This window comes from Oncorhynchus nerka, linkage group LG9b, assembly GCF_034236695.1.
Source record: "Oncorhynchus nerka isolate Pitt River linkage group LG9b, Oner_Uvic_2.0, whole genome shotgun sequence".
NCBI lineage: Eukaryota > Metazoa > Chordata > Actinopteri > Salmoniformes > Salmonidae > Oncorhynchus > Oncorhynchus nerka.
Genome location: NC_088424.1, coordinates 14,004,692 through 14,076,780, shown reverse-complemented (window position 1 = coordinate 14,076,780; position 72,089 = coordinate 14,004,692). Strand labels below are relative to the sequence as shown.

The window sequence follows — 72,089 nt, the reverse complement described above, 5'->3', positions numbered from 1 at the left end:
GACACTGCCCTGTGTAGGGTGCTGTCTTTCGGCTGGGACGTTAAATGGGTGTCCTGACTCTCTGAGGTCATTAAAGATCCCATGGCACTTATTGTAAGAGTAGGGTTGTTAACCCCGGTGTCCTGGCTAAATTCCCAATCTGGCCCTCAAACCATCATGGTCACCTAATAATCCCGTTTACAATTGGCTCATTCATCCCCCTCCTCTCCCCTGTAACTATTCCCCAGGTCGTTGCTGCAAATGAGAATGTGTTCTCAGTCAATTTACCTGGTAAAATAACAGATAAATAAATAAAATAAAACATAAGGAGCACAACATACAGTAAACCCCACACACCTGGATGAAGTGATGTCACTCAATAACATTTCCAGGTTTTAAAAAACAAGATTGAGGTTCCTAACTAAGGGTTATGCGTCGGTTTAAAGGGTGTCTGGTATTGTTTTTGTTGTACATCTCACTGCATTCCTGAATGCAGACTTAATTTGACAATGCCTGCTCTCCGTATTAGCGTTCAATGAACCAACAACACGTGCTTTGGGCCAATCGATATGGGAAAACTCAGTCAACCGTGTTGGTCTACATTCACACCCCTCGGCTCTGACGTTTAGAATAGATTAATCCTGATATCAACAGGGTCACTTGACCAACCAATTCGTTTCCTTAATGATTTGTTGTGTAAGCCTCAATGGAGTGTCATTGGAAATGGATCCTCTTCATTTGAACCTGTCAATTATTCTCAAGTGTCCTTCATGTCCCCCTAACACCCGTGTTACATATTTCTAACATCATGTGACATGTATTTTTCTTTTCTTGATCAGAATAATGTTTGGCCTTTTTTGTGTATGTTCCTGTCAAATCAAATCAAAACAAACTGTATTTGTCCCATGCTTCGTAAAAAAAAACAGGTGTAGACTAACAGTAAAATAAAATGCTTACTTATGGGCCTTTTCCAACAATGCAGAGAGCAAAATTCTTTAAAAAAGTAACAATGTCATGACAATAATTCTGGTCCAATCCTGGTTGTGTAATTGCTAAGTAACAATGTATAGGGTGGAAAACAGCCCTCCCTTTCAGCCCAGCGCATGTACTTACTGTAATGAATCTCGACACATTCCCCATTCCTTTACATCTCCCTTACCAAAATGAAGAGACAGGGCCCGACACTGAATGGCTACGAGGGGAAGTCTAAATTAAATTAGATATTGTGTTGATACTATTGGACTTCCTGTCTGTACAGTATATTGTCTGCTTTCACAACATCCAGTAACACAGTGGGTCATGCTACGATATTAGAAGATAAGGGATTTAGATCTGTGGCTGCTACAGTATGTCTATTGTTTGAATAAATATTAATTTCATCAAAATTGTGATCTCTCTTTATTAAGTCCGCTTATAGGCACTGGGAGAACACGATTTGTGAGAGCCATACTATGCAATGAATGTGATCTGACACCCAAACCACAAGCACAAGATGAGGCCACAAGTATAGAATCCTAGATGTCGCAATTCCTTGGGCTCAACTGCAGTCTATAGGTTCAATGAGGCATTTGTCTTGGTGATGTAAACCAAGACAAATGCATATCTATTTCCTTTCAGTTTATGCAACATTTTAGACCCTCTCTGTGATTTGTCTAAAAGAGATGAGAGCACCCGCCTTTCCCCAAATACCCTGCTGTCTAATCAAGTCTGTAGACAGACAATAGGCTGCCTGACTTAGCCGTTAATAGATAAAAAAAACGTTAATAGACTGTAACTGCAGCCATCTCTCTCTCTCTCATCCATCCATCCATCCATCCATCCCTTTCTCAATGCAATACAATTTCAATTTAAGGGCTTTAACATACTGTATGTAGATAATAAACAAACGTGAAATAAACAATAAAATGTACTGTTAACATTGCACCCACAAAAGTTCCAAAATAATAAAAACATTTCAAATGTCATATTATGTGTAAATAGTTTAAGTACAAAAGGGAAAATAAATAAACATAAATATGGGTTGTATTTACAATGGTGTTTGATCTTCACTGGTTGCCCTTTTCTTGTGGCAACAGGTCACAAATCTTGCTGCTGTGATGGCACACTGTGGTATTTCACCCAATAGATATGGGAGTTTGTCAAAAATGGGTTTGTTTTCAAATTCTTTGTGGGTCTGTGTAATCTGGTATGGTTATACATTTGGCAGGAGGTTAGGAAGTGCAGCTCAGTTTCCTCCTCATTTTGTGGACAGTGTGCACATAGCCTGTTTTCTCTTGAGAACCAGGTCTGCTTACGGCGGCCTTTCTCAAATAGCAAGGCTATGCTCACTGAGTCTACATAGTCAAAGCTTATCTTAAATTTGGGTCAGTGACAGTGGACTGGTATTCTCTGTCCAGTGTCTGTGTTCTTTTGCCCATCTTAATATTTTATTTTTATTGGCCAGTCTGAGATATGGCTTTTTCTTTGCAACTCTGCCTAGAAGGCCAGCACCCCGGAGTCGCCTCTTCACTGTTGACATTGAGACTGGTGTTTTGCGGGTAGTATTAAATGAAGCACCAGTTGAGGACTTGTGAGGCGTCTGTTTCTCAAACTAGACACTCTAATATGGGGCGGCAGGTAGCCTAGTGGTTAGAGTGTTGGGCCAGGAACCGAAAGTTGCTAGATCAAATCCCCGAGCTGACAAGGTATAAATCTGTCGTTCTGCCCCTGAACAAGGCAGTTAACCCACTGTTTCGAGGCCATCTTTGTAAATAAGAATTTGTTCTTAACTGACTTGCCTAGTTAAACAAAGGTTAAATAAATAAATATATGTATACTTGTCCTCTTGCTCAGTTGTGCACCGGGGCCTCCGACTCCTCTTTCTATTCTGGTTAGGGCCAGTTTGTGCTGTTCTGTGAAGGGAGTAGTTCACAGCGTTGTACAAGATCTTCTGTTTCTTGGCAATTTCTCACATGGAATAGCCTTCATTTCTCAGAACAAGAATAGACTGACAAGTTTCAGAAGAAAGTTCTTTGTTTCTGGACATTTTGAGCCTGTAATCGAACCAACAAATGCTGATGCTCCAGATACTCAACTAGTCTAAAGAAGGCCAGTTTTATTGCTTCTTTAATCAGAACAACAGTTTTCAGCCGTGCTAACATAATTGCAAATGGAGTTTCTAATGATCAATTAGAATTATAAAATGATAAACTTGGATTAGCTAACACAACATGCCATTGGCACACAGGAGTGATGGTTGCTGATAATGGGCCTCTGTACGCCTATTCCAATACAAATCAGCTGTTTCCTGCTACAATAGTCATTTACAACATTAACAATGTCTACACTGTATTTCTGATCAATTTGATGTTATTTTAATGTATATTTTTTTTGCTTTTCTTTCAATAACAAGGACATTTCTAAGTGACCGCAAACTTTTGAAATGGTAGTGTATGTATAATTTTTTGTGTGCTCTAGGGGAACAATGTCTAAATGTCATTTGTATTTGTGGTCCTGGCAAACGGACCTTTTTTGGAACACCATTATTTTTGTTTTACTGAGATTTACTGTCAGGGCCCACATCTGACAGAATCTGTACAGAAGATCTAGGTGCTGCTGTAGGCTCTCCTTGGTTGGGGACAGAAGCACCATATCATCAGCAAACAGTAGATTTGACTTCAGATTCTATTAGGGTGAGGATGGGTGCTGCAGACTGTCCTAGTGCTGCTGTTGCCAATTTGTTGATATATGTTGAAGAGGGTGGGGCTTAAGCTGTATCACTGTCTCACCCCACGGAAAGAAATGTGTATGTTTTTTTTGTGCCAATTTTAACCGCACACTTGTTGTTTGTGTACATGGATTTTATAATGTCTTATGTTTTTCCCTCAACACCACTTTCCATCAATTTGTTTCGCTGACCCTCATGCCAAATTGAGTCAAAGCTTTTTGGAAATCAACAAAGCATGAGAAGACTTTGCCTTTTTTTGGTTTGTTTGTTTGTCAATTAGGGTGTGCAGGATGAATACGTGGTCTGTCGTACAGTACTTTGGTAAAAAGCCAATTTGACATTTGCTCAATACATTGTTTTCACTGAGGAAATGTACTAGTCTGCTGTTAGTGATAATGTAGAGGATTTCCCCAAGGTTGCTGTTGACACATATCCCACATATTATTGGGGTCAAATTTGTCTACACTTTTTTGGATTGGAGTTATCAGTCCTTGGTTCCAAATATTGGGGAAGATACCAGAGATAAAGATCATGTTAAAGAGTTTAAGTATAGCCAATTGGAATTTGTGGTCTGTATATTTTATCATTTCATTGAGGATACCATCAACACAACAGGCCTTTTTCGGTTGGAGGGTTTGTATTTCTGTCCTGTAGTTCATTCAATGTAATTGGAGAAACCCCCACCACCCATTTCTCTCTCTCTCTCCCTCTCTCCCTCGCTTCCTCTGTCTCTACACATCACCCTCTCTCTTTCTCCAACTCTCCACCCCTCTCCATCCCTCACATTCTCTCCCTCACGCTATCCCTCTCTCTCTAATGACTGCACAGTCATTGGCTAGGCATGGCAGCATGCCAGCGGGATTGATTTTCAAGACCCTCCTCCTGACAAGGAGGACAAGGAGACTAACGGGGTGGTTTTGTGGGGGCTCACTTCTGATTAAATTCCACACAATCTTTGACTTTTCCTCTGAGGGTTCCACTCCCCCACACGTACCCGTCCATCCCCTCTTTATCCCACACAGCAGCTGGTCACAATGATTACAATAACACCCTGGGTGCTTTGTGACAAAGCCTAGATCAGACCTGGTAATGCCAGCAGTCACATGTGAGGGAGGTGAGATAGTAGCATAGCAGGGGGTGATCTCACTGTCTGGTCTCTGAGGTGTTGTTGTATTGAAGGGATGTGATACCAGGCACACTGTTGATGCTTGACATATTAAAGGTCCTTTGACATCCAATTTATGATCTCTTTATGATTGATTCATTATTTTTTGAGTGCAAACCTTGGACATTATACTGTATGCCTGAGAGAAGCAGTTGTTGTCAATGTCTTGCTCTCTTGCTGTGTTTTGTGGGAGAATCAGTGGTGTTATGGTACCACCTTAAATGTCCCGACTCTTTGTCGTGCACCTGTAAGTCATCAGATGTGGTTGGCCCACTTCCGGTTGATCCATTTCTCCAGGTGGACATCAAATCTCACATAACTCCTTGTTGCCCAAATAATTCAATAGAGAGCTCTAATGTCACTCTGGTCAAAAGTAGTGCACTATAAGATACATAATATCTTGTGAATTGAGATGCAGAATGAGAGAATAGTATCTGACACCCTTTCCCATTATATTAGATATTCAATTCCAAAAGCCTCAATGTCTGTCCTGAGATGTCCTCTGTCAGAGAAGCATCTAAGGATATCCTTGTCAAAGGAACGGCTCATTGAGTCTGAAAATCCAGTAAGATCCTTTTGTTGATTTCAGTCCAAGCATTGTTTAATAGATTTCAATTTTCATTGTTCCTCACTCTGACAGTCTCCCAGCAATACCCCCGCCCCCCATGCAGTCATGGCAACCCCTGGAGTGTCTGTGCCCATGGTACCCATCCCCCTCAGCTCAGAGGGAGCTGATGCCATTGTAGGACAAGCCTGGCACTGTTAGGGTTCCAGTAGGCCTGGCCTGGGACACACGGGGTAGGTCGTCCTATATGGTTATTTGTGTGACAGTGGAACAGAGCTTAGCGCCATGTGTTTCTGAAGATCCCTTTAGTGAGAGGGGGAATAAAGGAGCTGTAATCCTGTTGCATCTCCATAAATCCTGCAGCAATTAACATCAAAGAGGCTGGTGAAAAGGCAGATGGGTTGTTTACTGAGGCCCCCAAGAACAAAAATAGGTAATTAGTACCAATCTGTGATTGGCATGTCTAAATGACAAGGAAACTAAACTCTTAATAGTTTTCAAATGAGTCTGCTTGTATTCACAGTGATATAATTTGAGGATTTCACTTTTGAGATAAAACTATACTAAATATATATTAATTCACATGTAACCAAATAGCTGATTAAAACACATTGTTTTGCAATGAAGGTCTACAGTAGCCTCAACAGCACCATCTAGGGTAGCCCCATGGTACAGCCAGGGGACAGCTATTTTCTGTCCTCCGTGTACATTAACTTCAATACAAAACCTAGGACGCTTATGGTTCTCACCCCTTCCATAGACTTACACAGTAATTATGACCTATCAGAGCTCATGTTGTCCATCCAATCAAATGATCAGAGAATGAATATAGTACTGAAAGCATAAGCTACAGCTAGCTAGTACTGCTATGCATAAAGTGTGGTGAGTTGTTGACTCAAAGAGAGAAAAAGACAATAGTTGAACAGTTTTTAAAAGATGCTTTTTATTTATTTAAAATAATTATAGAGATGCAGCAAAGTGAGAGTTAGCTATACTTGTTGTATTTTTTAAATTCACTTAGTTTACCATTAGCTTACTTAGCTAATGCAGCTAATTTAGCACACTCAACAACCTGACAAAAAATGCCAGTTATGTTAGCTAGCTGGCTAAGGCTATGTACACATGGATTGGATTGTGGGTTTCCTAACGTGTTAGTTATAGTTTGTTGACTATGACTTTAGCTAATATGGTGACAACGATGTAGGCTAGCGGTTAGCGCTTATGTTATGAAGGTTTGGCTTGGATAGGGTTTTGCGCCTGGACACAGACGGCTGTTGTGGACTGAAAGTCCACAAATGAAGGGAAATGGTGAAAGGAGGAGAGCGCGTAGATGTGTGAAGGAATTACACAACAAGCAAAATGATGATGCTATATGTGGCTGCTATGAAAGTTAACTATGTGTGTGGGTGATCAAGGGGGTATTCATTCTGCCGAATATGTTGCTAAATATTTCTCAAACGGGGATGGACCTACCTGACTTTGTCCAAAATAAACTTGTTTTAGTTGCTAATCAAAACGTTTTGCATCTGTTTGGACTAATGAATACACCCCAGATCAGCTAGACGCAGGCAAGAGTGTGCAAGGTGGTATTTAATGCGTCACTGTCTTTCACCTTGATTACTCCAATTTGTCTCTAGACCAGTGCACCTACGATATAAACTTAAATTTGTAGGCTAGGTTGTAGCAACCTCGTGATGGGTATAGTATAGGGAAAATTAGAGTATTATGTAGTAGCTTAAACCTATCGATGTTACATAGAGCTGGGAGAGTGGAATATGAATGACAGTCACCCAGTTTGCTATAATACTTGTCAAACTCATTCCACCAAGGGCCGAGTTTCAGTGGATTTTCTCTCCTCCCTTGTACTTGATTGATAAATGAAGGTCACTAATTAGTAAGGAACTCCTCTTACCTGGTTGTCTAGGGCTTAATTGAAACTAAAAACCAAAAACCTGCAGACACCCGGCCCTATGTGGAATGAGTTTGACACCTCTGCTGTAATAGAAATAAGGCCATGCTCATAAAAAAAACAATTGTCCCCACTAATCTTAAATGGCACCGACTGACACTGACATTATCATATCTTGTTCAAATGCACACCACACAAAGGCAAGTCACAAGGTACTTCTTTCAATTCAAGGCACAGATTGGATCATGCTCCCTAATGAATTCAATTTAGCATGAGATGGAAAGAATAATTTATGTGTAAAGCAATGTATATGCCAATGCCTGAGGATCACTGGGATATGGTTGGGGAAAAGGTTAACTGAACCATTAAATGATAGTGTCAAATATATATATATATATTTTTTAACTTCCTCTTTTAAAGTAACTGCCTACTGAAAATCACACTTTTAAAAGTTAATATACTGTTAACTCAATACACAAATAATTTTGTTGACTCGTCCCATTGTCGTATTTGTGGCCAAAGCATAAAATGGAGAAAAAAACACTAAAAAAACCCCACCTATCTTGAACAGACTGCTTGCTATCTCCTCACAGAGGATGATGTCATCCTCCTGAGGATGAGCTGGCCAATCAGAGGTCGACTTGCGTTAATACTTTTAACAACCATTATATCCCCACACCATTCTGTTTTTAGGGTACACCCCAACCATTCAAACACAGAAAAACAGCTTTTTAATGTACTTAATAATTTTTAGAAGGAAAACCATTTCACTCATTGTAATTAAATTGTAATCACTCATATTTAATAGAAATCTGGAAACACTGGACAGTTACTTTAATGCTCTGATTAATGTGCATACCAGGCCAGCATGATTTGCCCATAGAAATAAAATGGATAGAAGGGGCCTCCCCATTCAAGTCAATGATGGCATAATGGATGGACTGGCAGCGTTTGCAAGTGTACCTTTCGGAGCAAAGCAGGAAGTAAAAGCAGAAAGTGTACCCAACCAATATGTGCTGTGAATTGTTGAAAAAACAAACATTCAATTTCACATCAGTTATCATAATTTGAATTAGCATTCTACATTACCATGGGAAATTATTGCATCACAATACCAGGCAGCCATAGTGAGTGTACCCATGAGTTGACCCTTTGCTAAGCCCCACCCCTTTAGTTACTGTTGCAACCTTCGACAACATTTTCCCGGGAAGCCAATTCCCCATTCTAACTAGTGGAGAAAACCCTTCACAATCATCTCAAAATGTGCATCTAATACACAATTAAACTAAACACAGACTACCCCTTGCTAATCAGGAAACCCTTGGGTATGTTGTGGTGAACTATCATTACAATTGCTTCACGGGAACCTGGTAAAATGATGTAGTGTAGCTAGCCACTGAATGTCTCTGAATTCACTGTCAGCACCAGTGGTGAATTTAGCATGTAAATCTTGGTGGGGCAAAAAAAAAACTACACAACATAACACTAAACAATACAATAATTGCACTATAAGGGTGACACAAACTGTCAGGGCCTACATAAAGCTGTCCCAACAGCAGTCCCAACACCTTACCACTGCTACACCTCGCTATCTGCGGAGTCTTGTCTGGCAGCGAAACAGTTCATTCAGCCTCATTTACTGCCTTTTAAGAAAAACATAGCTGATACGGCTGACATTAAACAAATGTGGTTTCTACTGACAATTGAGATGCACAAACTATGGAATAAGGGAGTGGATAAGAAATCCGTAATTTAGATTAAAACATTAATGGATGAGCTAGGACGGACGTTGTATATATAACTATTTGTTCAGCACTTTTGAAATATGCAGCAACAGAATTCAGAACATGGGTCTTTCTAAAAGTATTCTCCCTGGAAACCAAGTCAGAACCGTAGGATAAATAAAGGGGGCATATAAGCAGACAATGAAAGCTCTTACAATACTTGATGATGACATTTCTCTAAAACAGGCTATAAGCTATATGTGCACCACCAAGTTTGAACAGTAGGCTAAATTATGCGGAGAAAAGGGACCAAATGATTAGGGTGAGGCACATGGGCTACTAACAGCTTACTACACAACACACACGTAGTATTGCTTTCTTAGTTACAGTATACATATCTCTCTGGCATATTACATCATTTATGCAGTAGCATACAAGACATTTTTGGACACACCTTGTTGTGCTTTGCTCACTTGAACAGGAAGGTGGCGTGACGGTCCTTCGTGGACAAACTTTGTCTTCAAAGTCTGGCATTATCTGGATTTATGGTGCTTTGGGAAAAAAACAAGGTCGAATCATGATGACATCAGGGATCTTCAGGTCGGAGCTCTAGAAAGAGGCCCGAGTTCCCGACTTGCAATTCTGAGTTGAATGACCGTTCAAAACGTATTTTCCCAGTCAGATTTCATTTTTTTCCGAGGTCTCAGAAGTCCAAGATTTCCCAGTTTTGTTGTTTTGAGCATGCTGGATTGACAGCATGGCCGATGTTGAATGTTTGTCCTTTTTTAAATGTTTTTAATTTTACCCCCTTTTTCTCTCCAATTTTGTGGTATCCAATTGTTACTATCCAATTGTTACTATCTTGTCTCATCGCTACAACTCCCATACTGGCTTGGGAGACAAAGGTCGCAAGCCATGCGTCCTCCGAAACACAACCAAGCCGAACTGCTTCTTTAACACAGCACGCATCCAACCCAGGTGCATGGAGGAAACACCATGCACCTGGCGACCTGGTTAGCGTGCACTGCGCCCGGCCCGCCACAGGAGTCGCTAGTGCGCGTGCGACGCTAGGCCAATTGTGGAGGTCCCCATGGACATCCCGGTTGAGGCCGGCTGCGACAGAGCCTAGGCTCGAACCCAGAGTCTCTGGTGGCACAGCTAGCACTATGATGCAGCACCTTAGACCACTGCGCCACCTAGGAGGCCCTTGTTTGTCCTTTTTAAGCTTGGAAAAGAGACCCTTAAACCCAGACTTGGACCAAACACCCATTCACCTGAATAGCAGGCTAGTGATTGCTTTGCAATGCTTGCAGTTAGCCACTGATTCCTTCCGAACCACTCATTGTTAAATTTGCAAATTTCCAACTTGTTGTGTAATGTTTATGTCTAATGGCCGACGAGCACAGACCCGTTTTATCTATAATTAATATTCATTATTAATTTTCATATGACAAGGATTGTCGACTTGATTCATGATGAGGACTGCTTGTCAAGCTAAGATTTTAAAAGGGAAAGGGGATACCTAGTCAGTACAAGTACAACTGAAATGTGTCTTTTGCATTTAACCCAACCCCTCTGAATCAGAGAGGTGCAGGGGGCTGCCTTAATCAACATCCACAGTGCCCCCGGGAACAGTGGGTTAACTGCCTTGCTCAGGGGCAGAACGACAGAGTTTTACCTTCTCAGCTCAGGGATTTGATCCAGCAACCTTTTGGTTAATGGTCCAGCACTCTAACTAGTCCAATCAAAGCTACTGTAGATATACCATGATTTGATGTCATTTTATGTGTTGCAAATGACCTTGAGCCTTCTTGGATGGGAACTTCTAATGTAACTCTATGGCAGCACCCAAGGGGCTTACATTTTCTAGCTCTACCTGTAGAGCTCACTGCAGTGACGTAGTGTCCCGGGAGTGACAGAACACTGAGCCAATCACGGCGCAACTAAAAAACATGACCAACCCTTACGCTTTGTGTTTTCCAACGGCTGCCTCACCACCACAGAAAGCACTGAGCTAGGCTGAAACACCTGCATTTTAGAGCTGCCTTAATCAAGAAAGCAAAAAAGAGTCCAAGTTTGTATGTGGCTTTGTTAACTCAATTATTTATATATACATTGTTTGCAAACTGATATGTGACACATATTAATGCCAAAATAACATGCAAAACAGGCAACACATTATTTTTTATTTTTTTAGCTAAACAGGTGGGGCTCAAAACAGATGGGTCTCTGCCCTTACCTGAGGGTCGCTACTGGTCAGCACGCAGTCAAAGCTATAACCACTTTTAGAGCTAACTAGTGCTCTCCAATCGTATGCTGATGTCAACAGCAGATGGGAGTTGTAATCATAACATTGCTAAGTTAGCTAGCTAACACACAGTGTGAGACTGAGCTAGCAAACAATAACAAAAGTATAATTTCATATTAGAAAAATATTCCATCAACAGGCTGCATTTCAGGAGTCACAGTAGCAAGTACTCCTGGTTCAGTGTTCAATTATGTAGCCATTTAAACATGTATTTAAAAAAAAAAAAAGGAACTTGCCAAAGGCCTCACTGGCTTTCATGCGATGTAAACGTGAGCTTGACCGAGGTGTCGGACTCGATCCATTGGAGCGCTGCGATTGGTTGCCCAACATTATGAAGCGGGGCATAGCGAAGGCTCAGGGTTAGAGGTTCCAAGGCCGTTCTATTCATTCTATTTCTATGTATCTAACTGCCTTGAGTTCATAAAAAAGAGGTGTATCTTTTAAGAGAAAATGGAACACATCATATGCAATGGTAGGGGTGCACAGATCGACTGAGAATAAAACATACTCTCGAATCTCAAACACAATAATGTATCGTTAACAATCCATAGATATTAACACGAAATAATGTAGGAATAAGAGTTAATCACTCTTAGATGATTTATATGCAAGATAACTCGGAGTATTCTCCTAGCACCCCCCTTCCATGGCGCAGGGATACATACTGTACAGTCGCTTGTAGATGGCATTGAATGAGCTTGTTTGGCGTTTCCCTTGAAGCTTTGAGGCCATCCCCACACACTCCGTCTAACGGAAAGATACCGCAGCATCTTTTGTTTTCCTCCGCTGGGTATCAAGGTAAGTGTTTTACCTATGGTTTACCTGCTACGATTATATCTTCCGCACTGACTGACGTGGACATACATTCTTATGTCCAGTCGTTATTTTCCAAGAATTATCCACCAACGTAGGCTATACATCAACATGGCTGTTTGACTGATGTCGGGCTAGTCACTTACATTTTTACGACAAAAATATGATAAGGTCAGTCTGAGTGAAAATGTTAAAGTGTGCGACGTCGTGTTTCAACAGCCATGCAATCACGAGCCAACGTTCGTACGTAGCCTACTCGGGTTGTTTTTAGGCTCACATTGCACCATACAGGTGGCTGTCATTTAGCTAAACTGGTGATCGAACGTTGCATCTTTGCGTTGTGCATCAGCCTGAAGCAGCAGGTCACAATGAAACAATGCTCCTAAACCTTCAATGTCGCTCTTTGAGGTTTTAACATTTTGTCATGATGATGGTTCGGGTGGCTCGAGCGCTGGGGGGATTGCAGAGTCAGCATCGTTATTGTATGGGGTTATGAGATGTGACATAATTCGAGTAATTGCCCACTAACAAGCAAGAACACTTGGACTTGCCAGTCCACTGGGAACATGGCAATGTTATGGCTCCTCTGAGATATTATTGTGGTGTTTGTCTGTTTTGTCTGTGTTTTTAGGCTGAGACACTGTGTCATCATAAGATAAGTGGGAAATTAAGAGCAAGTGTAAGTTTGCATTGATCATTCTTCAATGTAATATATTAGCATCAGGGCTGTAGCATGGGATGCATATAGTAACGAGTAAATATAGGCTACCGTGTTCACTTGTTCTGTTTGACATGTCATATCCGTTAGTTCACCTGTCTGTATACCCACTCCTCACACTTCACAGTGAATAGCTGCTGGGACCCTTAAACTCTGTCTGAATCATTTGATCTAGAGAGCCTGGTACACCGCTACACACAACAGGTTTAAGAATATTGAGATTAGAGTGTGTGTCTGTGTCAGTGTGTTCGTTGGGAGGTTGGGGTGGTAAAATGATTTGGGTAAGTGTCAGTGTGACTAGATTGTCATGATAAAACGAGTGAAAGGCATTAGGCTTGGATGACTTTAGCAGGAGCCCTTTATTTGAATGTTCCATCATACTGCCTGCATAAGTCATAAACATGACTTAGCTTGACAGAATAAGTAGCCTAATGACAGTATGTGAAGCATGATGCACTCATAACAGGTTTATAACAGAGACCAGCGAAGAGAAGCAAGTGGTCATAAACAGATGCATTTGGCCCAGGCCTTATCATTTTTAAGCTGAACACTGTTGTGATGCATATTGCATAACATTAATAGCTAACCATTTAGGCTAAAACCCTGACTGTGTGTGTAGTTTACCAACTCGAAGCAACACATTATGACAACGTCAACACATTCCATCCCTGATGTGTAATTAACCAATTTGAATTCCCCTGTTGATCACATTAAGATTAAACACTTCCCAGTCTCTCACTGATAAACTCTTCCCCTTTTTGGCTTGACCAAACACACACCCAGGCTGGCACAGTCAAGACAACAACAGCTGTTGATTCTAGTGTTTCTCACAAAAACGTGTTAGCTGTGAGGAATGCTGAACAGTGAAGAATACGGTTTGTTACGGTCATGACTGGCACGGACACCATGCCTTTGTTTGAGACAGAGAGAGAAAAGACTGCAGTGTTGTGTTCTGGGTCCAAAACTATCTCTAACATATGGCCTCGAGATCAATGCCAGGTCAATGATGTTCGGGGTCACCGTGGTTAGATTATATTTATCCCACTATTCCCACAACAATGGATATGAAGTTGAGAGTAGAGGTCGACCGATTTAATTAGGGCCGATTACATTGCATTCCATGAGGAAACTGCGTGGCAGGCTGACCACCTGTTATGCGAGTGCAGCGAGGAGCCAAGGTAAGTTGCTAGCTAGCGTTAAACTTATCTTATAAAAAACAATCAATCAATCTAAACATAATCACTAGTTAACTACACATGGTTGATGATATTACTAGGTTAACTATCTTGTCCTGCGTTGCATATAATCAATTCGGTGCCTGTTAATTTATCATCGAATCACAGCCTACTTTGCCAAATGGGTGATTTAACAAAAGCACAATCGTTGCATGAATGTACCTAACTATAAACATCAATGCTTTTCTTAAAATCAATACACAGAAGTATATATTTTTTAAACCTGCATATTTGGTTAAAAGAAATTCATGTTAGCAGCCAATATTAACTAGGGAAATTGTGTCACTTCTCTTGCGTTCATTGCACGCAGAGTCAGGGTATATGCAACAGTTTGGGCCGCCTGGCTCGTTGCGAACTAATTTGCCAGAATTTTACATAATTATGACATAACATTGAAGGTTGTGCAATATAACAGCAATATTTAGACTTAGGGTTGCCACCCGTTCGATAAAATACGGAATGGTTCCGTATTTCACTGAAAGAATAAACGTTTTTGACACTATTAATGACCAAAGGCTCGTATTTCTGTGTTTATTATATTATAGTTAAATCTATGATTTGATATTTGATAGAGCAGTCTGACTGAGCGGTGGTAGGCAGCAGCAGGCTCGTAAAGCATTCATTCAAACTTTACTCCGTTTGCTAGCAGCTCTTAGCAATGCTAACGTGCTGTTTATGACTTCAAGCCTATCAACTCCTGAGATTAGGCTGGCAATACTAAAGTGCCTATTAGAACATCCAATAGTTAAAGGTATATGAAATACAAATGGTATAGAGAGAGATAGTGGACGCGTCATAATTCCTATAATAATTACAACCTAAAACTTCTTAACTGGGAATATTGAAGAACTGGGAATATTGGACCACCAGCTTTCATATGTTCTGAGCAAGGAACTTAAACATTAGCTTTTTTACATGGCACATATTGCACTTTTACTTTCTTTTCCAACACTGTGTTTTTGCATTATTTAAACCAAATTGAGCAAGTTTCATTATTTATTTGAGACTAAATAGATTTCATTTATGTATTATATTAAGTTAAAATAAGTGTTTGTTCAGTATTGTTGTAATTGTCATTATTACAAATATATATTTATTTATTTTATCAAAATTGGCCGATTTGAATTGGAATCTGCTTTTTTTGGTCCTCCAATCGGTATTGGCGTTAAAATCATACTCGGTCGACCTCTAGTTGGGAGTAGTAGGCTACTCTGTGCTGGGCTATAATACACTACATGTTTGTTGCCCCAAAAGGATATCATTTAGGCTAGCCTACACTCTTTGCAATGGCCAGCAGCGAGGGCCAATGTCAAGATGAAAACACAATGTGCATGCTAACACAAATAATGTGCTTGCTGCCTTTCCATCCCATAAAAATGATTCAACATGACCACCATAATATCTGTCAGTTTACATGAAGAAAACAAAGCATGAAGATAATAAACTAGCCTACAAATTTGCTTGCGCAGGAAGAAAATCAATAGGTCACTTGAAATATGTTCCGAAGCCTACATTTAGGACATATTCAGATATGTAGCTTAACTATTTGCCTAAATACTCAACCCCATATTAGCCTGCCTATAATGAAAGACCAGTAGGCTAAATCCCTGTCATGTGCGGTACTAGCGCAGGGATCAGGGGATGGTGGAGCCCTGGCTTTCTGAGGAATGCCATGAGGGTCAAAGCAGAGAGGCTCAGTAGAAATGGATGCTGTGAAGCGGGAACAGTTGAGTACACAGACAGTCAGAACAGAACAGTAGTCAGTATGCAGCTCTGCCTGAGAGAGTGCCAAGGGACAGGGAGGGAAAGAGGACGTGGGGATGCTCTGTGGCTGAGGTAGAGATACTTTTTGTTATGAATACTGACTAGGCTGTTCCCCCCCCCCCCCCGCAGAGTCATTTTTTCGAGTGGTCGAAATGTATAAACTCATAGGGTGTGTCTATATATGGCAAAATAGCCTATGTGTTTTAATAAAATCAACTACTGTATATGTAAGCCACTGAGCTTGTCTGATGCTTTAAGCACACTGTGATTAAATAATTAAGACACAAATGACTCAAGGGAGCCAGAGATCAAGATCGCCTAACTAAACAAACCAAAAAATTGTTCCCGAACCACCACCTGCTGCTGGCCTTCGCAGATTCTGCCATTACTCTCCCAAAGTTGCCGGTAATAGGCTAAACCAGGGATCGGCAACCTTTTCCATTTGGAGTGCCAATTTATCTTACCATTTCTACCGATCTATGTGCCAGTTATGATTTTCTTATGCACATTTTCGTAGAACATTTATTATATAATAAAGTCTTGATCTCAATCATTGTCGTGGTTAATAACAATTATATCTAAATGAAAATGCTACAAATCTAAAAGCAACTTCAATTGCCATTGCCAACTATGTAAAAAAATAGCCTACATAAAGCCAACAAATAAAAACAATATCCTGATCAAAATAAATCACATTGGCTTTGCATGGCCTGTCTGCAAGGTAAGGGAAGACCCCCATGAAATGGACAAAAATGAATGGCATCTTATTGGCATTGGGCAAACCAAGTACACAATCGCAAATACCACTCAAATGGACGGCAGTTAATCAAAAACATATTGCAAGTGGAACATGGCAAATACCAAGTGTCATACTCCAAAAATCCCAAAGGTGGCGAGCGCGCTCCACCTTCCATTTGCCATATATGATCATAGGAAGTCTGCTTCCGAACCCAAAAGTCAGTGAACCATGTCCAAATGGCATATATACTATTGAAAGTACCAAATCAGGATGTTATGTCCATTTGCCATATATGATCATAGGAAGTCCGTTTCCGAACCCAAAAATCAGTGAACCATGTCCAAATGGCATAGGAAATGTCCAAATGGCATATATAATGACCAAATGATATATATCACTATGTTAAGCCCTGAATCAACCTAGAAGGTCTATTTGTCATGTTTGATCATAGGAAGCAAGAATTTCTCATTGATGTTGATTCAGCATGTCCATTTCCTAATTGGAAGTCATTATGGATATACATTGGCAATGGACACTGTCAACTTACAGAAGAGCATGTTCACACTGACAATATAGCATATGTGTAATGGACACTGTCCAATCGCTCGTTGGTGTTGATTTCAGCCTGTCCATTTGGTGATGTGAAATCCCTCATTAAATACATTGGAAATGTACAATTTTACACTGTCTGTTTGCAATGTCTTACAATGGGCATTTACCATGACGAATTGGACATGCTCTAATATACTGCAGAAATGTCCAATTGACTGGCTCGTTGAACTCGGGATGGCCGAGCAGTGATAGTGGTTCCTCTCCATTGCTTGTTGATGTTGATTTCAACTTGTCCATTTGGTGATGGTAAATCCCTCATAAAATATATTGGAAATGTACACTGTCCATTTGCAATATAAAATGTACAATGCCAATATATTATACTGCCATCAGGCCAGCCATAGGTCAATAAGATGTCATACTGACACCAAACTTATTATACATACTGACACCAAACTCACTTTGTCCAACTCTTTTAGAAGCAAACTATCACATATTTCAGAGTCGGCCCACAATTCATAGCGCATTCTGTTAAAACCATAGGTTCATTCGAGCTGTGAATCCAGGGTCCAGTTCTGACATTATGTGTATGCCTAGCTGAGGCGACCCCGAATCCCGAATTTTGTCTCGATAGGTCATTCGTAGACCGACCAGCAACCTTAATTAGTGCTGAAAATTCAGATTTTCTAGGCGTTGCTACAGGGTCCCTGAAAGAGCTATTGGACCGAAACTTTAGGGCCAGTCTCTATGGGCCAAGGAGGTTTCAATGCACCTAGTCTTGTGAGTCGGGGACTTCTCTAAATCTCGTCATTTTCGCGACGTTAAAAATGAATTTAAGTTATTGCAAATGGACAAGGCTGTTTCTCAGCCTGATAACCTTCTAGAGCCACATAACTCATTGTGCACTACCGAATGAAGTTATGAAGTTTCAGAGCTCTAGGTCTGACGGTTCTGTGATGGTTCGTACGCAGGTAACTATTGCAGGCTCTGTGTGTCCGTAAGCCCCACAGTGTCACTCCACATTGACTGTGTGTGTGTGTGTGTACACAGAAATCACGCAGAGCTCCGAAACCTGCCTTAACACGCCGTAACTTGATCTATAACTTTTTTAAAACTATTTTGTTTAACCATCATCAAACGGACGTTAGATAAATGGCTGATTCTATTTTTCCTTACACTGTAGGTTTATGTACTTTGACGTGAAGCTGTCAAATTATCACTGTATTACCGTTTTCAACCTTTAATCCCAGAAAATGGGCATTAACTCAAAGAGCATTGAAGCCTCAACGACATCTTGTTTCTGGGCTAAAAGTACATTTGGCTAAACCTGTGCTCACCGAATTTCGTCTTCAAAGTCTTTTCAGTTTATGAGAAACTGCCTTGTCCATTTGGTGATGTTTTGTCCATTTGCAATATACAGCCAGTCGCCACCTGGTGGAATTTTCCAGTACAGCAGAACAATTTCCCAAAATTGTACAAAAATATAACGCGGAAACCAAATGTCCTAGAGTCTTCATTTGATGACTTCCCGGAAGACCGGGCCCTGGGGGAAGACCGAGAGGCGGTTGGTTAATTAAAAAAAACACCCACGGACGTCTAGTAAGGGACCGTACATTTGTAATATGGAGATCCTCATCAAACATACGGGAAATGCCACTTGCATCACTTAATGTATAAACTTGAAACTTCAACTTGGTCCATCCCTAAGCTAACAAACTTGCAACATTGTATAAAATATTCTAGACCCTCAAGAGTTTCCCCTGCCAGTGAGCTCTGGACAGACACAGCTGTAGGCTATTTGCACACGGGATAAGAAGTAATCAGGTAGGCCTATTTTATGACATTTCCACCGGATCAGAGCATGGATCAGAGCATGACGGGTTATCGAAAGGGAGCGAGCTGGAAAGATTTTTCAAATAGGCTACATTGAGAGAACTATTGTCATTTTCAATGGATGTAAAAACAGACTTTGTTTACTTGCTGTTTGAGGTGAAGAAAAAATTACTTTGAGAATCTCCACAGCTCATTAGTGGTGGTGAGTTAAGACAGAAATACTGTCAGATCCCCAAATGGGCACATTTATACGCCTACATGTGCACTGAAGCCAGGTAGCCTAGGCCTACTTCTATGCGTAGTCAGGTGTGCGTCCTTTGTCAACATTGACAGGAGCGCTCCAAACCAAACACAATGAATGACCTCATAAATGGAATGAAATAAACCAAAACGTGTTCTCACAAGTGTAGCCTAGTATGTGTTTTCTGCATACAACATGTCCACTCCAAAATGGAGAAGAGTAAAATAATAGTAATATATTGAATGAATTAACAGAAATGACGGTATCCAAACAAACATTGTAGATTAGAAATGATGTGAATTAACGGTAAATGTACTATTGGTATGCCATCCCTGCGGCTTCCGCAATGGATTAGTCCACTGAGACATGCATCAATCAAGACATGTCCCATACGTGTTTTGGGAATTTTCTGCAATTCTACACATTTTGTCACTGGGCAAAGGGAAATCTGCAGTTTTATAGCTAATTTCATGCTATTGTACACATTTTGCCATGAGGAAGTTTATCATTTTTAAAGCTCAAATATAAATGTATTTCCATGACAGAATTAAAAAGCTATTTTGGACTGACCAATGTAGATAGTTTCAAAAAGTTACATATCAGGTAATTTCGATTAGAAATCTTTTGGATATCGGAGCAACCTTGATGGAATCTTATTTGAGTCAGAAAGGATGTTCATATGATAAGGAAGATAGGCAAAACCTTGCGGAGAGCCTATCCAACTGACAATCCCTTACAAAAAAAAAACACTTTTGGGACTTAAAACAAACTGATGTTGGCACAAGATGGAGGGAATGTTAGAACATAACTAACAACATTACAGTTAAAGAAACTGTACGCTTGCTTAATCCGGTATAAACTAATGTATAGAATGTATTATACGAGAGACAAAATTCACAAATTCCACAGCACAACGGCATAGTCATGTCTTCAGTGTTAAACTAGTAATGACTCGATAATCCATGCTTTCTGGGAATACTATAAAGCCCAAAAGTTATGGGCGGAGCTGGAAAGTTGTCAGACGTATTACAATATAAACATCTTTTTAATTTGTCTGTTTGCATATTTCAAGACATGGCATTATGGGGGTGTAGTGAGAAACCCAATGGGCTGGACGATTCTCTTCTCATCTTGAAAAATGTCTGCTAAAAACGTGGACATCAATCAATCCGCAATCATTAACACAATGGAAAAATCTAAAGATTTATTATTGAAACATCATGGGTGACCTAAGGCACTAGGGATGGGGGTGTGAGCATGCAGGTCTGGGCAGATGAGATGTAGTCATTGTTCGTATAAGTTTGTATCTGGAGTTTAAAAAACAATGGAGGGGGAAAAAAAGGAAGAATATTAAAGAAACTATCAAATAAAGCTAAAATATAGGTTTATTGACTGTGATATCACATATTATATTATATATTTAGAGAGAACATAAAATCTAGATATACAGTCGTGGTCAAAATTTTTGAGAATGACACATATTAATTTTCACAAAGTTTGCTGCTTCAGTGTCTTTAGATATTTTTGTCATTTGTTACTATGGAATACTGAATTATAATTACAAGCATTTCACAAGTGTCAAAGGCTTTTATTGACAATTACATGAAGTTGATGCAGAGAGTCAATATTTGCAGTGTTGACCCTTCTTTTTCAAGACCTCTGAAATCTGCCCTGGCATGCTGTCAATTAACTCTGGGCCACATCCTGACTGATGGCAGCCCATTCTTGCATAATCAATGCTTGGAGTTTGTCCAAATTTGTGGTTTTTTGTTTGTCCACCCGCCTCTTGAGGATTGACCACACGTTCTCTTTGGGATTAAGGTCTGGGGAGTTTCCTGGCCTTGGACCCAAAATATAGATGTTTTGTTCCCCGGGCCACTTAGTTATCACTTTTGCCTTATGGTAAGGTGCTCCATCATGCTGGAAAAGGCATTGTTCGTCACCAAACTGTTCCTGGATGGTTGGGAGAAGATGCTCCCGGAGGATGTGTTGGTACCATTCTTTATTCATGGCTGTGTTCTTAAGCAAAATTGTGATTGAGCCCACTTCCTTGGCTGAGAAGCAACCCCACACATGAATGGTCTCAGGATGCTTTACTGTTGGTATGACACAGGACTGATGGTAGCGCTCATCTTGATGCCCCAAACAATCGGAAAGGGGATTCATCAGAGAAAATGACTTTACCCCAGTCCTCAGCAGTCCAATCCCTGTACCTTTTGCAGAATATCAGTCTGTCCCTGATGTTTTTCCTGGAGAGAAGTGGCTTCTTTGCAGGCCTTCTTGACACCAGGCCATCCTCCAAAAGTATTTGCCTCACTGTACATGCAGTTGCATTCACACCTGCCTGCTGCCATTCCTGAGCAAGCTCTGTACTGGTGGTGCCCTGATCCCGCAGCTGAATCAACTTTAGGAGACGGTCCCGGTGCTTGCTGGACTTTCTTTGGCGCAATGAAGCCTTCTTCACAACAATTGAACTGCTCTCCTTGAAGTTCTTGATGATCCGATAAATGGTTGATTTAGGTGCAATATTACTGGCAGCAATATCCTTGCCTGTGAAGCCCTTTTTGTGCAAGCAATGATGATGGCACGTGTTTCCTTGCAGGTAACCATGGTTGGCAGAGGAAGAACAATGATTCCAAGCACCACCCTCCTTTTGCAGCTTCCAGTCTGTTATTCAAACTCAATCAGCATGACAGAGTGATCTCCAGCCTTGTCCTCGTCAACACTCACACCTGTGTTAACGAGAGAATCACTGACATGATGTCAGCTGGTCCTTTTGTGGCAGGGTTGAAATGCAGTGGAAATGTTTTTTGGGAATTCAGTTAATTTGCATGGCAAAGAGGGACTTTGAAATGAATTGCAATTAATCTGATCACTCTTCATAACATTCTGGAGTATATGCAAATTGCCATCATGAGGCAGCAGACTTTGTGAAAATTCATATTTGTGTCATTCTCAAAACTTTTGGCCACGACTGTACAGTTGAAGTCAAAAGTTTACATACACCTTAGCCAAATACATTTTAACTCAGTTTTTCACCATTCCTGACATTTAATCCTAGTAAATATTCCAGTTAGGATCACCACTTTATTTTAAGAATGTGAAATGTCAGAATAATAGTAGAGAGAATGATTTATTTATTTCATCACATTCCCTGTGGGTCAGACGTTTACATACACTCAATTAGTATTTGGTAGCATTGCCTTTAAATTGTTTAACTTGGGTCAAATGTTTCAGGTAGCCTTCCACAATAAGATGGGTCAATTTTGGCCCATTCCTCCTGACAGAAGTGGTGTAACTGAGTCAGGTTTGTAGGCCTCCTTGCTCGCACACACTTTTTCAGTTCTGCCCACAACTTTCAAAACTATAGTTTGTCAACAAGAAATTTGTGGAGTGGTTGAAAAACAAGTTTTAATGACTCCAACCTAAGTGAATGTAAACTTCCAACTTGACCTGTATATCGTGAATCACCCATAAGTTTGAAAAAAGTCAAGATATTATTTTTTTGTTCATATAACCCAGCCCTAGATAGATTAGCCAGGGCGAGTTTCTTTCTCAAATGTGGATACATCTCCCTGCTTTGTCTTCATTCCAGCGATATGCGAAGCGGAGGTGAGTCTGATTCACACGGTGGAGTGGGATTTTGATGACATTTAGCTTGCTTGAAGCGATCTTTAGAAGTGAAGCTCTCAGCTGCTGCAAATGCCTGACCTGGAACAATCTGCAAATCACACGAGAATCTTTACATCATATTACTCTGAGAATCAGCAGACTACTAAGAGTATGAGTATTATGTAAAAGACCAGCATTCCAACGAGGGGCTGAGTGGACCTGTGTTTATCAACCTTTTCTGTGCCAGGGACTGGCAAACTGTGGTTCACAACCTTGTACCTGAGATTAAAACTAGTTCTTGAGAGCTGATGAAATAGTGTCAGCTCCCTATCTGACAGAGCAGGAAGCGACATCACAAGGACCGGCGCTGGTCAACGGACCAGAGGGTTGAGAACATTTGTAAGCCTACTTTCCCACCTTTTTTTTCTTTTTTTTTCTCCAAAGTTCATGTTCTTCCTCAGGAGAGAGGGGCAGGTCTTTTGGGATGTTGATGTTTTATGTTCAACATTCTGTTTTATTGCTTGGCGTCCTACTGAGTAGTAAGATCTGCACCAGCTGTGAAAGGTTGCGTTTCTGCTGTTTTTTTGTTGTTGAAAGAGAGCCTGAACAGAGACATGAACAGAGACAGCCAGGCCTTGTATCTAGGGCTGGGAGTTGCCAGGGACCTCGCAAAACGATATGAGCACGATATTTAGGTGCCTATTACGATTCTCACCATTCTGTATGTATTGCGATTCGATATTGCGATTTGATGTTCCAAACATGTTGCTCACTATATGTCTGCTGCAGAGGGACCAGAGAGCACGAGAAAATGAGTTTTGATCAGTCATGGGGAAAAAAGCGCTGAAAACCTGTTGGCTCACTATTCAAAAAGAATATGGAGGATAAGCTCTAGGATGAAAAATACCAGAGTTTTGTCTCAGGTACAGCCGACTAGCGCTAGCTAACGCTACCTAGCAAAATACAATATTATAATAATTGACATGGAGTCAAAGTATCGATATGTCATTCAAAATAATATTGCGATATGTAAAAATCGGTATTTCTCTCCATCACTACTTGTGTCCCCCATGGTAGGCCCCCCTCATCCTGCTTGTCTGATGTAAAATTGGGTGCATCTTAATGGTCTATAAGAAGCTTCCTTTCCCCCTCACTCTCCTCTTCATCTGCACTAATCTGAAAAGATAGGCTAGGGGAATCATGAAAGGAAGACGCTGGATGCCTACTGGAAATGATCTTTCACCAGTCCAGAGCTTTCAGATCAGGACCAAAGACCATAGTAGCCATCTGAAGTTTAGACTTGCCTGTGGTGATTTTGGTTATTATGAGAAGAAAAAAAATGTGAACAAATTATTGTTGCACAATCACTTGCCACTCAATAAGGTTTAGGCCTAACAGATGATGCCTTTGGCTATATGAAATAGCAGAGGGAAATCTATGATGTACATGGTGGTCCATTCCATCTACTACTGATCTAAAGGGTCCTCGGGAATACATATCACACATCAAAAAGCTAGTGGATTGCCTTGTTCGACAGCACCTGTACCACGTCCTCTTTTCTATAATGCAGCCAGGTCCTTTCTCTGCCCCAGGGCTGGAGGTTGCCAGTGACATGCTGAGAGACCAAGTCAGTCGTGACTAATCAGACATGATGTGGTGGTCAGCGAGACGCCCCCCCCACGTTTTGATGAGGACATTTGTTAAGACTTAATTATTTGGGCCTTACTTGTTGAGTGTGCAGCTGGCTATGTTTGTGTCATGAACATTTGGAGTCAAAGTGTGGTTGCCACTAGCAGTGGCATCAAATAGTCACGGTTCCTGGAAATGTGCACAAATTACAGTCATAGCAGCATCTCTTAGAGCAGTTATGTTTAGTCAGTGTAACTACAGTGGGGGTCAATCCTGCTAACCAAAAAAACCTCTGTTTCTGTACTCAAACAATAGTGCACTCTTCTACACGAGTAGGCCTACATGGTACAGTGGCTGAGGTATGTTAGTTTGCAGTCTGAGGATCAGTAGATAAGAGACTGGGTCAGACAGCGTTCACTAGGACAGCTCCACTGATATGGGCCATGAGGGAGCAGACAAACGGGGAGAGAGGGCAGGGTAAAGAGCGAGGGAGAAGGGTGTGTGTAATAAAGCCCGTCAGCTTTCAGCTGGACCCCCACTTCTCACCAATGGATTTAAAGTAGCAGTGGAGTTTTACTGAGACTGGTATAAAGCTGGCACTTGGGAAGGGAGAAGGGTGGAGGAGGAGAGAAATAACAGTCCAAACACTTTGGGGAGGGGGCATTCACTGTAGACGGTGGGGGCCTTGAAGGTTGACCAGAATCCTCTCTGACTATACTAAATACAATGGGCCTGGTGTGATGGCGGCTATCTGGCGGATGCTTAATGCATTAAAACAAGCTGTGATAAAAACCTTGCAGCTGCTGCTGTTGTTCGGGAATGTTCTCTGCTGGTTGTAAGTTAGTATGGTGACTGTTATCTCAGACCTGAGTAAATGTACTGTTTACAGTGCATGATAATGGCTAGGTTGAATAGTACCACAGTTATAGTTCGTGTGGCTGTCATCTCAGCTAGCCTGATTTATGTCTGGGCTATGTTTGAGTTAGCTGGGCTACTTCTGAGATTGCGGTGGCGATAACGTGTATATTGGATCATTTGAATGCTCTGACATGTTAAGCGACGTGATAATGTGGCCGTGTGGTGTCAAGTTAGGGTTGTAGTATTGCGGCTATTGGTTGTGATGGCATAGCTTATGTGTGTGTCATGTTGTGTATGTCGTATCATATCGGAGATGATAAACCATGTGGTTCGAGCCCAGAATGCTGATTTTTATTTATTTTTTCTTCTGAAAGATGTGGTATATCAAACCGTATACCCAAACAAAGGACTTTTCACTGCTACGCATTGTCATGTCTAAGAATGACCCTTAGCTGTGGTATATTGGCCATATACCACACATCCTCTGGCCTTATTGCGTAATTATAGTGTGGCCGTTTCAGTTCTGATAATGTTTCTGTTGTGTTAGTGTGTAGCCTACTAAGTCACGTTTATAGGCTCGTTTGTGATAGTGGGGCGGTCGTTTCGTCTCTCGGTTTTGATAGTGTGGCCCTAGTCTCATGTTTCCCCTGCTCATGTGAATCCTCTGGAGGCGGAGGATTCACATGAAACCCATCTGTCTGATTCCTGACACATCAATGGAGAGGAGACGCAGCTGCGTCGTGGACCCAGCAGGCCTTTTCCACACTCGGTGAACATGTCTGTTTGTTCTGTCTTTTGCCTCCAGTCAACGGTTGCCCTACCTGCAGTTTAAACAAATATTTTTTAGTCGAGTGCATCTGCCTCCAGAGAAACAAGAGAACTAGCTGGTCTGATCATGTGGCCTAACACTCACCAGTGTGAGGTGTCCCAGATGGCAATTTGACTACAAAACCCCAGATACCCCTAATAACCATCCAACACATTATAACATGCCAATCAAACACACCTGAGCTCTGGCAAATAGGCCAACTGAACATCTGCATATTGTACTAACACATTGATGTAGAGTAGTGCTGAGCCATTAGTGCTTTTTGAGGTAAGTTTCTGTTAGATTATACAAAAAATGATCACAGTAAAAATGAAATGCACTATGCATTATGTGGTTTGATTTCTCAAAAATATAACAATTAATAAAAGTCCCATGATGGTAGTGACTGCCCATGACTGCTTATCACTTATTAACCGTAAGTTATTCACAAATCTTTAATAAACTATTTCATTTGTTGTGTATATTCCATTACTTTTTGTTATTTCATTCCAAGTCATCTCATCTCTATAGAGCTGCTTCCTTTGCTGGTCTGATTTTCAGTCGTCCTTCAAAGTAAATAAGGTATACTTTTATGACTGCTGAATACCTTCTATCAGTCACTTGGATAATGTATTTTCAGGTAGAGATACCTCGTGAAGCAACCGCTCTCTGTCCCTCTCGATGTCTCTAACATAGCAGCCATAAAGGAAACACACAGACCGGATAAGTAGGTGCACAATGGATTGTGGTCAGTGTAGTTAATTACCACATTTTCTCCTCTAAACTATGTAGAATATTGGCCTGTGGGGAAACTACAACTCCCTACTACATCGCACAGTTTGGGCTTGATTTGATTTGAATTATCTCTAGAGAAACTGCAATGTGTGCATTGAGCTCGCAGAAAAAACCCAAACCCAAACAAAATGGAATTCAAATAATTGAACCACATTTGTCAGTTAGTTGTTTGACATTTTGGATAATCGCTCAGCACTAGTGTAGAGCCCTCCACACGGACTCCTAGGCAGACGCAGTCTGTTCATTTGTGCTTGATTGCGAGGAGAGCTACTTTCAGGGACATTCAGGAACCTCCTTTTTTCCGTGATGTAGGTCAAGACCTTTTCATTTTAGCGAGTGTACTTGTAAGCTGCTTGAGTTCTGCTGTGCTGTTATGTGAGGGTGCACATCACGTCCCTTTGTGCACACACTGACTGATTTTCAAAGTCCCGAAGCCTTGGCAGTGTATAGTCTTAGGATTAGATCCGGAGTGACATTTGTCCTGCTGAGGTTGTGCTTATGCCTCACCTTTGCCCTGCTTCTGCTTGGCGTTAACCCTTCCTGGGTCTCAGGCTGTCTCTCTAGAGGTCTCTCAGGCAGACCTGTTCATATGCATGAGGTCAAATGCCACTCTCGACTGTTTTCACCCTCTAAGAAACAACAAACCCTGATAGGCCTACATAGGGCTGGACTATTTGTGTGACATTCATGGCTGTGTATTAGATCAGTGGTTCACAAACTGTGGGGGGCGAGCCGTTCTAATAGTAGAATGCACAAGGTGCAATTTTGAAATTGGGTAGTGCATCATCAGTTTTCCTCGTCATTGCAGACCTCAGAGAGCTATTTATAACTTGTCAGAAATGTCCAGATCAACTAGTCCATGTCAGCTAATGTTTTTTTAGCTAGGTCTTTTAGCCCATTGATTTTGTGTTGTAATGTTTGAGTCATTCAGATATCACATTAACACGCATAAAGACATGACAAAATGTGTAGAATTGCATGAAGTTTGCTTTAAAATGTTCTCCGCCAACAAGAGGGGTGTGAACAGTTTGTCATCGACAGAACTTGTGCCAAATAGACGTCACACTTTTTTGAGTGAAAAAGTTTGGGAACCCCTATCTTAGATGTTTTGTGACATTCATATAACCCTTAAAATTTTAATGTTAATGGTGATTCCATAGAGATTAAACGTCTTGTTTACAAAGGCTTTGTGCCAAACAGGAAGTAGCAATATTACCCTGTAACTCTGCGTTATTTATCTGCACCCCGTAAGGTGTATTTGTTTGTTGTCCTCCGTCGTCGTCTGGGTCTTGTGTAAAGGCTTATTTACAGATGGCTGGGATTGCTACCGGAGTCGTGAGATTATTCCACCATCAAGTCGAATGAAGGGGGATTATACAGCAGCACTGCTGTGAGTGTGAACGACCCGCCAGAAGGTACTGATGAGACGGCCCTATTGTACCAAGCCTGAGCAGATGGTCTCAACCAAAGGTCGCCACAGGAACAGTTGAAGGGTGCCAGGTCACGAGCACTTCCTTATTTCCCAAACGCAAACAAGCAGTGCAGAGGGATAGAGAAGAGCCGTGTCTACAGTAGCACTGCGGACGATTGTGACATTGACAGTATTCGGATAAAGTCACTAACTGCTCTCTACCTGTAAGGGCGAATTGTTTTAGGTTTCGAATTAAGTCAGCCTTGTCCAAGTGTTGGAACATTCTTTATCATTTTTGCTGAAACCAGACTCTACATTGCTGCCGATAAATGAAATACAGGAGAGAAAAAAAATGGTGCCTGATTTGACAAATGTTTTGTCCGTTGACAAAAATGACTTGCAATTTGTGGCAAATAACCTACATCTGTTGTTATTGTTTTTCCTTCAGCACCTGAGGCATCCTGTAACCTCAGCTGTAGCAGCAGAATCTCAGAATCAGAGAACTAAAGGGCCTGTCATGGCAGGTGGATGCATACAGGTCAACACACCTGGTGCTCTTCAATGGACTCCTATCTTCAGTAGGACTTCTCGTTCCAGGTGTCGTTGACAACTGAAGGAAGACCTGTCCTAACTATGACCTGTAACTATGTTTTCCCGTCTTGTAGCGGACTTGTAGCTGATAGAGCCCTTGACCTTGAACCAGTTAGAACTTGTTCTTCTCTGCCCCCTCCCCGACCCAGCCTGCTCCTCCATAAACCTATTTTGTTATGTGCTTTGCTGTCGTCCCTCAATGTAAAATAAAGATGCCCAAAGAACAGTATCAGTATCCCTGCCCCCTAATGTTGCCTCCCTCACTTTTTCCAGTCACAACTCCACCTGCCCGTATCCAGTAACTTAGGGACAAAGAGATCCTTGCTGGTGTTGTTATGACGATGAGTTGTGATCTCTGCAGTATTTACCTATAATATATAATATATAACAGTAATAGGAGAAAGAACCCAGACAAAAACCCACCTCTGTAGTCAAAATATTTGACAGAACTGCTCTTAGTGGAGACAGTTCTTCCTGGGACAGGATTGGGCTTACTTCCATTTTAACTCCATAAAAAGAGAAAGAAGAAATTAGCTGTTTCTGTTCAGCCTCCGGACTGACTTGTCCCCAACCCTGTCTGTAGGATTACTTTGAGGTCACGTCATGGTACACTACACTATCCCTGCTTCACCCATAATGTCTATCTGTGGTATAGCATCGTAACCTCTTAATCTTAAGACCTTTTGGGTCCATGATCCGGTTGTCTCTCTAAGACTTTCAGACTGAGACCACGGCTGTTTCAGGAAGGCTCTGCTTTCTTTTTGAGTTTGTGTGCATTTGTCCCTAGTTATTAGCCCTCTGAGTTGAGCCAGGGTTGTTTTGTTAGCCTATTATTTGTGGATGGGACATTTTTGTCTGATCTTCCTCCGTGAACTCTGTACCCCGGTGTATTGGGACAATAGGCAGTGATTACGGTGCTGTACAGTCGATCTTGGTGAATTAACCCCAGGGTCAGTGAGATCAGTCTGACGATGGGATTAAAGGGTGACCCAAATCCTCTGAACGGGGTTGGGGACGTAGTACCTGGTACAGTAGTACTCTTTAAGTATTTTAGTTTTGTTTCCGCATCATCTGACCTTTGTTTCACAGTCAGTCACTCTTACGTAGGTCATAATGAGGCCAGTTGTCTTTAAAGACAATGATTCGTTTTTAGGTGGTGTCCACTGACCACTGTCCATCTACTATTGGTTTTCCGGAGGTAAACTGCTGCATCAAGCACGACGCGGACAAAATAGTTGAAAATATGAATTGACTGGATGCCAAGTGTTCTCTGTACAAATGTACCATATACAGTATCTTTTGCTCAGCAACACCCTCAATATGTGAAAACGCCTATCTTCAGTTTTGCTTGGACGTCCCCTGGGATGAAGACTGACTGTCGTCCAGACTTCAGACTTTCCGGGGATCCAAAACAAGAGGATTACACTTATTCAGGTTGGTAGATACAGGTCCCCTCAGCCAAATTGGTTTCCCTGCCATAAAAAAACAGATCCTGTCCAAGTTAATACTCAACTATTTTGGCTAATGGACCCTATGTCTGGAGGGAAGGCTAAATGTAGGCTAGTACATTAGTACATGGGTCCACCTTGGTCAATCAGGTTGTCTCTCATAGTTCGGGGAGTAGGACTTTAAGTAGGATGCAGTTGCTCATACAGACACTGATTTAAAAGCTTTCCCCCCAAAATGCTTCAGGTTAGGATTTTATGGAAGCCAGCTGCTGCTAGGTCTGTGCTTATGGGCAGCTTTTACCCTGAGTGTTAGAGTGAAAGGGCTCTGAAGGGTAGTCAAAAAAGCAGGGTCAGGTTATGCAAAAAGTGGATTGCTGAATTTGGAGAAGCAATTAGGCTAGCGAGGTCAGGTACAGGGTGGCCTGAATGACCGCGTTTGAAGTTTCTCATGTTCTCTTTTGAAGATTTCTGTTATTTTTATAATAACATTAGCCAACACCAGTTTGTTTCAAATGAACCATGCTAACTTTGCCAGTGTAAATAGAAAGCAGTTTGCATTGTGCGTCTTAACTCAGTTGGGATCCTCATTCTCTGGTCTGAGTGTTCTCTTATCTGGCTGTCAATGTGGGTGTGTTCCTCAGGCTTCACCTCGTGTAGTCTTTCGGACCTGTGGACAGGGTCAAGGTTAACTCAAGTTTTGGCCTTTTGTTATGTCGTTATCTCTTCAGAGAACATTACCCTGAGAGTCATTGGCCTAATCTGTGTTGAGGGCTGCAGCAAGAGGATTATTTCTCTCTCGTGCACCTTATCAGAATGTCTAAGTGATCTTATCCTTCCCGTGCTCAAAATAAAGAATACGATACCTTTGCTTCTCTTTTCTGTGTTGACTTGTTGAGGTTAAACAAGGGCCTTGCCGAATCTGGTCATAAGGGTCTTGCCACATGGTTTGGCTAGCATAGCATTAGCTGGCCCGAGGCAGGATGTTAAGCTGTGATTAAGGTGGCAGGTAGATCAGACTGTATTAGTTTAATGGAGTCTGACAGCAGGTTCTCATGTCCTACTCAGTTATTTTCCTATGTGTGGTTGTACCATTTGGGTTGTAAAAGGCTCCAATTCGGGCACCCCTATGAAGGACGCCAGTCTACGATGTGTACCGTGATTCTGTGTTTCCTGATACGGCAGCTCTGGAAAGTGCTTGTCAACATTTGGGCTGCCAAGAAGAGCTGCTCAAGCAGTAAGTTTGTCTGCTAATTTGCTTGTTTCTTGTATCAGGCAAGGTGTTAGGACAACAACCTGTTAGGAATGTTTGTTTTTTTCAAGTAAGATGTGGCACATAGTTTGACGGTGTTGAAAGTTTGTATTTTTATACAGGCTAGTAGAGCTGTTGTGACTATTTAGCAATTACTATAGGCCCTACACAGGTCTATCTTCACCCTTGAATTCCTGCCAGTGTACCAGTATCTATGGCTAAGCCTTAAGTCCCTTTCCAAGAATATCAGTCTCATGGCCATGTTCAAACCAATATTCAGGGGTTTTCAGTCTTAGGCAAAATAGCCACAACATTGCAAGAAAGTGCATGAAATTGACACACATTCAGTCAACTTGTTATTTGTTTTACTCCATAGCCTATAGTTGAATTCTGTGTTATTTATGTGGCAGAAGTGTTATTTTCTCATACCCTTTTAACCTCTAGATACCACTTGACTGTCGTGTCGATCTCGATTTCAGTGTGGCTCAAATGTGTGACCAGTACAACTGTCACAGCACAGGGGGCGTCCCTCTCTCCTGTGACCAGTACAACTGTCACAGCACAGGGGGCGTCCCTCTCTCCTTCACTTTTCAATAAAAGCAGGCCGTTAAAGACGTCATAGAATACGGAGGCGGAGATTGACCTCCTCTTTTATTGTTGAGTGTCTGCGCTGGTTTACATGACGGATGAATCACCATGCAGCTGATTGATCGGGACTAACCTCCTTTTTAACAAGAGAAGACAATCCCTCTGCATGGGCCTCCAGTCGAAATAACATGACTCACCTCACTAAGGGATCCCTGTATTGGCTCTTACTACACGGATGGTTCTTTTCCTGTGGTTCTGTAGGTCCTTTGTTGCACAGAAGGCTCCCCAGTTCTCACACATGTTAATAATGAACTGAACCATCAGGTATGGTTACTGTTAGGGAGAGTCTTAAGACGGATGTTCTGGGCATACGTCTTACTGCTTGCTTGAACTAGTGCAATGACTCTTGAGAATGTTGGGTCACTGTGCAAAAGGAAAATCTTAAAAGAAGAGGGGGAAAAAATGTTTTTACGTAGACCTAGCCGATCCTACAGGGTCGTGCTGCATCTTTGCACACGTGACACTACACACACACGTGCTCTGGTGTGCTGTTACACTTGCATTCACTGCTTCGTGAGGTCATGGCAGGCAGACACTTTCCGTCGCCATTATGTTCTGGCTGACTAGTCTACACACACACACACTTACATATAGGGACACTGGGGCTGACGTTGGGTTCTGAATTCCTTTTTTGGGTGCAATAAAAAATAGTCTGGAATCAGAGCATGCAAAAACCCAAATATGAACAAAAAGTCTTACCCTACTAAGGCTCTGATATCACATGGACAACACCAGTAAGCCTGCCGCTCTCCGCACTTAACGCATAAACGCATGTACGCACACCGTAAGGACCGGCTCGGTCTGTCTACGGGGGCTGGATTGAGATCATTGTGTCTGTCCTCTCGGCACCGTTATGAAAAGAATGGCTGCTTCACTTCGTCTCCTGATGATTCCATTTCTGAAAATATAATACTGCTGCTGATACCCTGCCTGGCTCACCCTCACGTCTGACTATAGTAACAGTCCACTGAATGCCCATAATCAGATTAGAGAGGGAAAGGGGTGAAAGAGGGGTTATAAACATCCTACAGAAAGGAGAGAAGGTCAAATTATTGTATTAAACAGAGGTCATATTACATAGAAAAGACTGAAAACACCATCAGTGGAATATATTGCCTAGACCTGGCTTTTTAAATGTCATTTTTTGTTTGTTTTATTTAACCAGTCAGTTAAGAACAAATTCTTATTTACAATGATGGCCTACCCCGACCAAACCCTAACCCGGACGACGATGGGCCAATTGTGCGCCGCCCTATGGGACTCCCAATCACGGCCGGATGTGATACAGCCTGGAATCAAACCAGGGACTGTAGTGACGCCTCTTGCACTGAGATGCAGTGTCTTAGACCACTGCGCCATTCGGGAGCCCAGCCTGGCTGCAGCCTACAACATCTTAACTCTCAGCAGCATGTGTTTGCCTGGTGCTGCAGGTGTCAGTGGCACGCGTCAGCTGATGTCACGGTCTGACAGGTGGACTGCTCCCCCCTCCCTTAATCCTGACACTGCGGGTCCTTGCTGCTGGTGGAGGCCATCCATCTCGGTGCCTTCGGGGAAACCATGGGCAGGAAAGGGGAGGGTAGTAAGGGGGGTGTGGCTTTGTTTTCATCTCTCCCTAAAGGTCAGCAAAAAGTATTCAGTAGAAAGCGGCGGCAGTAAGAGAGGTGTGTGTGTGTGTGTGTGTGTGTGTGTAGGGGTGAATGTGAGCGGGGTCAGGTAGCCTAGCGGTTAGACGGTTGGGCCAGTGACTGAAAGGTTGCTGGTTCAATTTCCAGAGCCAACAAGGTGAGAGAGAAAAAAATCTGACACTCTGCCCTTGAGTAAGGTACTTAACCCTATTTGCTCCCGTATGTCGCTTTGGATAAGAGCGTCTGCTAAATGCCTAAAGTGTGTGTGTGTGGTCCGTAACAAGATTCTGGGCCACATTGATTGTCTAACCCGAGTCATCACTGTGTCCAATGAAATGTAATCAGGCACATGCCATGATCTGGTAATGCCTGCGTGTGCGATCGTGTCTGAGTGGGAGCCTGTTTCCAGGCGCCTGTGTCAAGTGACTGTTGTTTGTGTGTGTGTTTCAGCACTGGGAGCTTGTAGATGAATAACCCTAAGAGGTTTTCAGACGGTGCTGATCTGTTTTTTTGTGTGTGTTTGTGTTGGTGAGATGCGGAGTAGCCCTAATCGTATTACTTAATACTGCTGCAGAGGTCAATCTAAAGCAGCGGAACCTGTGTAATGGAAATTCATTGAGGCTTTATGTAGATATTTTTTTCTGTCAGTGTTGTCATAAATGATGTAATGAAGCCTGAGCATAATTCGAGTAACACTTTATGGATTGAACCATTGATGTTTTTACCTGGCCGCTATTTCACAGTTGAGCACGTTGTTCCTCTTTTAAAGCGGCACTAAAACAAGCGTATGTTTTGGGTTCTGATGGGGTACGACAGTGGAACTTAAGCTCATGAGGCATTTATAAGTTCTATTCTTCAAGAATCAATGAGTAGACCTACATATTATTCACTTACAAGTCCAAAAATGGATGTAGCAACTGCTGATTGCGTGTTGACTCATGGTAGAGGATACGCCACATGTATCAAGGCTTGTTTCCATGCCAAAGCTGTCTTATTTGGATGACTTGTTGTATTTAAAAATAATATATATTTCACCTTTTATTTAACCAGGTAGGCCAGTTGAGAACAAGTTCTCATTTACAACTGTGACCTGGCCAAGATAAAGCAAAGCAGTGCAACAAAAACAACAACACAGAGTTACACATGGGATAAACAAACATACAATAATCAATAACACAATAGAAGAATCTATATACAGTGTGCGCAAATGTTGTAAGATTAGCAGGTACCACACACAAGGTACCAGTCAAAAGTTTGGACACACCTACTCATTCAAGGGTATTTCTTTATTTTTTACTATTTTCTACATTGTAGAATAATAGTGAAGACATCAAAACTATGAAATAACACATGGAATCTTGTAGTACCAAAAAAGTGTAAAACAAATCAAAATATATTTGAGATTCCTTTGCCTTGATGAAAGCTTTGCACACTCTTGGCATTCTCTCAACCAGCTTCATGAGGAATGCTTTTCCAACAGTCTTGAAGGAGTTGCCACATATGCTGAGCACTTGAATGCTTTTCCTTCACTCTGCGGTCCAACTCATCCCAAACCATCTCAATTGGGTTGAGGTCGGGTGATTGTGGAGGCCAGGTCATCTGATGCAGCACTCTATCACTCTCCTTGGTCAAATACCTCGTATACAGCCTGGAGGTGTGTTTTGGGTCAGTGTTCTGTTGAAAAACAAATGATAGTCCCACTAAGCGCAAACCAGATGGGATGGCGTATCGCTGCAGAATGTTGTGGTAGCCATGCTGGTTAAGTGTGCCTTGAATTCGAAATATATCACAGTGTCACCAGCAAAACACCATCACACCACCTTCTCCATGCTTTACGGTGTGAACCACACATGCGGAGATCATCCACACCACGTCTCACAAAGACACTGCGGTTGGAACCCAAAATCTCACATTTGGACTCATCAGACCAAAAGACAGGTTTCCACCGGTCTAATGTCCATTGCTCGTGTTTCTTGGCCCAAGCAAGTCTCTTCTTATTTGTGTCCTTTAGTAGTGGTTTCTTGAACTCTGTGACTCATTTATTTGGGCTGCAATCTGAGGTGCAGTTTCCTGTGGCGGTCGTCATGAGAGCCAGTTTCATCATAGCACTTGATGGGTTTTGTGACTGCTCTAGAAGAAACTTTCAAAGTTCTTAATGTTCCGTATTGACTGACCTTCATGTCTTAAAGTAATGATGGACTGTCATTTCTCTTTGCTTATTTAAGCTGTTCTTGGAATAATATGGACTTGGTCTTTTAGCAAATAGGGCTATCTTCTGTATACCACCCCTACCTTGTCACAACACAACTGATTGTCTCAAACGCGTTAAGGAAAGTTCCACAAATTAACTTTTAAAAAGGCACACCTGTTAATTGAAATGCATTCAGGGTGACTACCTTAGGAAGCTGGTTGAGAGAATGCCAAGAGTGTGCAAAGCTGTCATCAAGGCAAAGGGTGGCTACTTTTTAAAATGTGTTTATTTGTTTATTTTTTTTACAGTGTGTATGTGTGTATAATATATATTGATTGTACAAAACATTACGAACTGCCTTCCTAATATTTAATATCACATTTACAATAGTATTGAGACCCTTTGCTATGAGACCAAAATTGAGCTCCGGTGCATCCTGTTTCCATTGATCATCCTTGAGATGTTTCTGCAACTTGATTGGAGTCCACCTGTGGTAAATTCAATTGATTGGACATGATTTGGAAAGGCACACACCTGTCTATATATGGTCCCACTGTTGACAGTGCATGTCAGAGCAAAAACCAAGCCATGCGGTTGAAGGGCACCAGATAATGTCTGTAGCATTGAAGGTCTCTGAGAACACAGTCGCCTCCATCATTCTTAAATGGAAGAAGTTTTGACTCTTTCTCGAGTTGGCCTCATGGCCAAACTGAACAGACGCTTCGCATTGCACGTGGTGATCTTAGGCTTGTGTGCGGCTGCTCGGCTATGGAAACCCATTTCATGAAGCTCCCAGTGAACAGTTCTTGTGCTGAAGCCGCTTCCAGAGGCAGTTTGATTTTTACGCGCTTCAGTGGTCCTGTTCTGTGAGCTTGTGTAGCCTACCATCTCGCGGCTGAGCCGTTGTTGCTCCTATACGTTTCCACTTCACAATAACAGCACTTACAGTTGACCGGGGCAGCTCCGTCAGGGAAGAAATTTGATGAACTGACTTGTTGGAAAGGTGGCCTCCTATGATGGTGCCACGTTGAATGTCACTGATCTCTACAGTAAGGCCATTTTACTGCCAATGTCTGTCTATGGAGATTGCATGGCTGAGAGCTTGATTTTTATCCATCTATTAGCGACAGCTGTAGCTGAAATAGACGCATTTACTAAATTGAAGGGGTGTCCACATACTTTTGTGTGTGTATGTGCATATATATATATATATATAGTGTACATGTGAAGTGTAAACATTATTAAAGTGACCAGTGTTCCATGTCTATGTACATAGGCAGAAGCCTCTAAGGTGCAGGGTTGTTGCCGGCTAGTGACAGTGACCAACCCTCTGTGTTTAGTATCAGCATAGGCAACAAAAAAAACTGTACTATCTTCACCACCTGGGGGTGGCCCGTCAGTAAGTCCAGGACACAGTTGCACAGGGCGGGGTTCAGATGCAGGGCCCGGAGCTTAATAATGAGCAGGGAGGGTACTATGGTGTTGAAGGCTGAGCTGTAGTCAATGAACAGCAGTCTTGCATAGGAATTCCTGTTTTCCAGGTGGGATAGGGAACACCATCCCTTATACACTTTCTGATTAACTCAGTTACTGTGTCAGTGTATGCGTTGATGTTATTCTCAGAGGCAACCTGGAACATGTCCCAGTCTGTGTGATCACACAATCTCGAAGCATGGATTCCGATTGCTCAGACCAGCGTTGAACAGTCCTTACCACGGGTACTTGGGGCTGCAGGTAGCCTAGTGGTTAGAGCATTGGGCCTGTAACCGAAAGGTTACTGGATAGAATCCCTGAACTGACAAGGTAAAAATCTGTCGTTCTGCCCCCGAACAAGGCAGTTAACCCACTGTTCATGTTAGGCCATAATTGTAAAGAAGAATTTGTTCTTAGCTGACTTGTCTAGTTAAGTAAAGGTTACATTTTTAAAAATGAACAATGAAATCCTTCCTGTTTGAGTTTCTGCCTTCTGATTTACCGAGGGGAGGGCGGGAGAGGGCCTTGTAGACATCCTGGAGGCGAGAGTAGCAATGGTCGATAGTTTATGATGGAACGGTAGCACAGACAATGTGTTGGTAAACTTCTGTAGCGTTTTCCTCAGATTTGCTTTATTAAAGTCCCCAGCTACAATAAATGCAGACTCAGGATTTGCAGTTTCCAGTTTGCATAAAGTGTAGTTCCTTGAGAGCCGTCATGGGATCAGCTTGAGGGGGAATATACACTGCTGTGATGACCTAAGAGTATTCTCTCTCTGTAGGTTAATGCGGTTGGCATTTGATTGTTAGGTATTGTAGGTTGGGTGAACAAACGGACTTGAGTTCCTGTACGTTATCATAATCACACCATGAGTCACAATCACACCTCCGCCTTTCTTTTTCCCAGAGAGTTCTTTATTCCTGTTTGCACAATGTAATGAAGACCCAGCTGGCTATATGAATGGAGACAGTATATCCGGAGAAAGCCATGATTCCGTGAAACCAAGTATGTTACAGTCCCTGGGTCTCTGGAAGGAGATCGACGCCCTGAGCTCGTCTACTTTTTTGGGATTGAATATTAGCGAGCAATATACTCGGAAGAGGTGAATGGTTTGCATGCCTCCTGAGTCAGACTAAAAGTTGTACCATCTAAACCGCTGTGAAATATATTTTCCATAACCAAAAACATTGTATTTTCAACTGTTTGAAGCTTGTCTACAAAACTAAAAGTAAAATACGCAAAAACTAAACATCACGGGAAGCATAGAAATGGTGCACATAGAACACATCTAATGTTTTTTAGACTTGCTCTTAATGAGAGTGACATCTATAACTCGCATTTCTATGTGGATTTGGTCGGGTCTCCCAAAAAGTTACATATTTCAGCTTTTAGGGTAGAAAACATTGAATAACTACAATGACCAGAATCCATTGCGCCTACAGCTGCCTGTTCTCATCGGTTCGTGCCCGGGCAAGCCTGTGTGGAGCCTGCAGACAGACCAGGAGAGCAAGCGTGATAGACACGATGGATAGAGAGCAGTTGCTTAGGTATCTCTACCCGACAATACATCTAATTGATTGATTTTTGTTATTCAGCAGGCTTAAAAGTATGCCTTTGAAGAGCCACTGAAATAGTGATTTAGTCAGACAGCTCTGCAGCACAGGCAGCTGCTAGCTAGCAGAGATGAGATGATGACTTTAAGAAATGAAATTAAGTCATTAAATAATTAAAGGAATATACACTGAAATATTGTATTCAAATAATAATAATAATAATAAATAAATAATATATAAAATAATGTGAATAAATGATGGTTAATAGGTGATAAGCACACAGTAATGAGCAGTCACTACCATCATGGGGCTTTTATTGTTTTCTTCTGTGTTAGACAATATTTGGCTTTGTAATAATTGCAAGGTCATATTTCATAATGTATTTTATTGAAATCAAAAACCTTGGTAAATTGTTTTTAACTGAATCAACGTCAAACAGCACTAATTCAAAACAATATTAATGACTGGAGATTTGGTGCCGATTCAAACTCTATTTTCCACGTTTTTAAAACAAGACATTCTCCCCTTTGATCAAAACCATGAAAAAGAGCAATCTATCAAATCCAACCACTATCGTACTCATACTGTTTCCTACTTCAAAACACAGGATTCAGGGATAAATTGTTCAGTGTCATCCATCAGCCCAGAAACTGTATCTGTTTAGACTAAGAGGCAAACACCTTAAAAAGTAGTTGTGAGTTAACATTCCCTCATAGATCCTAAGCAGCCCTCATTCCTTTCTCACAGTTCACACCCTCTGCTGCCAAACCCTGAAGTACTGTAGCTAGCTCGGCCTAGCGCTGTTGGCCAACGGAGCATCATCCCAGATGTTCCTTCCTTGCTTCAGTGTTTTCACTGCTACAGTGCTACAGTGTTTTTCCACTCTACACTGAGGCCAACGGGCAGCTACCAGGCAAGCAGCAAGGTAGCAGCATGCTTCTGCAGAAGAAGAAAAAGCAAAGACCCCAAATTCTCCTGGTGTGTTTAGGCTAATGTCAGAACAGAGGACAAACACCAGTGGACTAAGTTTGTCACTCACTGGTGATGAGGATGACATTTTTCCACTGTTAGACACTGAGGCTGGTTGGAAGTTCTCCTTTTAGCCAGCCGAGTTCTCTTGCATTTGGGATGCATTTGCTTTCATCTGAGACAGTGTTCTATCTATGGCAAGGGAAGGCTTTCCTGTCAATCTGTAACCGTAAACTGGTATCTGTACCATAAGCTGGTATCGCTGACAGAGCAAAACACTGATCGCCCACTGAGTCAAGAAGAAGGGATTTTCAAACACACCCACCTTTCTACATCTGCTGGTGTTAGTAAACAAACAGATAATGTATCCCAACTGTGACTATCGCCGCTAAGAACAGGATGGATTTAACTGTGACAAGGAAAGCTGTTATGAACAGAGTAGAATGCTACTGATCGAAGTTAGTTCTGCGTTTGGTTAGGATTTGATCATGTAGGCCTACTATCTTCTACCTTTTTTGAGTTTAGAACAGGGAACAGAGGAAGCCAACCATTCTGGGGAGCCATACGGTGCATGTAGTGCAACCTCCTTTGTTCCAGAACACTAAACACCTGACTCAACTAGTTGTGGTTTTGAACCAGTTCTGTCAAGACCATGAATAGTTGAAGCAGGGGCTACGGTGAAACCAAAAACTTGAATTTCCAAAAGGATCACTGCCTTGCTCGGTTCTAAACAGTCTTAAGTCACAGTAACCTTTAGCCTACATTGTCTAATTGTACACTGAAAAATCATTACAGCCAAGATTAGATTTAGCCTAGATTAAGCGATCACAGAGGCCTGCTGGTTAGGGAAGGGTCAGTGTAGGCCTAACCACCTGAATGGCAGACCCTCCGACAACTAGGCTTACTGTTGTGTGTAGCAAAACAGCAGAGAGTCAAAGTAGCTAAAGTTAAGCAATAACCTATCAGATGGAGTGCCCCAAGGGTGAGTCCTAGGGCCAGTTTCATTATCCCCACTGCTAAAAGTCATGGTCATTCAATAATGTTTGGGGATACAGATCCCGGACCTGCTTTTCTACATCAAGGACATTTTTCAGCCACCTTATTTCTCCCATGACTCCCACTGTCCGGGACTGTTTTTGTGGAGGTGGGGTCAAGAAGGAGAGGGGAGTGCTACTCTCCTCTCTGTTTTCCTCCTGTGCCATAATTAACACCACCGACACACACAGCATTCTGTGAGATGTTAGGGATGGGGATGAGGTGGGGTGAGATGTAGTCAGGCGGGTTAGCGACTCAAGGTGAGGCAGCGTGTGTGGGGGCGTCTGCCAGGAACCCTGTTTATAAATAGCCCTGCCTACACTGCTGCATCGTGGGATGCTGAGGCAAATTGTGTGGAGGCTGTGCTCTTTGCAGTGTGTGAGATAATCTGCTGTTTCTTATGAGGGAAGAAGAACAGATATGAGGCTATGCCACCATACTGTTACAAAATTTAGAGAACAGATTTGAAAAAGCTTTAGCCTAATTAATTTGCATCAAAATTGAAAAAGTATTTCTTATTAGGCTTATTTGTCAACAAAATAGCCCATACCGCTATTTTACTCTCTTAATTTAATTGCATTCTCTCAAAAGTCCTCCATGTGAAACTAAAGTAAAATAAGTTATGCTTAATTATAAACTAGGTGGTTCGAGCCCTGAATGCTGATTGGCTGACAGCCGTGGTATATCAGAGACTGTATACCATGGGTATGACAAAACATGTATTTGTACTGCGCTAGTTGTGTTGGTAACCAGTTTATAATAGCAATAAGGCACCTCTGGGGTTTGTGGTATATGGCCAATATACCACGGTAAAGGGCTGTTCTTTAGCACGACGCAACGCGGAGTGCCTGAATACAGCACTTAGCCATGGTAGCCGTGGTATCCCTGCTTCTTGACTCAGTGGGGGATCAGTGTATTGCTCTGTCAGCAATACCAGCTCCACCCCCTCGTGCCTTAATGCTTAATTAGAATATACCATTGTAAAATATTACATATATTTTTTAATTGCAAATACCAACTTCAAAATAAGTTCTAAAATACAGTACCAGTCAAAGGTTTGGACACCTACTCTTTCAAGGGTTTTTCTTTATTTGTACTATTTTATACATTGTAGAATAATAGTGAATACATCAACTATGTCATTTCACAAAGTTTGATCTCTGCGTGTCTGGTTCCCACCATGAAGCATGGAGGAGGTGTGATGGTGTGGGGGTGCTTTGCTGGTGACACTGTCAGGGATTTATGTAGAATTCAAGGCACACTTAACCTTGATGGCTACCACAGCACTCTGCAGCAATACGCCATCCCATCTGGTTTGCGCTTAGTGGGGCTATCATTTGTATTTGAAAAGGACAATGACCCAACACACCTCTAGGCCGTGTAAGGGCTATTTGACCAAGATGGAGAGTGATGGAGTGCTGCATCAGATGACCTGGCCTCCACAAGCACCTGACCTCAACCCAATTGAGATGGTTTGGGATGAGTTGGACAGCAGAGTAAAGGAAAAGCATCCAACAAGTGCTCAGCATATGTGGGAACTCATTTAAGACTGTTGGAAAAGCATTCCAGGTGAAGCTGGTTGAGAGAAGGCCAAGTGTGTGCAAAGCTGTCATCAAGGCAAAGGGTGGCTACTTTGAAGAATCTGAAATATATTTGGTTTTTGTTTAACACTTTTTTGGTTATTACATGATTCCATGTGTTATTTCATAGTTTTTATGTTTTCACTATTATTCTACAATGTAGAAAATAGTCCAAATAAAGAAAAATCCTGGAATGAGTAAGTGTGTCCAAACTTTTGACTGGTACTGTATATACAGTGCATTCGGAAAGTATTCAGACCTCTAGACTTTTTCCACATTTTTGTTACGTTACAGCCTTATTCTAAGATGGATTAAATTAGTTTTTTCATCAATCTACACAATACCCCATAATGACAAAGCAAAAACTGTTTTTTTTTATGTTGCAAATGTATATAAATGTAAGTATTCAGACCCTTTACTCAGTATTTTGTAGAAGCACCTTTGGCAGCGATTACAACCTTGAGTGTTTTTGGGTATGACGCTACAAGCTTGGCACACCTGTTATTGTGGAATGTCTCCCATTCCTCTCTGCAGATCCTCTCAAGCTCTGTCAGGTTGGATGGGGAGAGTCGCTGCACAGCTATTTTCAGGTCTCTCCAGAGATGTTTGATGGGGTTCAAGTCCGGGCTCTGGCCGAATGCCAAGACGTGACGCTTGGCATTCAGGCCAAAGAGTTCATCTTGTTTCTCATTGTCTTAGGTGCCTTTTGGCAAACCCCAAGCAGGCTGTCATGTGCCTTTTTACTGAGGAATATCTTCCATCTGGCCACTCTACCATAAACGCCTAATTGGTGGAGTGCTGCAGCGGTGGTTGTACTTCTGGAATACTCTCCTATTTCCATAGAGGAACTCTTGAGCTCTGGAGTGATCATCAGGTTCTTGGTCACCTCCCTGACCAAGGTTCTTCTCCCCCGATTGCTCAGTTTGGCCTGGCGGCCAGCTCTAGGAAGAGTTTTGGTGGTTCCAAACTGCTTCCAAGAAGGATGAACACCACTGTGTTCTTGGGGACCTTCAATGCTGCATAATTGTTTTGGCACCCTTCCCCAGATCTGTGCCTCAACACAATTCTGTCTTGGAGCTCTACAGACAATCCGTTTGACCCAATGTCTTGGTTTTTGCTCTGAGGTGCACTGTCAACTGTGAGACCTTATATAGACTGGTGTGTGCCTTTCCTGTCCAATCATGTCCAATCAATTGAATTGAATTTACCACAGGTGGACTCCAATCAAGTTGTAGAAACATCTCAAGAGTGATCTATGGAAACAGGATGCACCTGAGCTCAATTTTGAGTCTGAATAGTTATGTAAAATAAGGTACCTATTTCTTTATACATTTGCTAAAATGTCTAAAAACCTGTTTTGGGTTTGTCATTATGGGGTATTGTGTGTAGATTGATGAGAATTATTTTATTTAATACATTTTAGAATAAGTATAATGTAACAAAATATGGAAAGGTCAAGGGGTCTGATCACTTTCCGAATGCATTGTATTCTGTATGTGTATATACACTGAGTATATCAAGTTGCACCCATCCTAATATTGAGTTGCACCCATGCTGGCCCATGTTGGTGGCCCATGTTGACTCCAATGCTTCCCACAGTTGTGTGAAGTTACCTGGATGTCCTTTGGGTAGTGGAGCCCATTGGGGAGTTGCAGCGATGAGACAAGATTGAAAAAGGGGGTAAAATACAAATAAATAACAACAAAAATCTCCAGCATTGCAGTTCTTGACACACTCAAACCGGTGCGCCTGGCACCTACTACCATACCCCGTTCAAAGGCACTTCAATCTTTTCTCTTGCCCATTCACCCTCTGATTGAGACACACGCAATCCATGTCTCAGTTGTCTCAAGGCTTAAAAATCATTATTTAACCTGTCTCCTCCCCTTCATCTACACTGATGACATCAATAAGGGATCATCATAACTTTCACCTCGTCAGTCTGTTGTAGAAAGAGCAGATGTTCTTAATGTTTTGTACACTTAATGTATAGAGCCATGTCATCATGGAATGCTCTGCCACCAGAGGTTACTCAGGCAAAAAGCAAGTTTAGCTTTAAAAAACATAAACATATTGTATCAGAGCGCCTCTCATCTTTCTAAAGATCTAATTGAACTGCACTGTATATAAGAATATGAATATTTATATACGATTGTTTGTAAATAGTATTTTTGTCGTCTCTTGGCGCCTTTTCAATAGATATCTCTTATTTGTTTTTCTTGTCTATAACTGTTCTGTACTCTGTTCATGTATTTGTACGTTTCATGTGGACCCCAGGAAGAGTGGCTGTGCAGTAGCTAATGGGGGATCCTAATAAACATAACTACGCTGTGACTGTTTCACTCAATGTTCCAGATGTAGATTCTCAAGAGTAGAGCACTAAGTACACAGTGTACTCTTTCACAGGCTATGTCTCCTCTCTTCCAGCGGGGTATGCAACTGAAGTCCTCGAGGGCCTCCTTGCATGGTGCTAGCCCACTCTTTCTCCCCTCCAGCCCAGCACACTAGTTCCCCTGTTTTTCTGCAGTGCAGAACGATTGTGATTTCAGATAAATAATCTCTCTTTTTAAAGACCTGTGATTGAGGCCTATCACTCAGCTTTGAAATGTGACAGGCTTTCAGAATGTCACACGCAAGCCTTGGCACCTATCCACAACATTCCCTGTGAAATGTGTTGTCTAACTTGATTTCTGAAATGCCTCTGGTGACAGAGTGGAGCTTTTCGTCTTCCTTTTGGAGTTTGATGTATCTCTGTGTTCCCTGCATCTAGACAGCTCGCAGCGCTAGTGTCTGATCGGTCTGCACAAGTGCTACTCACACAGCGAGAGCATCTGCATCTAGGAGAGTGGTTGATGGACTATGTCACTGAACTTGACTAGACTGAGTTGTGATAATGAAGACACAGTAGTTGTATATCACAGAGTTTCTAATCCCAGAGGTGCAACTTCGCAAGACTTCCCGGGAACGCTTGCGAAGCAGACCAAAACAGACCAGGTTAGGGAAGTCAATGAGAGAAGTGAAACGTTCCTTTAGTTGTTCATTTTCTCAACCTAGATTCCAGCCAATGTCTTAAGTAGTTGAACATGTTATTACTCCAACCTCTTGGAAGTGACAAACTGACGCGTTTTCATTTTCGTCAAACACAACGTTATATCGAAGGAGTGGCTCTGATTTGACGACCTACACATGCGCAGGTTGGCACGAGACAACCGTTAGACCCGATGACATGTTTCTGCGGATGAACGCAGCTAGCCATCGTCACCATGACAGCACCTACCAGCGTGACCAGGGATTTCTATTGGAGAAGCAGTTTCTTCCGCTCTTCATATTGTCTTTGGTTGTACCCATAGACTATCAGTTTCTTGGATTTCGTTAGTGATCGTTTACTCGGTTTGTCCGATTGATTTTTCAGACCTCATGGTCTAATGACATGAGTCCATGTCCCACACCGTCTGTTGAGTAGCCTAAATTAAAAACTATTCTACTACTTGCTGTTTAGAGCTGGAGTATTCCTCTAGTACAATATAGCCTATGTGTCACCTAAGAGTGTTTCCTGATCTAACCAGACGTATGTGTTATCGCAGCTGTTTCCCCTGCTGACAACCTGCAGCGGTTGGAGGACAAGGGGGACTCAGAGTTGGCCAATGGACCAGAGTCTGCCAACACCTGAGCTCTGAACAGGTGAGCCCCATCATCATCTCCGTGTCCATCCATGCCTACACACCTGATTCAACTGAGTCTAGCCAGCCGGCCTGCCAGCCCCTGCTGGTATGCAGCTGCACAAGCCTCCCTCAAACTAGACTACTTCATCTTAGTCCATCTATTGGACCAGATCTATCAATTACAAAATTATCTTTGTGTAGGGCAGACACAATATAGACTACCTTTTGTGATTTGGTAGGCTTGTTAGGGCTAGACTTATATTACTATATAGCCTATCTACAGTGCAGTCTGCTTCCTAGTGCTGATTAGGAGATGCGGTATACAGCAGCTATAAAACATTGTTAATTAGTGTGTCTTAGAGGGTGTATTCATGCAGTAGAAGACCCAGCATGTCCGCTCATCTTGATGATATTGGAATGGGACTTGCGTAGACACTCTTACTGACAGTTGTGGCTGCTTCGCGTTGTGTATTGTTGTCGCCACCTCCTTGTCCTTTTGTGCTGTTGTCTGTGCCCAATAATGTTTGTGCTGCTGCCATGTTGTTGTCATGTGTTGCTGCCATGCTATGTTGTTGTCTTAGGTCTCTCTTTATGTAGTGTTGTGGTGTCTCTCTTGTCGTGATGTGTGTTTTGTCCTATATTATAATTTATTTTTAAATCCCAGCCCCCGTCCCCGCAGGAGGCCTTTTTGTCTTTTTGGTAGGCCGTCATTGTAAATAAGAATTTGTTCTTAACTGACTTGCCTAGTTAAATAAAATATAAAATAATTGTGTTCAAATTAGTCAGTCTTTATGGCTTAAAATCAGTATGGATAAGCAATGGACTATCTAGGCTATCGACTCCATTACACGCTCTTACAACGTGGTGAGTGACAGAATACGATATCTCTCAATGCTTTTCCAGAAGAGCGGTCCGCCGTAACAAATGCAGAATTAGCCAACGGGGGCAGTAAAGTTTAAGCAATGCACTGTTTGATTCCATTAGTCTTACACCGACTAGTCTCTGCATTCACCCAGACCAGTTTGAGTAAATGAACATTACTGCTGGCGTGAATAAAGCTGTCAAGAGGTGATGTGCTGGCAGCATGCAGCGTTGTAAAGAAGTGTCTGTGCTGAACAAACTGTCCCAAAACAGCCTCTTCCCCTGCCATCCCATTAGCAATATCTGTCAGTAGCTGTTAGGCCTGCTGATGGTGGGATCACATTCACCTAGCCTGTGTGTGTGTGTGTGGAGGAGGAGGGAGGTTTGTGCGTGCAAGAAGTAGAGAGGAGAGGGAGAGATGGTCAGAATTCATTTAGGATAGAGAGGGTCGTCAAATCACCCAGGGTGAGAGTACACATAACCCCACTACACACAAACAGTACACGTATTAAAAATTCCTATATCCTGATACTGGAGACCTACAGGGTGTGTAGGCTTTGGTTTTACACTCCTAGAAAAAAGGGTTCCAAAGGGGTTCTTCCATGTAGGACCCTCTGTGGAAAGGGTTCTACGTGGAACCAAAAAGGGTTCTTCAAAGGGTTCTCCTATTGGGACAGCCAAAGAACCCTTTTTGGTTCTAGATAGAAATAAAGGTGCTAAGAGTGTAGCCCACCTCTAACACTGCTGATAAATCTAATCAAGGTCTTGTTGACTTGCATGCTATATAAAGCCTTTGTAAGTTAGTTTTAAAGTGGGACCAAGCCTCAACACCCTGTGGGACTAGGAGTGACAATGTTATCCATCAACTTGGTGTAGTACACAGTATTGTGGACGATAGTCTCACTACTTTGCCACATGAGACTCAGTTTAAAGTGGGTCACCGCGTGTGGTGTGGGTGTGTGAGCGTGTGTTATTCCCATAGAGACTGTGGTGCGTGTGTGTTTGTCTCTCTGTCTCTCTAGGAAACCCTGTCTGTCTACATCTGTTTGCATCCCTTTTACATCTGTTTGCCTCGGACCACAGATGATTCATTCATAGCTTTACCTCCTTCTGTACCATCAACATCGATTATCTCAACATCCAAAATAAGTAACATAGGACTGCTAGTAGTCGTATCAGCACAAATATGCTTTAATGGAAACGCTGGCACATTTCGCGGAACGTTTTTAGCCTGCATTCGCTCCGTTCTTCCAACGAGCATCAAATTAAACGGACTGAGATTCCTCTATTTGCTAAAAATAGCAGAAGGCCTGAAAGAGTCTTTTCGTGTTGTAAGATTTAACTGAAATTCTAAACAGTTTTCAGACTGGATGGTTGAACGTTTATTTACGCTGCGGGGACGGCCAAGATGTAACGGGATAGCTGCAGTGTACAAGAACAACAGATCTATTACAGATCTATTTTAGTGTCTGTTGACCGAGGACACAATGTCCTGGCTGCCGTCAATATCTCCTCAGAGCGATAGAGATCATCCAAAGTCTTGTATTGAGATTGAAAAGTATTGACATAACTGTCACTGCAATATTTTGGGGGAAATAAAGCCATTTTCTATTCTACCCACAAAAATCTACCATAACCCCCCCCATCTCCCATTCCTAAATTACCTTTCTGGGCCTGGAGCCAAGAAATAACAACCCTCCCCCTTTTAAAAAAACAGTCCCCCTTAACCACACTGAGATGAGAGACCTGGGAATGACAGTCCTGTTTCCTGTGGTAACAACATCTGCATGTGAACTTCAGATAAGTTGTAGCTGGATTGAACCATGTTCCCAAGAACCACACACAGAGGTGATGGGAGATGGGGCCTTACCTCTGTCAGGAGTCCAGTGAAGCAGTGCCAGCACATATTCAATAAAACCCGGTATCTGGAAGGAAGGCTTGCATAAATCTGTAAACATTTTGGGGAAATAAGGACACATGTTTTGGGTCACAGGGTGTCTTTTGCATTCAAGTGAATTGAAATGACTTTAAAATGGCGTGATAATCTGGCCCGTATTTTGGCCCACCATCTCTGCTGTCTGTTGCCGATTTGTGTACAAGACATTGACAGATGGTTAGGGTTCCGAACCCTATTAAAATTCAACCACCAGTTGAATGACTCAACACAGAGACTGTCATTATGTGGGGGTAGGGCTGGGCGGTATACCGTATTTTACTATATGCACACCCGAAGGTACAGACACATGAATGCGCACACATTGTTGTATGGTGGTATTGAACATGTTGTGTTGTGGATATGTGGTGGTGTAGGGATGTTATATGATGTACTGTTTTATCTTTAGCTCATTCAGTGCAAACATAGTTCACTGTTTTATATGTTGTTTTATAGGTAATGTGGATGCTTTGGTGTGTTTGGACCCCAGGAAGAGTAGCTAATGGGGATTGTTAATAAATACAAAATATACGGGTATTGATGCACGGACCGGTTTGGGTTTTTACTTTACCTTCTATAACGGTATTTGAATGTTTGGTTTGTTAAATGTGATATGCCGTGTGTAACATCCATTTCTATAGTTTACTCCGCTACTTGAATCATCTCACTCTGCTCTCTCTCCATGCATTTTTTTTCCACACGAGCTAGCCCCGCCCCCTCACTCAAGGAGCACATTTGTTGTTGCTCGACCATGAGACACTTGCATTCAGTCTGCATGGTTAATGCAGCACATGCAACGATGTTGATGACAATGATGCTGCTTCCATTTTGCTTCTTAATATAAATCCACTCGTGTTCTATAAATACACCATTAGTTTGTTTCTCTTATATCTGCAAACAGCTAGTTTGTCTTTTCTTAGCAAGTTGTGGCTAAGTCATGCTAGTCAGAGCAAATATAGCTAGCTATGCAGCCTGATACCAGTAACGGTGTAGGCCTAAATCAGCATGTTTGTGCAACAGTGTCTTCTAATTCAAAGAGGAATTGGGAATGCATGAATATGTTAGCTACATGGAGTAGCTAAGAGAAGCATTTAATATTGACAAAGATTATAGGGTCCGCAAGGAAACACTGATCAACGCTTTGGTTACTACCCTGTCACAGTAACTCCTCCCTGGCATTTTAATTCGTTATCATGTCAAACAATACTGTATTCAAAGTAACTGCTTATATTCTAACTATAGAATTAGAATAATCATTATTTTTCCACGATTACAACAGTTCACCCAAGTGTTTTGACCTAAATCGCAAGTCAAATGGCAATTGCAACATTTGGTTAAAAATAAGGCCTAGATTGTTTGCCAGTATCGTGCAGCCCTACCTGGCCATGTGAAAATCATCTCAAATGAGTGCAGGAAATGCAAACATTTATGAAAATGCAAAAAAATAATAATAATAATTGTTGAAGTATAATTGAACAGCATAAAACGATCAGAACGCAGAGAAACCTATTAACCTCTATTATTAAAAACATAACAGATTTGCAAACATCTGAGTCTTGAGAATTGGTGATCGCAAAACATTTGTCTAACCCCTTGCGCCTTAAAGCTGACCGTACGTTTTATTATCAAGCCAAAGTGATTGAGGAAGGTGCATTAGCTCGTTGGAGTATAATTGAGTAGCCTAGTAGTAACATTGTGTACTTCCGTTGTAGTCTGCAGCCACCAGGCCTCCCTTGCTTTGAAATGAGTTAGGATTTTGCATTCAGTACTTCCCTGTGCACGATGCGTTAGTCCTGCAGCTATATTGGATGAAAGTCTTACTCCGTCTCACTTCGTCACAACAATAACATGATTTAACTGAACATGGGCCTCTAGCCATATAAGTCCAGTCATTCCATAATGCCTGACTGCATAGTACGTAACACCCTCTTGTATGACCGTCATGTGTTTGGGGCCTAGGGGTGAAAAGAGAAAAGGATTGTCTCCCAGAACCAGCAATGGATTTGACCTCTTGGCTTTATGTGGGGTTTTTCTATTGGCCTTTCATTTATTTTCAAGGAGGAGAATGGAATGTTAGGCTGATGCGGATTCCGTTGGGTCGAACATTCTGAGCATACCGCTGTTATGGATGTGGTCATTTTGGTCAAAGGACACTATGCATCTCTGTGTTGCGCTTTCATAATACGATCTATGGAGATTATAGGTCTGTTATAGAGATTGCCTATTAGGGAGAAAGACAGGGCACGTGGTATTAATTAGGGGGAATCGGTTTCTTCAGACATAGGAAGAGGGGGAGAGAGCCGTTTGTGTGCACGCGTCACATTTGTGTGTGGACTTATCTGATAGGTACTTTCGCTTTGATTTACCGGAATCATGACTGTAGATAACTGACTGAAACAATTATCATACATTCTCTATTCTCTAGATGCTGATTGAATGCCTGGAGAAAAGGTACTGAACTCTGTGATGACATCATGCATATACTGTACAGTACATACAACACAAATTCACTAACCCCCCCCACTAAACAAGGAGAGTGTTGCAGGGCAGTCAGGGGACAAAAGCCCACCACCGCTGGTATGGGGGTAAGAGGTTAACCTCTATGGGATTGTTGTCCCTATATCGGGACGGTTGAGCTAACGTGCGCTAATGTGATTAGCATGATATTGAAAGTAACAGCAAACTTTCCAGGACATAGACATGTCTTATTCCATTGTGGCGGCAGGTAGCCTAGTAATTAGAGTGTTGGGCCAGTAACCGAAAGGTTGCTAGATCGAATCCCCGAGCTGACAAGGTAAAAATCTGTCGTTCTGCCCCTGAACAAGGCAGTTAACCCACTGTTCCTAGGCCGTCATTGTAAATAAGAATTTGTTAGGCAATTTGTTAGGCAAGTTTTAACTGACTTGCCTAGGATAAATACATTTAAAAAATATTGTTAAAAACTGCACTGTCCAATTTACAGTAGCTATTACAGTGAAAATACCATGTTATTGTTTGAGGAGAGTGCACAACAACAAAAAACGTATCACGGCGACTGGTTTGATACATTCACCTCTGAGGGTAAATTAATGAACTTTACATTCAGTAATCTTGCTCTGATTTGTCATCCTGAGGGTCCCAGAGATAAAAATGTAGCATAGTTTTGTTTGATAAAATAATTTTTTATACTCAAATGTAGGAGCTGGGTTCTAAAGTGTGAACCACTGCTGTCTCTGGCTCCACACCCCCCCCTTCCCGGCCATCTAGATGTGTGAAAGTTAGTGTATAAGCTAATGATACATGTTTGACATTCCTGGGAGTGTGTAAATTTAAATTTAGTATTATCATATCATTTTTGTATGTTCTCTTTAGTTATGTACTTGAAAATGTATCAATTGACCAATTCAGCACATTTGGACAGACATTTGGACAGACATATTGGCCTGTATTGCAGCGCTTCACTGATCAATCTGAAACTTTGCACAGACTGCTGCCATCTTGTGGCCAACATCTAAATTCCGCCTAAACTGCAATATTATATTATGGCCTTTCTCTTTCCCAAAGACGAAGAAAAAAAAAGATAGAAAACGCATATTTTTGGTTTGTATTATCTTTTACCAGACCTGTGTTATATTCTCCTACATTAATTTCACATTTCCACAAACTTCAAAGTGTTTCCTTTAAAATGGTATCAAGCATATGTATATCCTTGCTTCAGGTCCTGAGCTACAGGCAGTTAGAGTTGGTTATGTCATTTTAGAGGAACATAACATTTAAAAAAAGGGTCCGATCCTATTAAGACTAGCCTAGTAGTCAAGGGGGAGGATCATAGTCACTTGGTATATTGGGTAGAGGAGAGCCTGGCTTCATTCACTGTTATTACTGTGTATAGTGCTGGCTCTGACCCCCTCCTGCTCCTTAATTACAGTATGGGGTAGTGTGTGTGACTGCAGACAGTGTGGTGGCAGATTGCAGCCTCATTGTATGGGCCCTGCCACCGACCCACCCCCTTCTAATGAGAGATCAGTTGCCTGTTGTCCCGCTGTTTTACATGGTCCTCTGTCTCCCGTAACATTCATAGGTCATAGTTATATATGCCTCTCTTGTGTTTACATTATAATACAGGCTATCTACAGGGTCCTGTAGATCTAAGGTCTAATCATGACCTTATCTATAGTCAAGACTTGAGGAAATTGAGCCTGGCAGTGTTTCTGTTCATTCAGACGTCCTGCTATGTGTTTTCATATAGCCGGGTTTGAGGCCCCTGAATCTGTATCCAGGGCTAACCAAATAAATGTCTTTCATTGAAACAAATTTGATTGGGGAAAAAAATGTAGGTGGGGGCAATGGGCCTATGGGCAAGGCAGGCCGCCTTGCCTAATTTGGTTTATTACCTGGAGTGTCTTACCGTTAGATGATGAAATTGGGTCCCTACGGTTACCCCGTGGCCAATGGCGTGTCTCGGCTGGAGCTGTGTCGTTGCTGGGTTGAGTTTTGCAAATATGTCTGTGCAGATTGCTGTGGGACTCCCCAGGCCCCTAACAATATACTTATATTTCTAAATAGAGGGATGCGGGCTCACTTCAGGTCTTTGAGTGGTTGATGGGTCAGGATATAAGCTGTAGTGGTGTGTTTCTACACCGCACGACGACGGGGACGGGGGGGAATTGGAAGTGAGTATTGGATGATCTATATCTAGTCTGGGACTATAGTCCCACCCCTGTTCCGTTTGGATGGTTTTGATTATTAGAAAACGTGAATGATCACAATGATTCATTCGGCTGGGTAAAATCAGAGCTATTGGATTCAGGCATTTCTATGAAAAAATAATTGCTGATAAGTTGGGGTGGGGATAGTCACATGTTTGCAGATTGCGATTACATTATGTTGTAGCTTATGCAGTAAAAAAAACTGTCAATTTCAGTGATTTTGAGACGGGAATAGTCAAACGGTGCCTCGGTTAATTGAAGCCCCCCCCAAAATAGTTACATCCACCCTGGTCCAGTACCCCATCACACCATCAGTTTACAAACAAGTCCCAGGCAGGATGAAACGTACAGGTTGCGCCTTTGAAATGAACTCATTAATCTAGTCTTTAGTAAGCCAGACATTAGGGCCACCACCAGCCATGTGTTTTACGTTTGACTGAATCAGTCCAGGCGTCTGCCCCGCATCGCCCCAGACTCCCTCCCTTCCCCTCAGTAATGTATGACGTGTCGCAGGCAGCGCAACCACACACACAGTGAGTCCATAAAACTGCTTTGTCACTGCAATTTCCCTGTCCATTGGCCGGCACACAAACAGCCCTGTCCCTGATGCCACTGTAATTACTTTTATTTATGATCCCACCCCCCCAACATCCTTGAGGTTCTTCGGTCTATATTTCACTCTGCACTTTCTCGATCTCTCTCTTGTCTCTCATTCCTTTTCTCTTGCCATTCTGTTCCTGTATCTGATCTCACTCTCGTAGTCCCTTTTCTCTCTCTGGCTCTGTGGTGGGAAAAAAACACACCACTGGCGGCTGTGTCAGCACTTTCTCGTGTGTATCTGAGGGAGAGCTGGAATAATCGCACTCCTCACTTTGACAGACAATGAGGTTCTTCATAACACTTGCGATGTTAGAGCAGGGAAAAGACATGGCTAACTGTATGCTTTTCGACTCAGCCTTCCTCCTTTTGACTAGGAACATATTTCCCTCTGTGTTTAAGTGTGTGTGCGTTTGCGTGTGTGTGTGTGCATGTTTGCGTCTGCATGTGTTCCTATAGGTGTGTCTATATAGTGTGCCTCTCAACAGTCAAGTACATGCATGTGTTCCAGTTCTTCATGTTGTTGCTATGACCGTGATATCACCTGATCCCCTAATGCGATTGGTCTCTCTTTGTTTCAGATCTGCTGCCTCCAGTTGTGGGCAAACAAAGGAGGTGAGACGAGGTTGTTCCTTCCCACAATCCTACACCCCGGTGCCTACTGATCCGGACCACTGCTCCTGCACTCGCTCTGCCTCTCCCTTCTCCTCTCTCTCTCTCTCACTTCTCCCCACTCTCCCTCTCTCTCACTTCTCCCCACTCTCCCTCTCTCTCACTTCTCCCCACTCTCCCTCAGCCTCTCCCTTCTCCCCTCTCTCTCACTTCTCCCCACTCTCCCTCTCTCTCACTTCTCCCCACTCTCCCTCAGCCTCTCCCTTCTCCCCACTCTCCCTCAGCCTCTCCCTTCTCCCCACTCTCCCTCAGCCTCTCCCCATTCTCCCTCTCTCTCACTCCTCTTGTTTCTCTCTCTCTCTGTCGCTCCACCCTGGGGCAGGCAGGCTGTGGGGCAGTAGGAGCAGGGCAGCAGTAGGGGCTGATTGATGCTCTGTGGGGATGAGACCTGGCTGTTGAAGGCCAGTGGAGACGGCCCCCATTCTCCGCTCGCCTGGCTTCATGTGCGTGCCTGCAGGCTGCCCTACGCGCAGCAGCAGAGCCACCCCCCGCGTCAGCCACCACGGCGGCCACCCCAAGCCACCCAGACATGCCCACCGAGACCCTGACGCCGCTGGCAGATAGCAAGCCCCCCGGCCACGGGGCGGCCTTTGCCTCCACCGTCCCCCTGCGCATACTCAACAAAGGGCCTGACTACTTCCGGCGCCAGGTGGAGCCCAACCCTAAGCGGCTGAGCGCTGTGGAGCGGCTGGAGGCGGACAAGTCGAAGTACGTCAAGAGCCAGGAGGTCATCAACGCCAAGCAGGAGCCTGTTAAGCCCCCACTGCTGGCCAGGCCGCCTGTCTGCCCTGCCGTGGCTAAGAGAGGGGCGAATGGGGGCGGTGGTGGTGGGGTGGACCTCAAGGCATCCAACAACAACTCCAAGTCAGACACATGCACCAGCAAACGGGAGAATCTCAACCTGGAGATCCTTAAGAACCTCCTGAACAGCTCCGGCTCGACCTCTGAGGGCCACACTAAGAGCGCTACTCTAAAGCCCGGGGCCAGGAGCTGGGCCCCCCACCGCTCCATCCCCACCACAACGGACTGCTCTGAGCCCACCAGCCTCCGTTCCTTCTCCGAGTCCCTTAAGGTGCCTCCCCCTGTACCTGGCCGACGGAGCCCACAGGGGGGCAACGCCCAGGGGAGCAACTTGAACCTCAGCCGCCGCCTGTTGGAGGAGCGGGGTGAGGGCGATCGTTCACACCTCCACGCCTCCCACAGCTCCTCCGACATCCGCAGGCTATGCAACGGTAAGCCTCTAAGGGCGGCCCGAAGTAGCAGCAGCTCCGCACCTCCCTTACCACCCAAACCCAGCCCCAAAGTCCTTGCCCCTCTCTGCGACAACGCCCCCCAGGCCCCTGAGAGGGAAGCCAACCCCACGCCGCCCTCCTCTGCCGCTCCAGCTGAGCAGTTGGAGCTAGAGCTGGGGAGCTCTGTGGCCCGCCGGCCGTCCCTGCATCGCTCCAAGTCGGACCTGAGCGACCGTTACGCACGAGCCGGCGCCGACGTGGAACGCTTCTTTAACTACTGTGGGCTGGACCCCGAGGAGCTGGAGAGTGTGGGCGTAGAGAGCTTCGCCCGTGCTAACTCCGACATCATCTCACTCAACTTCCGTAGCGCCAGCATGATCAGCTCGGACTGCGACCAATCACGGCACAGCAACGAGGACATGACGGATGAGGAGGAAGATGCGAGCGAACGCGTGCCTTACGGGATCTCGGCCGTAGAACGCAACGCCCGCGTCATCAAATGGCTGTACAGTATCAAACAGGCACGCGAGTCGCAGAAAGTATCTCATGTCTAAAAAGGAGGGAAGAAACAAACTAAAAAAATATATATACTACCGATGCAATGAAGGTCTTTGGACACTTGCGCACTGAATCTCTATGAATGTCAAAGTATTGATCTAGCAAGGCACCCGTGGATGGCTCTTGCGGTCGCTTTCGCGTTCAGTGTTTGTTGTCCTCTGAATCTGCATGACTCCTTTCACCCAACCCGCCAGTGCGGCCTCCAGCTAAAGCAGCAGGTTTAGGAAAAAATAGCCTTTTTCAAGATGGCTGCCGTTCAGTGCCGTCTCTTCGAGCAGCGCAGCTCTCTCTCTCATCGTTTTGCTTTCTCTGTTTAGACCAGCATTATGATGCCAGCTCTTTTTAGGTGTGTCTTCTTAATGTCCTTTCGTTCTGAACAACACTAAGCCTGGAAGCCATACGGGTGTGAATGCAGCGCTTCAGTGTGTAACCAGTCTTTAGTCTGATAATTCTCTCTGATGCATCTGAGCTTTGTGTGTGGAAAAAAACTCCCCTGAAAAAAGGACTGTGGAAACATGGTACAGTCCAAACCTGCCTCACCCCTTTGGTACCAGGAGAGTTTGTTTGGTACATTCCAGACCCAGACCCTGCCCCCTTCCTGGGGAAACCCCAGCTTAACCCCTCTCTCAGCATTACTATGGCGATAACATTCAGGCAGCATCATGAAACCATTCAGCATTACGTGGTTTTTGCATCTGTTTAGTTTGTTGTCCATAATGTTCTTATTGACAGTTGGATTTTGTGGTACTGGCTTTTCTTTAAGATGTGTGTAAATGCTGTAAGAAAATGTATATACATATTTTTTTTATTATTGATTTTTGTCAGAGGGCGCCTGTCAAGCTAACTTACTACATTGTTCAGTCTTCTCTCTGGGCTTGACTGTGAGACTGCGTCAAACCCTGTTCATCATCAAATGTGTATGACGTTGTTATGATGACATACATGGTTCAGTATATGGGAGTTGGAACTGTTACAGTACTTAAAAATTAAGGCAATTAATTGTTTTCAATGTTAGTTATTTTGCATTATTTTAATAAATGTCTTGTTTTGCCATCTACGTTGAAAAATGTGAGTTATTTCAATAAAATTATATTTGATGAGGAAACACTAAGCTCTGTTCATTTTCTGTACTACAATACTTATGGTTACCGCGTTACCGTTACATCAGCCATTTAACCGCTGGAGGATCAGAAGAGTACCCATGTTAGTCAGTGGAGTCTGTTGATGTTAGCTCATAGATCAGAGGTCACCAATATCACCTTCCTTGTGCGGTCCTATAAAGCTGTCAAGATGTATTTTCCATGCTTCTATGTATCGCTCCACTGACAATACAATGAACCTGAACTAGTATGTAAAACTGAAAAAGAGTCTGTTTACAGTTACTCCTATCTCCACTGTTCATGTTCCAGGTTTAAAAAGCTGTGGGATATGGCAGGAGAGTGATTCATTGTGGGTAATGCAGTTTCTTTGTGTAAATTGTTACTCCCCGAGCTCAGAGACGAAGTGATCTAATCTAAAACCTATGTGGAAAGGACAGATTTCCTCATCTTTCAAATACAGTTCAGACGTTCATACTATAGATCATTTAGCTATTTGAGTTTGAATTGTAGGACCCCTTTAGGAATAAAAATATTGAATTTGGCCTTTACTACTATAGCCAAGAGAAACACATTCATAAATAGTCCAAATCTGTATTTTTTTGCCATCATAAGAAACAAGGTTTTGAAGTGTTTGTCTTATGTCTAGGAGATATAAGAAAGCTCATGGAAATATATATATACAGTGGGGCAAAAAAGTATTTAGTCAGCCACCAATTGTGCAGGTTCTCCCACTTAAAAAGATGAGAGGCCTGTAATTTTCATCATAGGTACACTTCAACTATGACAGACAAAATGATTTTAAAAATCCAGAAAATCACATTGTAGGATTTTTAATGAATTTATTTGCAAATGATGGTGGAAAATAAGTATTTGGTCAATAACAAAAGTTTATCTCAATACTTTGTTATATACCCTTTGTTGGCAATGACAGAGGTCAAATGTTTTCTGTAAGTCTTCACAAGGTTTTCACACACTGTTGCTGGTATTTTGGCCCATTCCTCCATGTAGATCTCCTCTAGAGCAGTGATGTTTTGGGGCTGTTGCTAGGCAACACAGACTTTCAACTCCCTCCAAAGATTTTCTATGGGGTTGAGATCTGGAGACTGGCTAGGCCACTCCAGGACCTTGAAATGCTTCTTACGAAGCCACTCCTTCGTTTCCCGGGCGGTGTGTTTGGGATCATTGTCATGCTGAAAGACCCAGCCATGTTTCACCCTCAATGCCCTTGCTGATGGTAGGCTTTGTTACTTTGGTCCCAGCTCTCTGCAGGTCATTCACTAGGTCCCCCCGTGTGGTTCTGGGATTTTTGCTCACTGTTCTTGTGTTCATTTTGACCCCACGGGGTGAGATCTTGCGTGGAGCCCCAGATCGAGGGAGATTATCAGTGGTCTTGTATGTCTTCCATTTCCTAATAATTGCTCCCACAGTTGATTTCTTCAAACCAAGCTGCTTACCTATTGCAGATTCAGTCTTCCCAGCCTGGTGCAGGTCTACAATTTTGTTTCTGATGTCCTTTGACAGCTCTTTGGTCTTGGCCATAGTGGAGTTTGGAGTGTGACTGTTTGAGGTTGTGGACAGGTGTCTTTTATACTGATAACAAGTTCAAACAGGTACCATTAATACAGGTAACGAGTGGAGGACAGAGGAGCCTCTTAAAGAAGAAGTTACAGGTCTGTGAGAGACAGAAATCTTGCTTGTTTGTAGGTGACCAAATACTTATTTTCCACCATAATTTGCATATAGATTCATTACAAATCCTACAATGTGATTTTATGGAGAAAAAAAATCTAATTTTGTCTGTCATAGTTGAAGTGTACCTATTAAAATTACAGGCCTTTCATCTTTTTAAGTGGGAGAACTTGCACAATTGGTGGCTGACTAAATACTTTTTTGCCCCACTGTACATACATACATACACACACACACACACACACACAGTTGAATTCGGAAGTTTACATACACTTAGGTTGGAGTCGTTAACTTGTTTTTCAACCACTCCACAAATGTCTTGTTAACTAACTATAGTTTTGGCAAGTCAGTTGGGACATCTACTTTGTGGATGACACAAGTAATTTTTCCAACAATTGTTTACAGACAGATTATTTCCCTTAATTCACTGTATCACAATTCCAGTGGGTCAGAGGTTTACATACACTAAGTTGACTGTACCTATAAACAGCTTGGAAAATTACAGAAAATTATGTCATGGCTTTAGAAGCTTCTGATGGGCTAGTTGACATAATTTGAGTCAATTGGAGGTGTACCTGTGGATGTATTTCAAGGCCTACCTTGAAACTCAGTGCCTCTTTGCTTGACATCATGGGAAAATCAAAATAAATAAGCCAAGACCTCAGAAAAAGAATTGTAAACCTCCACAAGTCTGGTCAATCCTTGCGCACAATTTCCAAATGCCTGAAGGTACCACGTTCAACTGTACAAAGAATAGTACACAAGTATAAACACCAAGGGACCACGCAGCCGCCATACCGCTCAGGAAGGAGATGCGTTCTGTCTCCTAGAGATGAATGTACTTTGGTGCGAAAAGTGCAAATCAATCCCAGAAAAACAGCAAAGGACCTTGTGAAGATGCTGGAGGGAACAGGTATTGAAGCAACATCTCAAGACATCCGTCAGAAAGTTAAAGTTTGGTCGCAAATTGGTCTTCCAAATGAACAATGACCCCAAGCATACTTCCAAAGTTGTGGCAAAATGGCTTAATTATTGGAGTGGCCATCAGAAAGCCCTGACCTCAATCCCATAAGAAATTTGTTGGCATAACTGAAAAAGTGTGTGCGAGCAAGGAGGCCTATGAACCTGACTCAGTTACACCAGCTCTGTCAGGAGGAATGGGCCACAATTCACCCAATTTATTGTGGGAAGCTTGTGAAAAGGCTACCCAAAACGTTTGACCCAAGTTAAACAATTTAAAGGCAATGCTACCAAATACTAATTGAGTGTATGTAAACTTCTGACCCACTGGGAATGTGACGAAAGAAATAAAAGCTGAAATATATCATTCTTTCTACTATTCTGACATTTCACATTCTTAAAATAAAGTGGTGATCCTAACTGACCTAAAAACAGGGAATTTTCACTAGGATTAAATGTCAGTAATTGTGAAAACCTGAGTTAAAATGTATTTGGCTAAGGTGTATGTAAACTTCCGACTTCAACTGTATACATAATATTTCTACACATAGCCCCTTTTTTGGGTAAGCACAAAACGACCTTTATACTTCCATCCCGTGACACCACCATCGTGTTTGTGAGAATCTCCCCTTTCCACAGTGGGGTCACATTAGTTTGTAGATCAAACCATTCGGATGCCGCAATCGTTTTCATGAGAAGACCGATTTTCGTCTCATGGTCTGATAAACACCACTCTAGCTCTGCCACGTTTCACCGCAGATGCAGAAGTGCAACAGGCGGATGAATGCGCAGGATTGAGATGCCGTTCAATGCAAAAAAAGATACTGTATCTTTATCTTAAACCGACGGATTTTGATGGTGATTATTGTATGATGTTACTTAGATTGATTCACTGATGCAGCAATTGACTCTAGGGGGTTAATCAACACTTGAAGCACGAGGTCACACGTTACACAGTGAAACATCACTGATGGACCCCCTCCCCCCCCCGCATTGAATGAAAGTGCTCACCCTCAGATGATTTATCCTATTGTAATTGGGTGGTGAAACCTCCAAGATAAGACGGTCGGTCTGTCAGATGTTTTTAACCACAAGTCTAGTCACCACACCCGAACATGTTTCACTAAGGGGTGAGTATGAACGCACATACCCATTCTTTAAAACTACAACTGCTAGATAGACAATATGGTTATAGTTTCTACGGTGCTCTCAGGGGAAGCATTTCCAATCTTCATCCCCCACAACTGGTTGTTTTAAAAACAGTATGATCTCCAGCAAGACCAAGCATGACCTTAGCCTCACCCTTGAGTCACAAATGGTTAGTGTCTGTCTGCTGGTGTGCTGCCAGGATACTTCTAGGGTACCTTTTTAGATGGCCTAGAATCTGGAACAGGACAGTTGCAGTTGACAATGAGGGGTGTAGATAATCATTGTAACATCTAAACCGCCGTGAAATATCGTTTCCATGACCAAAAATATTGTATCTTCTGCTGTTTGTAGCTAATGTACAAAAGTGAAAGTAAAAGATGCAAAAATGAAACATAAGAACGGGAAGCATAGAAATAACGCACAAAGAACAGATCTACCGCTTCATATACTTGCTTTAAATGAGAATGACAGATCTAGAACTCACATTTCTATGTGCATTTGGTCAGGTTGCCCAAAACGTTACATATGGCAGCTTTACATTCAGCTAAAGTAGGGTTTATTTCAAAGCCATGGGGTCAAACAACAACAACCTCACCAAAACAAAACATTAATGAGGGCCTGTAAAAATGTGTGTCCGGCTAGTGTATCCAGTGACTGTATATATGAATGGAAAAAGCCATTGATCACATGACACCATTTATTATTTTGTGAAGACTCAATACTGCAGGCTGTCATGAGCAACTCAATTATCCTTATACCTTATTCTGTGTGCGATTTAAAAATAATAAATACATAAATGCATACCATTATTGACTTCGATCTTTTAATTGTTTTTTACGAAGATTGAGCATGAAGATTGCAATTACGGCAGTACTGTGGTTGGCCTTAAACTTCCATAGCGGGGGCAGTCGTTCTCCTCTTAGTGGATCTCTTCAGTCATTGGCGTCAGTAATTGACCTACTCAGTCGCAGTCTACCATTGAAAACCATTGAAGACGACACACATAATTTTTTATTTTATTTGAGCAATACGATTAGCCGTTCATTCATGCACCAACACGCTCCCGCAAGTCACAACTTCTCTAGTCCAAAGGCCGGCAGATGGCAAATTTGAGCCGTTTCATCTTACCGTGCAAAGGCATTGTTTGCAGCCTGCTATACACTTGTATCTTCCGTGGCCCGGTTCGTACATAAAACATTCTCCATTCAGGCTGCAAAGCGTTGATTTCCTATTTAACTCAATTTAATGGCGAGAAGGTGGGGGGAAAAACTGAGAAAATATGCGTGCATTCGCTAGAGTGACTAATTATCTAGGACTGCTAGTCCCAAATGTTGCTTGTCACTTTCAGAAAATAAGTTTGCAGCAATCTGTTGTTTACGACCTGGCTGAACGTAAGGCGCAACATGGTGGTGGAAAATGTTGCATACAATGCTTTTGGAAGGTAAGATGAAACGACTTTAATATCGCCACCTGCCAGCCTTTGGGTTACAACTTCTCGAGCACCCTAGCAGTCCAGAAGTTGATGCATTCAAACTGCACGTGCGTGCTGTCCTGAGCAAAAAGAAGCGCCCAACAATCTACTCCGTGAGGATATTTATTTTAGGGGAAAGTAATTTACAAAAGTAAACTTTCAGTAGTGAACATACCAGCAATATGCTGCCTACTGTTGACTGTCTGCAAAAAGAAAGCTACAAAAAGACACTGGAGCATTAGTCTTGGTTAGTCTACCATATCCTGGAACGCATTTATCTTAAAAGGGGCAGCGCACATTTTGAAATGTAAAGAAATTATTCTCAAAATGAAGCACTTTAGAAAAAAAATGTGTGCAATGCAATTCAAAGAATAATGACTTACAGTGCATTCGGAAAGTATTCAGACCCCTTGACTTTTTCCACATTTTGTTACGTTACAGCCTTATTCTAAAAAAAAATATTTTTTAAAATTAAATCCTCATCATTCCACACACAATACCCCATAATGACAAATCGAAAACAGGTTTAAGAAATGTTTGCAAATGTTTAGCTCCGAGACAGGATTCTGTCGAAGCACAGATCTGGGGAAGGGTACCAAAAAATGTCTACAGTATTGAAGGTCACCATCATTCTTAAATGGAAGAAGTTTGGAACCACCAATACTCTTCCTAGAGCTGGCCGCCCGGCCAAACTGAGCAATCGGGGGAGAAGGGCCTTGATCAGGGAGGTGACTAAGAACCTGATGGTCACTCTAACAGAGCACCAGAGTTCCTATGTGGTGATGGGAGAACCTTCCAGAAGGACAACCATCTCTGCAGCACTCCACCAATCAGGCTGGTTTGGTAGAGTGGCCAGACGGAAGCCACTCCTCAGTAAAAGGCACATGACAGCCCACTTGGAGTTTGCCAAAAGGCACCTAAAGACTCTCAGACCATGAGAAACAATATTCTCTGGTCTGATGAAACCAAGATTGAAATCTTTAGCCTGAATGCCAAGCGTCACGTCTGGAGGAAATCTGGCACCTTCCCTACGGTGAAGCATGGGGGTGGCAGCATTATGCTGTGGGATATTTTTCAGTGGCAGGGACTCAGAGACTAGTCAGAATTGAGGAAAGATGAACGGAGCAAAGTACAGGGAGATCCTTGATGAAAACCTGCTCCAGGGGCAAAGGTTCACCTTCCAACAGGACAACTACCCTAAGCACACAGCCAAGACAACGGTCTGAATACTTACGTAAATGTGATACATTTTAGTACATTTGCAACCATTTCTAAAACCCTGTTTTTGCTTTGTCATTATGGGGTATTGTGTGTAGATTGATGAGGAGAAAAAACAATTTAATACATTTTTGTAACGAACCCCGTCCTCCTCTTCTGAGGAGGAGTAGCGAGAAAGATCGGAGGACCAATTTGCAGTGTGGTAAGTGTCCATAATGTTTATTTTAATACATAAACTGAACACTACGAAATACAAAACAATAAACGTGAAATGAACTAAACAGTCCCGTGTGGTACGAACACTAACACGGAAGACAAACACCCACAAACTAAAAGTGAAACCCAGGCTACCTATGATTCTCAATCAGGGACAACAATTGACAGCTGCCTCTGATTGAGAACCATACTAGGCCGACCTCAAAAACCAACATAGAAAAACAAACAGACTGCCCACCCAACTCATGCCCTGACCATACTAAAACAAAGAGATAATAACAGAACTAAGGTCAGAACCTGACAATTTTAGAATAAGGCTGTAACGTAAGAAAATGTGGAAAAACACAAGTGGTCTTAATACTTTCCAAATGCACTGTACATTGCTAAACTATATTACACAGCATTTTAATACATACACTAAAAGTATGTGGACACCTGCTAGTCGAACATCTCATTCCAAAATCATGGGCATTAATATGGAGTTGGTCCCCCCTTTGCTGCTATAACAGCCTCCACTCTTCTGGGAAGGCTTTCCACTAGATGTTGGAACATTGTTGCGGGAACTTGCTTCCATTCACCCACAAGAGAATTAGTGAGGTCAGTAACTGATGTTGGACGATTAGGCCTGGCTCGCAGTCAGCATTCCAATTCATCCCAAAGGTATTCAATCGGGTTTGCGGTCAGTCAAGTTCTTCCACACCGATCTCGACAACTACATATTCTTGAAGCTCCAGACGAACAGGTCTTGTGCTGATGTTTCATCCAGAGGCAGTTTGAAACTCGGTAGTGAGTGTTGCAACCGAGGACAGACGGTTTTTACATGCTACGTGCTTCAACACTCGGTGATCCCTTTCTGTGAGCTTGTGTGGCCTACCACTCGCGGCTGAGCCGTTGTTGCTCCTAGACGTTTCCACTTCACAATAACAGCACTTACAGTTGACCAGCGGCAGTTCTAGCAGGGTAAAAATTTTGACAAAATGACTTGTTAGAAAGGTGGCATCCTAATGACGGTGCCACATTGAAGTTACGGATCTCTTCAGTAAGGCTACTCTACTGCCAATGTTTATCTATTGGGATTGCATGGCTGTGTGCTCGATTTTATACACCTGTCAGCAACATGTGTGGCTGAAATAGCCAAATCCACTCATTTGAAGGGGTGTCTACAATTTTTTTTACATATATTGATATCAGAATAACCAAATGTAGCCTATTAATAGCTTAATATAGAGAGAAGCATGCCAGCGTATAGGCCCTGCATGACCCCAATACATTTAAAAACTACACCATGTCTATGTGCAGAACGGTAGATTTTTGGCCAACTGGCCCGACCGGGTCAGTGAGATAAAAAGGGAGGCTTTGGACTTCACTCTAACATCTCTGGATTTGGTATTGGATTTGGAAGCTTCTCTCCTCCCGCACTCCTCCACACACAGTAGAGAACCGCCTGCTGCCTTTGAAGCCTTTGAGTCATTCTACTCAACTGCGGCAGCTTAGCCGAAGCCCATTCGCCGTGCGAAACAGAGAGGAGACGTTTAGCTCTGAGTAAAGAGCTGACAGACTCCTTAACTCAGAGATGCTCTGTCACCGCCACCATCGTGGAGTCTCCTCCACTGAGCTTCAGAGCCGCAGTTGTGTGTGAAGTGGTGAAAATAATGGAGCTTTCTGTGAGGCAGCGCTTAACTGGAGGGGGAAAAGGCCTAAAAGGTTAGTTTTTTTGATAAGCCTACTATTCCCAATGTTAATCATTATGAGGTTCCCTGCACTATCACTTTAGGGCCGCAGTCACCCAGTCAGGTTTTAGCTGTTGGCAAGGCTCCATATAAATAGACATATTATAAGTAGAGCCAGGAGTTCTGCCTGATCAAATGAACTGGCCAGGCAAAACTCAAGGTCCTAGTTATAGGGTATTTTGCCAACAGGTGAGCAGGTCATGTGAACCATGGGAGGTAGGCAATACCAGTGTTCGGTTGATACTTTATGAACCCCGTTGCACCCAAATGTGTGTTACACCATCCATAGTCATTTCTACGCAAACAATTAAGAAATCGAAGGTCTCAGGTTCAAAAGTTGAATCTCTAAGGATTTGTGTTCCATACCATTCCTATGTTAAATGGATAGATGGAATGTGTTGTACAGAAATCTAGCTACTGTAGTCTGCCCCACTAAGCAAAAGAGCAATAACTGCTCAGAGTGAAACTGAGAAAAAATATATATTGTTATCTTTATGTCTTACTATGAGGTAATTTTTTATTAAATTGACCCTGACCTCTGACATGACCTTTGTCCTTGGACGGCAGTTACTGCCTTCTTGCTTGGTACACCCACTGGAATACGTTTCCATGACGATTGTTCTTAACACAAACTGGTGTTAATATGTTTATTTGTATGCGGCTGTCAGTGTCATATAGTTTGACACTTGTATCAGCAAAGAACAATAAATAATACCAAGGTCAACCGTAGACACTGCAGCACAAAGCTCAGTGACATCATGGTAAAAGGCAGTAACTGACGTGTGATGGCAGTTACTGCCTTTTTCCTTGGTTTCGCTGTAGCTTTTTGCAGTTACTGAAAACATAACCCCAAATGTTCTCCATAACACAACACAATGGAGGCGGGATATTTATCCACATGATAAAGCATGTATTTAATGTACAAAAAAAATGTAAATAACTACTTTTTGGCCAAATGCACAGTTACTGCTTTTTTGCTTGGTAGGCCAGTAAGGATGCGTACAACTCCAATTTTTTTTGTCTATTAGTCAACTAATGAGTGGAGCCTGCTTTTCAGGAAGAGCATCTCATACAGCACTACCTCGAGTGTTTTATGCTATTAGACTGCAGTGTTACAGCTTTCCCACGTGTAAGTCATGTGGGCATAGCTATTTTCAATGCCATGCCTGTGTGTCAAGTAATTTCAATGGTGATATGGCCCTATTACATCACCTGAAAGGATTGTAAGCCAAAAACCTATACTCATTTCTATGGGTGTAGGGGTGCATGTTTCACCTCATTCCGCCTTTGTACAATCATACCATGTGTACAAAATGCCAGCCCTCTCAATCTGATTCATCCAACCAATAAGGGAACTTGGACGCATTCCAAGGCTTCGCCCCCGACACCTCACGTTAGTGCCTGTGTTTACATGCCGCCGCAAGAAGAAGAAAGTGTTGTGCTGATGGACAGTTCGCATGCTGTTAACTAAACCCAAGTGTTTTGGGCGTCAAATGGCATAATCACAATCACATGAAGAACTATTGCCGCATTCAAGACAACTGGGAACTTGGAAGAAAACCCTTTTTCCCGTCGGAGCTTGTTTTCAGCGGTCATCCAACTCGGAATTCCAAGTCGAAAACTCGGGCATCTTTCTAGAGCTCCGACTTTACAACCTAAAGGTCACGGACATCATGATTTGACCTTATTCCCATTTATCATCAAAGCACCATATGAAACAGCTGTGTTTGCATATGTGTGGTAGTGACAGACAAGGGTATAGTTATGGGCCTCAACATCAAGTTCTAAGCAGACACCACTATAGTGGGATGAACCAAAACCAATCAGCATTAAAAACATAGCGGGTGAGGGCTCCGAAGCCCACCACTCAGAGGAGCTCAAGCTAGAAGTTTTTTTCATGGTTCTAGTTTTTCGCCGGATTTAGTGACCAACCGTTTTTATCACCATGAACACCTGATGGCTACACTGATTCAATGACTCAAGACTGATCCTTGATCATACCAGTAAACATCTGGTCCCCTCTCTCTCTGTCACACATTCACACATAGATCAAACCCCCTCCCAACACAGCACCCTACCCGCATGTATGGGGCCGGCAGACAGCAGGACAGGACGAGGCAGAGACAGACAACTGACTGTTTACCACAGAATAACATGCCCCCATTCCCATGGAGTAACCTATATATAGAGCCAGAAGTTTGGGGGCACTTTTTGAGGCACTGTGCTTTTACTGATATTTCCACCATTATCCACTAGCGTTGCTGTAGGTAAGAAATCCTATGAAATGTTCTGTAATTGACAAGCTGTCTCCAATCAATGTCTGGTTGTGCGTGTGTGTTTGGCAGGGGGATTGCCTAAGCCAGGGGAGCTCTGTAAATCTTAAATCGCACAAAACCTATTATTTGGCAGGGAATACTATTTGTAGATCAGTGATTCTACACCTCACTTTGCTCAATTAAACCTCTCCGACAGACTCGGAAGATGTAACTAAAAATGGGTCAATTAGGGGCAGTTAAAGAGGAGAGTCAATGAAACCAACCATGGAAGTACAGTATATTGTACAGAATTCAGGGGGGTAGCCCCGAACGGGACTACATTTGAACTGTTACCATAGTGTTTTTGCGGACATGCCTGTAGTATAGTGTAGTAGTTTTGTGGACATTACTATATTATACTACAGTATTCACTGTAGTGTTTTTGCGGACATGGCTACTACAGTAAAGTCTGTAAAAGTCTTTAATCGGTTCAACACCCGCAAGGCCACGACGGTATTCGAGTTCTGAGAGAATGTGCAGAACAACTAGCAGGCACATTCACTGTAATTTTCAACCTCTCCTTGTCTCAGTCTGTAATCCCCACATGTTTTAAGATGACCACCATCCTTCCTGTTCCCAAGAACTCAAAGGATTGATGCCACAATGACTACCGTCTTGTAGCACTCACATCTCTAATCATGAAGTGCTTTGAGAGGCTGGTTATGGCACACATCAACTCCATCATCCCAGAAACGCTAGACCCAGTCCAATTTGCATACCGCCCCAACAGATCCATAGACGACGCAATCTCAATTGCATTTTACACGGCCTTCACCCACCTAGATAAGAGGAATACATATGTGAGGATGCTGTTCATTGACTACAGCTCAGCGTTCAACACCATTGTCCCCTCCAAGCTCATCACCAAGCTTAGGACCCTGGGACTGAACACCTCCCTCTGCAACTGGACCCTGGAACTCCTGACGGGCCGACCTCAGGTGGTGAGGGTAGGTAATATCACCTCCGCCACGGTGACCCTGGACACAGAGGGCCCCACAGGGGTGTGTGCTTAGTCCCCTCCTGTACTCTCTGTACACCCCCGACTACATGGCTACGCACGACTCCAACGCCATCATCAAGTTTGCTGACGACATGATGGTGGTAGGCCTGATGAGATAAACTACAGGGGATAAGTGACCTGGCAGTGTGGTGGCAGAACAACAACCTAGCCCTCCACATCAGTAAGCCCAATGAGCTGATTGTTGACTACAGGAAACAGGGGGGGCACAAGACTGCTAATTACAAAATAGCTAACAAAATGGCTACATGGACTGAGTTGACCATTGTTTTTTTTATTTATGCACACTCACGCACTTCATAATTTGCTCACACACACAATTCTTTATTTTGACTATTTTCTACATTGAAGAATAATAGTGAAGGCATCAATACTATGAAATAACACACATGGAATAATGTAGTAACCCAAAAAGTGTCAAACAAATCTAAATATATTTTATATTTGAGATTCTTCAAAGTTGCCACCCTTTCCCCTGGCACACTCTTGGCATTCTCTCAACCAGATTCATGAGGTAGTCACCTGGAATACATTTCAATTAACAGTGTCACACCCTGATCTGTTTCTCCTGTCTTTGTGTTTGTAGCCAACCTGCCCCATTATCCCCAGTGTATTTAAGGAATACCTAGGATAGGATAAAGTAATCCCTCTCACCCCCCCTCCCCCTGAAAAGATTTAGATGCACTACTGTTCCACTGGAGGTCATAAGGTGAATGCACCAATTTGTAAGTCGCTCTGGATAAGAGCGTCTGCTAAATGACTTAAATGTAAATGTAAATGTATTTATACCTGTGTTCTGTTTCTGTTGTCAGTTCGTCTTGTCAGGTCTTACCAGTGTACTTTCCCGTCTTCCTGTTGCTCAAGTTCTGTTTCCTAGTTTTTCCTGGTTCTGACCATTCTGCCGTACTGTACCTGCCTGACTATGACCTGTTCGTGAACATCTGCCTCTCTTTGTGAGACGCAGAGTAGGTGAACGGATGATCTCCGCAAGTGTGGTTCAAAGCATGGAGGAGGAAGTGTGATGGTGTGGGGGTGCTTTGCTAGTGACACTGTGATTTATTTAGAATTCAAGGCACACTTAACCAGCATAGCTACCACAGCATTCAGCAGCGATACGCCATCCCATCTGGTTTGCGCTTAGTGGGACTATTATTTGTTTTTCAACAGGACAATGACCCAACACACCTCCAGGCTTTGTAAGGGCTATTTGACCAAGAAGGAGCATGATGGAGAGTGATGGAGTGCTGGGGGCAGCAGGTAGCCTAGTGGTTAGAGGGTTGGGCCAGTAACCGAAAGGTTGCTAGATCAAATCCCCGAGCTGACAAGGTCATTCTGCCCCTGAACAAGGCGGTTAACCCACTGTTCCTAGGCCATCATTGTAAATAAGAATTTGTTCATAACTGACTTGCCTAGATAAATAAATAAAAATCAGATGACCTGGCCTCCACAGTCACCTGACCTTAACCCGATTGGGATGAGTTGGACCGCAGAGTGAAGGAAAAGCAGCCAACAAGTGCCCAGCATATGTGGGAACTCCAACACTGTTGGAAAAGCATTCCTCATGAAGCTGATTGAGGGAATGCCAAGAGTATCTCAAATATAAAATATATTTGGATGTTTTTAACAATTTTTTTATTTACTACATGATTCCATGTGTGTTATTTCATAGTTTGATGTCTTCACTATTATTCTACAATGTAGAAAATAGTAAAAATAAAGAAAAACCCTTGAATGAGTAGGTGTGTCCAAACTTTTGACTGGTACATTTATACTGACTCTACACACACGCTCACCCACTCACATACAATCATCAAATACGCTGATGCTACTGTGTTTATCATATATCCAGATGCCTATTCACCACCATATCTACCTCAATCACTCCAGTATCACTGCACACTGTAAATATGGTACTAGAACTGATTGATTTACTGCATTTATATGTTTAGAGCTTGCAAAAAAGGCATTTCACTGTACTTGTGCACGTGATATTAAAACTTGAAACTAGTATGTAGTATATAAATATAGTAATACTATAGTATTTGGACCATGGTACACCATAATATTTTTTTGAATGTAGATTAGCTGTAAATGTGAGAAATGTTTATGTTCGAACTAGGACCACAATGGAAGTAATTTTTTTGTGTTATTCTTGACGAATTTCTAAATGAATTGTATCTATACTGATCAAAAATATAAAAGCAACATGTAAAGTGCTGGTCCCATGTTTCATGTCCTAGAAATGTTACATACACACGAAAAGCTTATTTCTATACAATTTTGTGCGCAAATGT

General features: G+C 42.5%; 1 protein-coding gene across 5 annotated transcripts; it reads left to right on the top strand.

The window, feature by feature from the left end:
• The first annotated feature begins 12,002 nt into the window (after positions 1–12,002).
• On the top strand, positions 12,003–58,034 carry LOC115114310 (protein FAM110B-like). Of its 5 annotated transcripts, none has more exons than XM_065013353.1 (3): positions 12,018–12,154; positions 46,311–46,407; positions 55,049–58,034. In XM_065013353.1, the coding sequence occupies exon 3, from the start codon at positions 55,669–55,671 to the stop codon at positions 56,923–56,925; it is 1,257 nt and encodes a 418-aa protein (XP_064869425.1). In that variant the 5' UTR covers positions 12,018–12,154; positions 46,311–46,407; positions 55,049–55,668; the 3' UTR covers positions 56,926–58,034. The 5 variants fall into 5 exon arrangements, 4 of the variants coding, with proteins under 4 accessions (XP_064869425.1, XP_064869427.1, XP_064869426.1 ...); XM_065013354.1 differs by lacking the exon at positions 12,018–12,154 and adding an exon at positions 31,461–31,637; XR_010461777.1 differs by lacking the exons at positions 46,311–46,407; positions 55,049–58,034 and adding an exon at positions 28,813–29,161 and having other exon boundaries at positions 12,003–12,154.
• The last annotated feature ends 14,055 nt before the right edge of the window (positions 58,035–72,089 follow it).

Excerpts from the sequence above, each read along its gene's own strand:
- LOC115114310 (XM_065013355.1), top strand. The coding sequence starts at position 55,669 with ATGCCCACCGAGACCCTGACGCCGCTGGCAGATAGCAAGCCCCCCGGC.